The sequence below is a fragment of the Accipiter gentilis genome, chromosome 23 (assembly GCF_929443795.1).
Source record: "Accipiter gentilis chromosome 23, bAccGen1.1, whole genome shotgun sequence".
Taxonomy (NCBI): domain Eukaryota; kingdom Metazoa; phylum Chordata; class Aves; order Accipitriformes; family Accipitridae; genus Astur; species Astur gentilis.
In genome coordinates, this window is record NC_064902.1 from 11,420,960 (window position 1) to 11,491,179 (window position 70,220).

At 50.2% G+C, this 70,220-nt stretch overlaps 1 protein-coding gene and 1 long non-coding RNA gene across 6 annotated transcripts; one reads left to right on the forward strand and one right to left on the reverse strand.

The window, feature by feature from the left end:
* Positions 1 to 9,298: 9,298 nt before the first annotated feature.
* On the reverse strand, positions 9,299 to 21,543 carry LOC126049644 (uncharacterized). 2 transcript variants are annotated; one of them, XR_007509281.1, is made up of 6 exons: positions 21,452 to 21,541; positions 15,007 to 15,050; positions 14,581 to 14,632; positions 12,311 to 12,414; positions 10,914 to 11,575; positions 9,299 to 10,715 (listed from the first exon to the last, which is right to left on the reverse strand). It is a non-coding gene; the product is annotated as an uncharacterized LOC126049644 (long non-coding RNA). The 2 variants fall into 2 exon arrangements; XR_007509280.1 differs by lacking the exons at positions 9,299 to 10,715; positions 14,581 to 14,632; positions 15,007 to 15,050 and having other exon boundaries at positions 11,018 to 11,575; positions 21,452 to 21,543.
* On the forward strand, positions 13,175 to 32,546 carry GATA2 (GATA binding protein 2). 4 transcript variants are annotated; one of them, XM_049826352.1, is made up of 6 exons: positions 13,175 to 13,299; positions 21,039 to 21,559; positions 22,333 to 22,932; positions 25,672 to 25,850; positions 28,911 to 29,036; positions 29,872 to 32,546. In XM_049826352.1, exons 2-6 carry the CDS (start codon positions 21,331 to 21,333, stop codon positions 30,169 to 30,171), a joined length of 1,434 nt encoding a protein of 477 aa, XP_049682309.1. In that variant the 5' UTR covers positions 13,175 to 13,299; positions 21,039 to 21,330; the 3' UTR covers positions 30,172 to 32,546. The 4 variants fall into 4 exon arrangements, with proteins under 4 accessions (XP_049682309.1, XP_049682308.1, XP_049682307.1 ...); XM_049826351.1 differs by lacking the exon at positions 13,175 to 13,299 and adding an exon at positions 20,208 to 20,502; XM_049826350.1 differs by lacking the exon at positions 13,175 to 13,299 and adding an exon at positions 20,516 to 20,732.
* Positions 32,547 to 70,220: the final 37,674 nt, after the last annotated feature.

Consider the following 70,220-nt stretch of genomic DNA (forward strand, 5'->3'; position numbering starts at 1 on the left):
GAGCAGGTTAAACAGCCAAAATGCTCCCTGGAGGGCCTGGGCTGAAAGCAGCAGGACTGTGCGTGTCCGGAGCACAAGCATCCAGTTCCACTTAGGAATGGGGACCACAGACAGGACCCATGACACAGGGAGTGAGGATGTTGGAGCAATAACATGGAAAACGCTGCCTTCAAATTTCCACACACACCCTCACTCTCGGGGGGGGGGGGGGGGGGGGGGGGGGTGGAGAGAAAGGAAAAAAAAAAGGAAGGGAAGGGAAAAAAGTATCCTTTTCAAAGCTAGGATGTGGTAAGGCCCAAACAGCCTCCCCTGACACATGAGCCAGGATGCAGAGATGCTATTTTTTCCAGGAGGAAAGGAGGGATTTTGCCATCTCCTCTATTTCACGAGGAATTCATCTTACCTCTCTGCAGGCAAGGGCAGCTTGGCACTGCCAGCACCACAGCTCCATGTCCCTGATCTCTGCCCTGTGCCTCAGTTTCCCCACCAGTAAATCAGGTTGATGCTCATCTATAGTAAAGCCATGTGGCGAGGCTTAATCTGTAGCTGTAAAGCCCTCGGAGGCCTTCACACCTTCCACCATCCATCATCATCTAGAAGAAGAACACAGGGTTTTTGCAGTGGAAAGAGCAGGTCCCAGGCAGAGAAAGGCTCTGCCCTTTGGGGCTCGGACCCTCTCCCCACTCATCTCCCCTCCTCCAGCAACAGGCTCCTTTCCCTCATCTCCTTCCTGCACAGGCCAGAAACAGAGCCAAGCTAATAATTCAGATAACAGAATTAAACTGATCCTGATTAGAAAAAGCCTTTACCCTGAAGAGAGCAAAATCTGGCTCTGTGCTGCCTGTAATCCAATAGTCTCCCACGGCCGCACAGCAAACCCGAAACCTGCCTCAAGGCAAAGACACTTTGTCTTGAAACAAGGGAAGTTAAATGTGTCTTAATGGGAATTTTGACACGTTTTGCTTTGATTTCTCTAATATTACAAAAGTAGCTGTTAGAAAATATTTCAGCCCCCCCATGAGGGGCCGGGTCCTCGTGTGTATGGGCACGCTGCCCAGCTAGGCCCTTCGGAAAGGGGTCGTGGCTGCGGGGAGAAGAGGTCTTGGCACCAAATCTCTTCACACTTCCCTGAGAGCAACTATTTCATGATGGGTCCATCAGGGAGACAGGAACCATCCAGGACCCCCAACCCCGGTTTGCAATGACATCTGTGGGGCAGCCAGCATCACAGATGGGACCTGCTCTTGTCTGCCCAAATGGCCAAAACCGGGGGGGGGCTAATCCAGGTTGAGGGTCCCAGGGCTGCCAGGATGGTGGGGTCTGGCACCGCACTTGGTGGGCACTGAGGGTACAGAGCTGCGTGGTGGGCATCCCACAGGGCCCACAGAAACACCATCATGCGATGCAGAAAAAAAGGCTGCATCGGAATTGCTACAAGGGGAGATGCTAAGCCAGCACCCACCTGCGAGACCTTTCAAGAGGCAGAGGCAGGTTGTCCCCAACATGCCCCGGGGCAAATGAGGATCCTTCGCTGCCTGTTTCCATTTCACTTGCGCTGTTCGGGTGCGATAGGGTGGTCACTCCTTGCAGGAGTGACACTGGCTCTGCGTGGACATGGCATCGACCAAGGAGCAGATGCTGAGCCCCATTGCTCCTATGTCCACAGGCACTGCAGGAGAAACCCCACTGGGGGCACGGGGACATGCCACTGCCATGCCCGTGAGGGGGTGGGAGTGGAGATCCCTCTTACCCCCATGGAGCCTCCTGGCAGCCCCATCTGGGGTTTTCCCCCCTCACTGTTTCCAGCCCTGGGCCGGTGTCTCTCATCCGCCCTGGGCAGAGCAGGGTTGGATTGAACGCGGGCAGGATGGTGACACCAGCACATTAGTAACTTCCTGAGGTTTCAGCTATTTCTTTCCATTTGGCACTGAAACAGCAGCTGGCGCTTCCCTGGTCCTCAGTGACTTGGGGCTGGGGAGACCTCCTGCATGTTAAATGAACCCCACTGGTGTTTCAGGTGCATTTAACCCTGAAGCACCTGGGGAAATGCACCAGGAGGGGGGGAAGATGCCTCCCACAGCAAGGCACTAAGGTGTCAGTAAAACCCTGGGGCAGCAGAAATAGGACATGCTCTCCCCAGAGTGTGGGAGCTCCTCCACATTCACAGGCAGGAGCATCCCTGATGGATGCAGTTTGGACCCTAACTGCAATCTCAATGAAACATGCAACATAGCTCCTAATCCCAGGCATTTAATGGGCAAGAAGCAGGATTTTCTTGGCTTTCCAGCCCCAGTTCAGCCTGGTGCTCACTCTATGGGCTTGCAGCACATCCCTGGCTGACCTTTGGGGTGGAGCGCTTGGGTACCTGCAGCCAGGCTGCTGCATGGGCTGAACTAGAAAGAGGAGGGAAAAAAACCTGATGCGGTCAGGACAGCACTAATTTTAGCAAGGCTGAATGCAACTACCCCAACTGGAATAAATCAAACAAACAAACAGCCAAGGCTGAGGGGTTGCAGGAGGAATCTCTGTGCGCCTCCTCGGAGATGGTGTTTACTAGCAGCAGCTTTTCCCGTCCCTGCTCCGGTGGCCCCATCTCCACCCAGCCTGCTGCAGCCCACATTTGTAAGCTATTTTTTGTTGTTTTAACGCAATGCTGCAATTCTAACCGAGAGCCTCAGATTGTCAAACAGTTTTTCTTTTCTTTTCTTTCCTGCAGAAAAAAAATACAGCTGAACTAATTTGATGAAAGGGAAAAATAAAATGTAAGCCAGACTAAACACATGCAGTTCCTACCTACAGCCAGGGCCCAGCTTCTCCCAGGCCAAAGTCAACACATGTCAATTTTTAACATGACAGGGCTTTAAAAGGGAGGTTTGAGCCCTGGATGAGAGGCGGCTGGAAAACATTAATAACAAGGTCTGTCAATTAAAGACAGGCATGACAAACCACCAAGACAAGGGCTGGGGGGTTTCCCTTCCTCCCCTTCTCTTCTCTCTTAATTTGGTGGAAACAAAAGTGATTTATGAAGAAATCTATCCATTCATCCAAAAAAAAAAAAAAAAAACGCAGCCATGTTACCAAATGAAGGATGGGCTTTGTTTAGGAGCCCTGAGAATAGCCCAGCAGGCAAGGGTTGAGATCAATGGGTTAAGGAAAGTGCTGCCTTGAGGGATGCTCCCAGTGGCCCCTCTGGCCCCAGTGCAACTACTCCCAGTTCACCTGTGTATGCTGCGGAAGAGCAGTAGCCCTGCTGCCTCGTCCAGAGCATCACCATCCAGCAGGATTTACAGTTACTGTGCTGAGCTGACTTGGTGGGATATGCCCATTGCACTGGAAATTACTATTTTGGGTTCTAGGACAACCCCCTCACCACCACTTTTATCAGCCCGATAGGAAGCATTTTGATGGCTTCTGTGGGCTGGGCAGGTTTCTGTCCCAAGCCACCCACTGGGCTCCAAAACAGCTAGGAAAAACAAGAGAAAGGGGCAGAGCAGCAGCAGCCTAACCAGCCTTTAGAAACGAAGGCAAAAGTGGGTGGGAAGATGGGTAAGGGGGAGCGAGTGTTTCCTTAGGGGGTGGAGGGGGAAAGGGCTTTTCTCCTGAAGTCCAGGAAGCATCCACCCACCATGCCGGGAGGAGGTTCCCGTGCTCCAGAGAAGCAGTGTTGGCTTTCAGCCGGGGGAGCAGGTAAAGATTCAGCCCAGAGGGAAACGACAGAGATTCATTTCACCTTCAACACCTAAATAAATACTGCATCCGCAGTCACACACTCTGCACAGTATATACCGTGCCGGTGTGCATTACATATCCACACAGCACAGGAACCGGCTGGTGGACTAGCTCCAATATCCCCCGCTGCAATATCCTGTCCCCAGCAGTGGCTCGACCAGATGCTCCAGTGGGTCTTAAGAGCCCAGAGTAGACAAACACAACCTGCTCTGCCTCCCAGCATCGGCTATCTTAGTCTCCGAAGGGAAGAGGACCTTCCTGGAGACCCTTTAGGTACAGGCATCGCATCCACCCGCTGACCTGATGGCTGCCTGCGTGGGGCTGGAGCAACGCTCTTCAAGGGACTGCTCCTCAGATGCGGGGGGGCTTTGAGGACCAGGGGTGTGGGTTGCAGCTCTGCTGCTTTGTGTGCCACTTGCCAGAGCATGGTGGGTGAGTTGGGCTCCAGCCCTGCTCTGAGGTTGTGTTTCACTCTCTCTGGCCCAGCAAACAAAACCTCCTTCCAACATGCATGCGGTTCACTTTGCAAGGATGGGTAAAGCCAGCCCAGGCTGATTTTTTTTTTTTTCCAAACAAGTGCCAAGCCTGGTCCCTGAGGAGGTGAAAACCTCCCGGGCTCTACCAGATACCATCTCCCTCTCTGTTGGGTGCAAAAAAAAAAAGTTATCTGGTGGCCTTTTGCTCAGGGGCTCGTCACCATTAAGGACTTCCTTAGCACAGACCAAGAGCAACATGCCAAGAGAAAGCAACGGGAAAGGCGAAGCCGGTGCCTTCAGCCTGGTACAGACTACATGCTCTGAGGATGCAGAAATCCCACAGGAGAGCCTCTCCCTGCGCTCCCGCACTGGGCACAGCCACACCAATCTTCCCCATTTGGGACGTGCCGGCCTCACTGCCCAGCTTTGGCCACTGCTGTGGCATTGCAGGCCGCTAGCCCAGGCACAGCCCACCCATGCTCGGCACCCCAGAGCCAGGGCAGGCGAGAGGAGATGATGTTCAGCAAGCCAAACCAGGCACTAGCATCCCAAGGAAATGGCCACTTTCATCACCAAAACCCAGTTGAAGGCAGAGCTCAGAAAGCCTTCGGCTGCACCTGCTCTGTGCCCACAGCTTCTGGAAAGTGCTTCATCACCCACCGCGCATCCCACTGCCACAGCCCCGGTGAGGTGGCTGTTGGCAGCACCGGCGACATCTCTGTGGGCAGCGGCTGGAAAACACCAGCCTGAACAACGGGAGCACCTTGGCTGCAGTCAAGAGCAGCTGCCTGTGCTTCTTGTGCTAATCATTTAAGTCATTAGCTCCCGTGGCTGCTACCAAACCCCCTCCACCACCCGTGCTGGGTGAATGCCGGCTGTGAGCTCGCTCCCAGCCCTGCGCTTCCCAGGAAAAAGCTACAGCATCACGCACCACATGCCAGGGCACAGGTAGACGGCACCCGGGATGATTTATGCCTTTGCAGCAGATACACTGTTTGGGTTTTCCGAGATACGCTGTCAGCAGTGGCTCAGCAGACAACAGCTTGGACGAGCCTGAACCAGGGGAACTGATCACTCTGCGGCCAGCAGGGACTATCCGTACATCTCAATCCCAACGGCTGCCTGCTGGCACTGCGCTGTCACCCTGCCCGCACTGTCCTCAAGCACACAGGTCCACCCCAAGGCACATTTCACACTCGCTGCTCTCATCATTCTCCAAATATCCAGCACAGCCTGCAATGCTGTCCTCCTCCTCCCCTTCCCTTGCAGGCAGGCAAAGCAGCCCCTGCTCCCCATGGTATCACCTAGCAGGATCGAACAGCCCAGGGGAAAAAAATTGAAGGAAAGCCCTTTTAAATCAAGTTCACGCCCTGCGCCGACAAAGGTTAGTCTTCCCACTCCCCAGATAAAGGATACAGATGTTAAACTGATGCCACATTTGATCTCGGCCAAAAAGCCAAGAGGGTTTAAAACATTCATTCATCTCAAGCTGTAAGCAAAGCTTATTCTTGCTAATCTTGATAATTACTCCACTTCTCCCCCATCACGAGCAGCAGCCAGGCAATGGCAAGGTTTCCTTCCGTCACAGCACCCTGTTTAGAGCAGGGATCAGAAATTTGCAAGAAATTCCCTCTTTAAAGAGGTGCTGCTGGGAATGCTGGGCTGAAATCAACAGGATTGCTCCGGACTCGGAGCAGGATCTGGCCCCATACTCTTCCGACTCGAGATGAGCATTTTTGATCTGAGAGCATTGGGGTTGTTGCTGTCACTATAAGGCCAGGAACATACGAAGTCATGAGGGATCAATAGGACTTAAATCCTTCTCAAACTCCACAAGATCTTTTCAGATGCAGCAATTGGGGCGAGGATAAATTAAGCATCTCCAGCGTGGCCTCAAGTGAACAATTAGCAGAGAAAAGCTGCCCACGAGGGCCTGATGGAGGAGAGCAAGGAGATTTTCTTCCCAGAAATGTCTGCTAGAAACAGCCTGAAACATTTCCATTTCTGTTGCCTTTTAATAGCAAGGTCAGCTCCTTTCTTCCTACCCTGACATCCTCCATCAGGGCCTCTTTCTGGGAACTCGCAGCAACACACCAGATGTCACTGGGAGACAGAAAAACAACCGGGGGCCAAACTGGGGCATTTCACCACTGCCCTGAATCCCAAACCACACGGCGCCAGGCTTGCCGGGGAGGGGGAGCAGAGAGCATCCCCTCGGTGGCACCGTTGGCCCCCCGACCCCCCAGGGTTGGAAGGAGCCCCTTCCTCCCAGGCACGAGCAGCCACCCTGCTCCTGCAAAAAGCCACATGACAGCAGCCCCACATGCCTCCAGGCTTCCCCGAGCAATAACCAGCCCCTGGAAATAATCTAAATATTTGCAGCCCAAAGGGGCCTTGGGGTTTTTTTCCCATTTTTGCCCTGCGCTGGGTTTGAATGGCACTCAGCACAGCACCTAGCATGGCTCTGCAGAGTTGCCGGCAGCCCTGATGGGCACTGGCACACAAACATTCCCACTCGCTGGAGGACAGGGACCCTCACAGTGAGCTCTGTCCCAGCCCCCACATAGCAACCACGCTGCCAGCACTGGAGCAGCTCAGACTCTACCTACCTTCAGCAGCAGATTTCATAAGAAAGGCAGAGCTACGAGAGGAGAAGACCACCGCCACCACTCCAAGAAGAGGGTGCTAGCACTGTAGGCAGGGGAACATCCCTTTTTAGCTGAAGGACACAGTTACTCTCAAGATTTCTAGAGGCTTTCTCAGGGCCGCAGACCCCAGACGTGCAAATACCACACCAGCTGCTGCCCAGGGCGGCAAGGATGAAGTAGGGAAGAAAATAAACCACAGGACTTGAAACAGAAAACCACCTACATTTGCTGGTACTATGTACTCCTCTTCAAACTTTCAGGACATGTTTTCAGGCTTCCCCTTTAGTACAAGCCCTGAGACTAGAAATACTGCCACCTTATTTAAAAAAAAAACCAACCCCCCCCAAAACATGAGACCTCCAGTCCCAAGGTCCAAGGCTTAAGAATAGACAGCTTTGCATTAGCCCTAAAAATATAGCCATCTGCCCTCCACCAAAAGGAGCACAAGGAAGCAGAGCCCAAAAGGATGGGAAGGGTACAGGTGTGGACTTTTATGGGTGTGCAGATGGCCCAGGTGAGAGGGTCCCAGGTGGGGAAGCCGCCCCAGCATCCCCCTCCCAGGTGTGCTGCCGAGAGAGAGCAGGGGCTGCTGCCTGCTTTCGGGAGGTGGGCATGGCTCTGGCCACAGCTGTGCAACACCTACCTGCAAACATCTTATTAAAAACACAGTCGGGTACATGCCGACCTCCGGCAACACCGTGCCGGTGTGCGCCCTGTGCCGCCCACCTCACCCAGGCTGGGGGAAGCTGGGGCAGTGGGGGATGGAGTGTTGGGGCTGGGATTTGGCTTTGCCCACACTGGCTCCTCTCTCCCACTCCCACTCCACCTCTCCGCAGCAGGTGCAGGTCATCTGCAGGGGTAGCCTGGCATGCACCATCCCTGCCACCCCCTGCCGGGCCCACCCCAGGCTGCTCCACCAGCACGGCCAGAGCCACTGGCACGTCCCTGTGGAGCCCCCAGGGGATGGAGAAAAGAAGGAAAAAAAAAAAAAAAGTTTTAATCCTTCTGCCACCCATGAGCTTCTCCCCTTTTGTGCATATTTCCAGAGCCTCTATTTTTCCATATTAAAAGGGGCAGAAATAAATGTCACATTGCAGCAGGTAACTGTGAACAAAGCCACAAGCGTGGATGGCCACATGCACAAATTCTCTCCCCTGATTTTCCAGGTTTTCAGGAGTGACCTTGGAAAAAGTGTGAGCCGTAGTTCTTCATGTCACAGGCGATAACACGTTTGTCACCATTCAAACTGTCTGAAGGCTGCCCAGGTTTTATTTTATTGCGTTTCTAGGTGTCACCAAGACCCAGCTGAATTACGTTGCCAACTCCTTCATAACAAAAGAAAAGTGACTTTGCTTTCCCTCTCCACAGCACACCGGAGATCGGGGCTTGCGGGAACAACTCAGATGCGTTCTACGCATTTTTCTTTTTCTTTTTTTTTTTTTGTAAACGTGCAATAGCTGAAACTTACAGGTGAAGGCCTTTGAGCACCTCATCACACCACACCAACAAATAAAAATGTTTAATCATGGCAGGAATAAGCACACACGGACTCTTGAAACGTTTGCATACTGGTAACGAGATTATATTAATTTTTACCGAGCAGCGCAGAGTTGCACGGTGCCGTCCCGTAGCTGCGCGCCCCCGGGGTACCCCCGGTGGGGAACCGCCCGGAGCCACCCGGGCACATCCCGCCCCGGGACCGCCGGTTTGCGGGCTGGGGGATGCTAAAGAAAGGCGGGGGGGGGGGGGGGGGGGCGGCTCCAGCACCACCCCCCGGGCCTGACCCTGCACCGCCGCTGTCTCACCCGCCTTAGCCAGAAGGTGACGCCGTCCGCCTGCAAATTGCTCCCAGCCCAATTAGGCGGCCGGTATCGGCTGCAATCACGGCTGCTGATAGAGATAAATGGGGAAGGCACTATCTGCTCAACAATAGTGGTGGGTTTTTTTTAAAGGGGGGAAGAAAAAAAAAAAAAAAACCTGGGGAAAAAAAAAAAAAACAATTGAACTTTTCATCAGCTGCTAATCATGATTTTTTTATTGCTTTGCTTAGCATTTTCTGGGGAATAAAACCTCAGAGGAGCCCAGTCTTTTGTGGAAAATGAAAGGGCATATAAAAAAATGAATGTACATGGATTCTAAATATTTCAGGTTGTATGACTTTGTGTTTGACCTTAGCAGAAGATGAACTAATCCTGCAATATAATAGACTTTCATAGAGATATGGAAAATGGCTGCTTTTTTATCTCAGTTGCCATGGGAACCATCAGAGAGAAGGCCTAGCTGAGATGCAATAGAAGGTTATTAAATGTGTGCTTGTGTATATTGGAAAAATACAGCTTTTTGTCATCTTGTGTCACTCATAGGTCTTTAATACGTAATGTTTAGGTTATTAATAAACTAACACAGGTCCATTTTTTACAGGGAACAACTGTGAATACAGCCATAAAAAAATTAGTACAAGTTGAACATTTGCAAAACTCTTGAGCATGGGCAGGAGCTGGCTGGGGCTGCTGCTTGCCCACAACTTCCCACGAAAGTTTCTTTCCCTTTCCAGGCAGAGGAGGGATGAGCATTGCTGGACATGCAGAGGGGACTGGGACACTGTGGATGTCCCATCCCCAACCCAGAATCTTGCTGCCCCCCTGGGCTGGGGGGTCCGGGGCAGAGCTGGGGACACAGGGGTGTGCTGCGGTGGCGCAGAATAAAATGCCACCTTGTTTGGTACCTGGGCACAAGCTTAGGCGCTGCTAGGGAAAGAAGGGGTGGCTGAGAGTTGAGGGGACATCTGTCCCCAGCTCGGGGCTGAGGGATCTGCTCTGGAGCTTCCAGACTGGAAGGCATTTACTGTTGTGCAGATGGGTTGGGTTTTTGCGGGGGGGGGAAGTAAGAAACAAGAAAACCTGGAGGTAGGGAAGAGAGAAAGAGAGAAAGAAAGAAAGAGAGAAAGAGAGAAAGAAAGAGAGAAAGAAAGAAAGGAAAATCTGATACTGCCCTGAGCTAGAAGGGACAGAGTTCACACTAACTCCAGGAGCCTAGAAGGACTCCCTTTCTGTCGAGTTTATTTGTTTATTTTTCTCCCCCAGGATCACCAGTTGCTCCCCAAATTTGGGCTGCCCTGGGTGCCCTGTTCTGCCTGGGGCTGGGATGTGGGGGGGAGCACCCAGCACCATCAGGGAAGGCTGGAAGCTGGCCCCAGCCCCTGGGGGACTCCACGGCTGGCCTGCCAGGATTTGGGGGGGGAGAAGCTGGGGGGGGCACCGGGAGGTTTTACCAGACTGGTCCAGCTGGGCCCCGAGACTGCCGAGGGCTGGGGCAGGACTAGGGCACAGCTGAGTCTAAAAGTGGCTTTCTGGAGCACAGAGGTGCTGCCACGCAGCTGGGGCTCAGCAGCACTCGTGGGCATGGGTGAATGCAACTGTGGGTGCAGGAGCGAGCGTGAGTGTGAGCGGGTGCCTGGGGTGCCCAGGATGCCGCTCACACCTCTTCCCCTCTCCCTGCAAATCCACCGGCTCCCCAGTGGAGCAACCCCAAATTTCCAAGCGTGCCACACGGCAGCACCTTGCAAGGTGGGTTGCTGTCCCACCCTGCTCCCCCCGGGTCCGGGACAGGCAGGGGACACTCTTGTCACTCCACGGAGTCCACAGCAAAGACCTGCGTGTGCTAAGAGCCTCGGGGGTGTCCCAGGCCCAGCCGGGGGGCACCCTGCATGCACTGCAGCCCCGCGTCCATGCATACTAAGTAAAGCAAGGAATACATAGATTTTGCCTATCTGCCGATCAAACGCGGAGATCTGCTCTGGTAAATGATGCATTAGATGCGGTGGCTGTATTTGTTGTGTGAGTTTTGAAAGGGTTCCGATAATCTGGAAGAGAGAGATAAGGAACACCATTTATTCAGCAGCACTTTGGAACCAATTTTCAACCCTGTTCAACCCCATTCTCCAGCAGCCTCCAGGAGCCCAGGAGATAAGGATTGGGCTATTCATTATCTTCACAAGGAACAAAGATTAGCTAGCAGAGATGAAAAATTACCCCTGGATAGTAATAATAAGGAAGCGAACCTGGAGAGTTGCTGAGCCTATATTCTCCCTGCTGCTGGTGCTGCTTCTTCTCTTTTTAAATTCTCTCCCTCTCTTTTTTGTTGAATCAATATTGAAAAGGTTGGTTCTTTTTTTTTTTTTTTTTTTTTTTTTAAAGGGGGTGGGGGGGGAAGTGCGCCTTCCCCACTGTCTATCATATTTTTCAATATGCAGAATATGGTTGTTACCGTGGAAGAGAGCAGATCACAATTCCCCCCTTCCTCCCAGACTTTCAGATGACATCTTTAGCACGAAAGCTAAACAGCAGAGGAAAACATCCTTCTCTTCCAGCGGACATGAGGGGAAAATCGCAACCCCCCGCCCCTCCGGCCCCAAATGCCTCTGGTGGCACTTGGGGGGTCGGCCCTGGCCCCGGGACAGCCCGGGACAGCCCGGGACAGCCTGGCCGGCGAGCAGGCAGCAGCGCGGTGAGCCTCGGGTGGGCAGCCCTGCGCCTCCGCCGGGCTCAGCCCCCCCAGCCCCCGGCTCGGACACCCGGGTCTGTCCCAGCTCGGGGAAAAATCTGCAGGCTTCAAACCCCGCTTTTGCCGTAGTTTGTCCGCCTGAGCCACGGTCCCTCGTTTTAGAGTCGTTCCGTGCAGGGGCGATCCCAGGGCGCGGCTGGCTACAGCGTCTCCCTCTTCCTGGGCACAAGGGAAAAAAGGGGGATATATATATGTATATATTTTAATACCGCATTCTTTTGTATTTTTCCCCCCCCTGCATAAATCTGGCGATGTATCTCCTCTCAGAGGATGAAGGGTAATACAGGAGGAGTAATTAAAACACTTACTTTGGAAATGGGCTGCGTGGGGCTGATAAGAATTATCAGCCGCATATCAAGGACCCTTTTTCCCCCGAACCATATCACAAAGACAGACAGAAAATGCCAGCAGAATAGGACACCCCGCCCCCCCCCCTTTCCCCTGCTCACATTTTTACCTCCATTATGATGATAATTCCTCTCCCGCGAAACTTTTCTCCTTCCCTTCCTGAACCGTATTTCGTTCCCCCGCTCCCGCAGGGCCCCCGCCGGCCGGTCCGGCCTTTGTCTTGCCATTAATATGGTTTTCCCGCAGCCTCGGGCGGGGGTCTCGCCTGCCCCACCCGGGGAACCGCGCCGCGCCCCGCGGCGCCTCGGCGCGGCCCCTGCGGCCCCCCGCCGCGCAGCCCCCCGCGGCCGGCACTGGCGCCCGCCACCCCATCCAGCCACCGGCCGCTCGGGTAGGGGATCCCCCCCAGCCCGGCACACACGCACGCACCGGGAGGAAAATACCCAGCAGGTGAGGACTGCCAAGCCGGGGCTGGGGCGCGCAAACACTTCCAAAAACATTCGTTCTGGCTGAATTTCCTAGTGGTCTACGAGATATGTATTTTACCGTTTCTTTCCTAGCTATAACAACGACTCGTCGCGTAATATCTGCTTGCGCCTCTTCCAGCTTCTCCGCTGCCTCCCTTACGTGCAGGTGCATTGCCCGAAAGACTGAGTTTGGGAAGGGAGAGGGGGGAGAAGAAACACGAGGTTATACAAAAGCCAGGTTGGCCAATGCAAAAAAAAAAAAAAAGGAAAAAAAAAAGGAATCCACCCCCCAACAAACGTTCCCTTCACTGGGGAATGGAAACAAAATTAATACGAATAGGAATAATTTATACGAATAATTGATCCTACAAAGCGGCTCCCCGCACCCCACCTTCCTTGGGATCCGGTGGAAGAAGCGAGCGGCTGGGGAGAGGCTGGGGCTGCGGCGCCCAGCGCGCCGGAGCCCGGTTTCCCAGCGCCTGCGATGCGAGTGTGTGTTGTTGGTATAATATCAATTCATTTAAAATATGAAAGTCAAGTCGCGTAGACTGTGACAGCAACCGTAACAAAAGGTGCAAGCAACAGACAATGTGATGTGCTTGTACAGATATTGTAATGATGCAAATGAAGTGGAGGGGACGAGCTGCCTTATTATGTACATAAATACACAGTGGCTCGCTGTGCCATCCTTGAATGCAGGAGAGTGAGAGAGAGAAGGGGAGGGAAAGAAGGGAGAGAGGAAAAGAGAGCGAGAGAGGGAGGGAGGGAGGGAGGAAGGAAAGGGGGGAAGGAGGGAAGGGAGAGGGGGGAGAAAAAAAAAAAAGGGCTCCGCTCGAAATCCGCTGCCAGTTTTAAGCAGCGCGCACCTCGGGCAGCCCCTCCGCCGGGCTGCGCGCACCCACCGCCCGCGGCAGAGCCGCCGCTCCCGGCGCGGGCAGGCGGGGGAGGCTCCCTGCGGCCGGCGCCCCCTCCCCAGCCCGCGGAGCGGCCCCGCGGAGGAGGAGAGCCGCCGCTTTCCAGGCACCGGGCGGAAAACTGAAAGAAAACCGAGGACGGGCGAAAGGCAAGGTAAGGGGATGCGGCTGCGCGGCTCTGCGCGGCCCGGGGGCTGCCGGCACGGCACGGCACGGCACGGCACGGCACGGCGGCTCCGCCGCCGCAGCGCACCGGGATGCGGGTCCCGCTGCTGGAGCGCGTCGCTCGGGGCGGTTTTCCCCGGGGACAAACCTGGCAGGGTTTCGCAAAGAACGAAAAAATGCCCCCGGCGCGCCCGGACACCTCCCTCCCCGCCTCGGGCCGCCTGCTCCCGCCCGACCAGGACCGGGGCTGCCGGGCCGGGCTGAGCCCGGTGCGGCGCCCGCCGGTTCGGAGGCACGGCGGGGGCTCTGCCCGGCGGCGGGGGCGCACCCGGTGCGCTCCCCGCACTGGCACCCTGCGGGGAGCGGGGCCACCGGGCCGTGTTTCAGTTTCAGTTGGTTTGTTGGGTTTTGGGGGTTGGGGTTTTTTTGGTGGGTTTTTTTGGTCCGTCCCCGTCCCCCCCCCCCCCCATTGTCACCGGGGTAATTATTTAAATCTCCATCTTGGAAAGTTGCATTTCACCCAGGGCGGCCAGGCAGACACTTCCCGGAGACAGGGTGTGCAGAGCCCCGCGCCCCCTCCCCGCAGCCACATCCTATCTCCTCGCTCCTATTGTTGGCAGATTTGGGCATTAAAAAAAAAAAAAAAAAAAAAAAAGATGCGAGGGTTTGTTCTGCCCTGGAAAGCCGGCAGGGCCCGGCCCCGCTCCCCCTGCACCTGCCTGCCGGGGAGTCCTCCCCGTCCCAGTCCCGTGCGGCAGCTTTACGGGGCTTTGCATGATTTAAAATTACCCAGCCACATCGGGGACCGGGCCGCTCCTCTCCGCCGGCTCTTTCACCCCCCCCCCCCTTTTTTCTTTTTTTTTTTTTTGTTGTTGTATGTGCAAAGTTCCCCTCTTTATCCTCCTTTTGCTTTGGGGTGCTGAGGCTGGAAGGCAAGGCAAAAAAAAAAAAAAAAATTAAAATAGAAGAAACCAGGAGCGGAGCCTGCCTGGATTTGAGGCGATTTCAATAAGAAAAGCGATTTCACTAAGGGGGGTGCGGATTTCAGTCGCGGGGATTGTTCTCCCCCAGAGCACGGAGCATCTTTATTAAACGCAATTTTTTTTTTTTTTCTCGGAAATCTAAACCCCGGCCTGGCCCAAGCCCCGCGGCTGGCAGGGGACAGACAGCCGCGGGCGGTGCCGGTGCCGGGCGAGAGACGAGCCCCGCTCCCCGTTCCGGGCTCGGTCCCTCCCCAACGAAGTTTTGCCAGCGGAGAAACAAATCGAACCTGCGAGATCGGCCTCTTTCCTCCCTCCTGCAACAGCTGCGCCCGAAATAACCTTGCAAGAAAAAAATATATATACATATAAAATTAAAGCGAGCTCCTGCGAACGAAATCTTTCCTGGCAGAGCCTGAAAAAATATGTTTATACCTTTTTCTGGACAAAGCCGTGCGTGCGCACCCCCCACCCCGCGCCGCATGCGTTTTTCTTCGGGAACATGCTCAAAAGGCGTTTTTGTGGGCAGTTTGGGGTCGACTCGAGGCTTTTCCTCCCCTTTATTTGCAGCCGAGCGAGCCGTGGGGCTGCGGGGGTGTACGGGGGGCGGCGGGCACCGGGGAAATTGCGGACAAAGTGCAGGTGAAGGAGTGTGCGGGAGCGGGGAGGGAGGGAGGCTGGGACCGAGGGTTCCCACGGTGGGGGACATAACATACCCCGCGGAAATCGTCTGCGGGATGAGGGGATAGCGAGGAGGCTCCTCCAGTATTTACAAAAAAAAAAAGAAAAAGAAAAAAGATTAAGTATTCCGTGATTTATTCCCCGAGCCTTCTATTCGTTTTTTGTTTTTTTTTTTTTTTTTTTTTTTTTAATGCAGCTTAAATAGGGTCTTGTGGTTAAGAGGTAACTGTGTCATTTTATAACCCTATTAGCAGCCATTAATGCGTGCCAGTAACGCAGGACGGGGGGGCCGGGGGAGAAGAAAAGCAAAGCGGAGACAAGACCAGAGGGAGGAGAACACCGAAAAAAAAAAAAAAAAGGCAGAAAGCAAGAACTTCCCCTCCCCAAAAAATCACACCCAAGGAAATAAACCCGAGGCGGGGAAAGGGGGGGGCTGCTCGCCGCGGCCGGTGCTGGCCGCCCCGGGGGGGGGGGGGGGGGAGGGGAAAGGCGAAGGACGGACGGACGGCTGGACAGACGGACGCGGGGCTCCTACCTGCGGGCGGGCGGCAGCCGCTCGCACCGGCCGGCTGGTCCTCTACCTGCCGCGGCCCCCGGCGGGGCGGGAGGGGGGGGGGTCGGGGCGGTACGCCCACAGCCCACCGCCGGCCCTCCCAGCCCCCTCCCCGCCGGAGGGCAGCCGCCTTTCCCGGCCCGCCCCGGGGCTCGCACATCGCCCGGCGACCGGCAGTTACCGCGGCCCGGCGCGGGGCTGAGCGCTCCTCTCCCTCTTTTTCTTCCTTTTCGAGGAGTTTTTCTTGCCCTCCCTGCTTGCGGCCGCCGCCGGTTGCACTTCGGGGCGGAGCGCGGAGCGACGGGGGGGGGGCGGGGGGAAGGATGCTGCACGGCCGCCCCGGGAGGTCTTGACCCCCGGGTCTCCGTTCACCGGGAGGGAGCGTGGGCCCTGGACGGGGCGGGGGGGGGGGGGCGGCGCCGGGGGCACCCCGGGAAGGGAGGAAAGTGCCCCGGGGGCTGCGGGTCCCACCCAGCCCGGCCCAGTTTGCTCAGGTCCACTTTTTCTCAGGTCCAAGCACCCAGGATCGGGGTGGGGGGGGGGTGAGGAAGAGGAAGAAAAGCCAGTGCGGGCGTGTAAATAAACAGTCTGCGTGCACGGCCGGGGGTATTTGTTTTCTGCCTTCGCCTCTGCCCGGGCATAGGTGTCAACTCCATCACATGGCGCTGCTAACTGTTGCTAAAACATGTTGTCGTCTCCCCCCTCCCTTAACGATATGACATCACTTGTCAATCAAATCAAAATAACCAGTTGTGCTTCCAGATCTGGGAAAGCTCCCTTATTGAAAAAGAAAAAAAAAAAATTGCAACGGCAATAACAAAATAAAGTTAATAAAGCGGAGCCCGTTGTGTCGGGGGAAAAAAAAAAAAAAAAAGGAAAAAAAAAGGGAGAAAAGGTGGTAAATGGGGCTTTGCAAGGAGCGGGGTGAGGGAGCAGGGCGCGTCCCGGGCCCGGCAGGACCCTCTCCCCGGGGGCTTGGCAGAAAATCGAGGGGAGAGCTGCTTAACCAGCCGTGTGAAGCGGGCTGCGGAGCGGAGCTAAGCTGCTCGCCTCCAGCAGCCAGCGCGGGTTGCCGATGTTCCCGATGGGTGAATTAATTCAATTAAAAACCCCAGCCGTGCCGCCGGGGCATTTAGCGGCCGAGAGCAGAGCCGGCAACCGGTTCGCCAAACGCAGGCGGCGGGAACGGGACGCGGCGGGGACAGAAATAAAATAAAATAAAGTAAAATCCTGAGAGCCGGCTGGCTAGGAAATCTCCCGGCTCAGCCACGGGAATTAAACCGCTCCCTCAGCAGAAATCGTTCATCCCTGCTGGAGGGGGTCATTTTATTTTACAAAGGGTTTTAATGGAAGGGGGTGGGGGGGCTGCAAAACGCGAGAGTCGGGTGCGAGGAGAGGCGCCGGCCGCAGTGCCAGCACCCCGGCGGCGGGGAGGGGGCCGCCGGACCCCCCGGCCCGAGGGGGAGGGTGGGGGGGTGGGGGCGGGCGCCGGGGCGGGGGGCCCGGCCCGAGGCAGCGCGGCCGGAGCCGCTGCCCGCTCGCCCCTTTTGTTTTGCTTCGCCTGCCGGCCCCCGGGTAACCCGAGCCGGGGGCTTCAGGGAGCCCTGGCCGGGCAGCGCCGGGGTCTGCCTCGCCATAAATCAAGCCGCCTGATTAATCTTTACAATTTGTCTTTTAAAACAAACACGAACGAATTATCAGCTCGTTAACTGCGATTTTATCACCTGCCTAAAACAAACAGCCCCCCCCACTCCCCCCCCCCCCCAAAAAAAAAAAAATCGCGGCCCCGTGCTGATGGCAGGCGGGCAATAATTAAAACATCCATATTTATTAATAAGGGCATAGCGAGGCGCTAGGCTTCGCCGGGAGCCGGAGGGGCCGGGGTGATCCCGGCTGCCCGCCGCCCTGCTGCAGCGGGAGAGAGCCCCCCGGGCACGGTGCTCCCCGGCTCCGGCAGCCTCCGGGCTGTGGGTGGAACGAGGCGCCGAGGGGACATACCTGCAAACGCTAGAGTTTATTTTATACTCGCCCTTCTATAACCAAAAAAAAAAAAAAAAAAAAAATCCGTTTTGGGGGGATATTAGGGTGGTTTTGTTGGGGGATTTTTGGTGCACGTAGAAAGAAAATCGCTTCGGAGGGAGCAGCCGGATTTTTAGAAAGCTCTCTTGGTTCTCTCTCTGCCTTTTAACTTTCCTTTTTCTTGGTTTTTTTTTTTTTTTTTTTTTTGCTTTGTTTCCCTTTCCTCCCTGGCACCTCCGGCCTAAGGCACCCGGGCACGCTCCGCCGCGGGCACCGGCTCGGCAGCGCGGGGGGCACTTGCCCCGCCGAGCCCCGGCCCCTCTCCCACCGAGCCCGGCCCAGCGCTTGTCCCCGGCCTGCCCGGGCCAACCAGCCCGTCCCGGGAGAAGCCGGCTCCACCGCCCCCTCCGCTCCCGGCAGCCGACGGAGGAGCTGCCGGCCGACCCGCCGCTTGCGACCCCCCCCGGCGGCAGGAGGGGGCGAGGATCGCCGCGGTCCCGGCGCCGCCGCGCAGCCCCGAGGGCAGGGGGCCGGGGGGATGTGGGGGGCAGCGGGGCAACCCCGGCTTTGGGTGCAGAAAGCCGGCGGAGGAAAGGATGCGGGGGGGCTGGGGGGGTAGGGGGAGCGATGCCGGCTCCCCCCTGCCCAAGCCTCCGGCGCCCCCAGCCCGGCCCCCGCTTCCCCGCCCCGCCGGGCTGCGCTGCGGGTCCCCCCGGGGGGCTGCGCTGGGGATCCCCTGGGGGGAGGTTTTGGGGGGGGCACAACGGGTGCTGGTAGCGGGGAAATAGTTAGGGAGGGAGCCCCGTGTCTCTCCGGCCAGACGGGCACCGCAGCGAGGAAAGGGAGTTTTATTATTATTACCGTCATCATTATTATTATTATTGTTATTATTTAAAAAAAAAAAAAAAAAGTTCATTTCCTGGCGAATTTGGCAGTGACGGGTGACGTCAGAGCCCCGGCGTCGTAGTGACTGGGGCGGCCGGGCCGGGGGAGGCCGGCTCCGGCTCCCAGCCCCCAGCGCTGCCCGCCGGGCCGGGGAGACGGGGGCGGGGGGCTGCCCTCGGGGCAGCAGCAAGCAGCATCCCCAGGGCCGCCCCGCTCCCCCCCCCCCCCACCCCTCAGCCCCCCCGGCGGGGCCCGGCACAGCCCGCACGGCACCGACCGGCTCCCGCGCCCCCTGCCCCGGCCGCGCCGTCGGGCTGGAGCCGCGGCCGCTGCCCGGCGGGCGGAGGGGCCGCTCCCCGCCAACCCCCTGCCCCGCTCCTCGGGGGGGGGTGTGTGGGGGGGGGCGGTTTCCTCGCCCTGGGACCGGCTCGGAGGTTTAAGGGGTTGCGACGAGCGTTTCCCTCCCCGAAAGCAGCGGTTGAGGAATGGGAGGGGAGCGCCTGGGAAACGGGACCTGCAGCAGCGCCCGGCCGCGCTCTCGGGGGGGGGGGGCGGGGGCTCCGTGTGTGTGTGTTGGTTGTTACTTTCCCATTATTTTTTTTTTTTTTTTCCGCCCTAAAAGCGGACGGGTTTATCGGCGCCTTGGGGGGTGGCAGAGACCGACCCGCGCCCCCGGCTACAGCCGAGCCGCGCCGCAAGCTCCGCAGCAAACGCCTGTTGATTCGGGCTGCGCCTCTCCTCCCCGGCCCAAAGCGCACAAGTAATTGCAAATATTAAAACCGTTGGGGGTTTTTGTGTTTTGGGTGTTGTTTTTTTTTTGGGGGGGGGGTTGGTTTTGCTTTTTTAAAAAAAAGGGGAGACGAAAAAAACCCCAGGGGTGCGACGCCGCAGCCCCAGCGGGGAGGCTGCAGCCCATGCCCGGGCGCCCTTCTCCTGCCCCGGCCCGGCTCGGCTCCCCGGGCCTGGCCGTTTGCTGCCGCAGCCGCCGGCAAACCCCAGCCCGGGTCCGGCCCGAGCGCTGCAGGCCGGGGAGCCGAGCAGGGACCCTCTCTGCCCCGCTGCCTGCCCGGGGCGGCATGGAGGGTAGCGCCGGCCGGAGCGGCCCCGCTGCCCGGGCCCTTCTCACCCTGTCGGTCCCCGGGGCCGGCGCGGAGCCTCGAATTTATTTGTTTTTTTTTGGTTGTCTTTTTTTTTTTTTTAAATCCTCGATTCAGACAGTTATTTCAAACTAGCCGTGATGGGACGACCACGCTGGGGTTTGTCCCGCTCCCGGCCGCGCGCTGCTGTGCCTGATTTAGGGGATTTTAACATATTTATCTCCCCGGTGCCGACTTCCATCCCCCCAGCCCCGGGCATCCCGGCGGCGGCGCTGGGAACCGCGGCTCCGCGGCCGGGCAGCACCCGACGGAGCCGGCCCCACCGCCGAGCCCTTCCCGCACTCCGTCCTCGCCCGCCCCGACGCCCCCCACCCCCCACCCCCCCGCACACCCCAGCGGGACCCCCCTATTTTGCCGTCCCCGCCCCGCAGGGGCGTGCAACGAGCCCGGGCGGGGAAAGCCCCCACGGCGCTGCCGGGCGAGGATGCTGCGGGCGGGGAAAGGGGGGCGGAGGAGGGGGTCTGCGCCGCGCTTCCCCCCCCCCCCCCCCCCGGGCCGGCTCCGTTTGGGGCCGGGGGTGCGGTTGGGGGCGGTGTGGGGCGGCGGGATTGGCTGGCCCGGCCGCCGGCCCTGCGCGCCCCGGCCCGTCTGCGGCGCCGCGGCCAGCTGGCGCCAGCGCTCATATAGGATGCGCGGGGATGGGACCGAGCCGGCCAGAGCCGCGGCTTTGCCATCTGAGTAACACCCTCCATCCAGCCTGCTCTCCTCCTCCCGCGCTCCCGCTGCCTTTCCCCCCCACTCCCTCCTCGCCTTTTTTTTTTCTTGTTGGTTTTGGTTGTTGGTTTTTTGTTTTGGTGTTTTTGGTTTTTTTTTTTTCCTTTTCCCCCTCCTTTCTCCCCCTCTTTGCGGCACTCGCATCCTCCAAGCAGGCATCCATCACCACCCACCCCGCGGAGGCACCCTGCCTCCCGCGCCGGGTAAGTGTGGGGCGCGGGGGGGGCCGCCGCGCCGCTGCCAGGGCGCACTCGCTGCTTTCGCTAGACACCCTTCTCCCTCCTCTTTTCCTTCTCTTCCCCCCCCCCCCCTTTCTCCCCCTCCTTTTCCTTTTGTGTCAGTCGGAGTTCTTGCTAAAACTACGCTATATTAGATCTGCCGTTCTTCCTTTTTCACTCCAGTTTTGAAGCCAGCTGGAAAAACTCCTGTTGACGTTTGTAGCGAGAGCCGGGGCGGGGGGGGGGGGGGGGGGGGGGAAGGAAGCTTTTTGCCTTTTTTTTTTTTTTTTTTTTTTTTTGTAGAGTTTGAAATGGGATCTCTGTTTATTTTGTGGGGCAATGAGCAGGGAGGGCGCAAGGCGAGGACTTTGGGGGAGAGGATATTTTTGGAGGGGGGGAGGGGCTCTGCTTCCCCCTCCCCATCCATCTACCGCTGGGAAAACAAGCCGGTCGGGAGCCGGCCCGGCGGGCAGCGCACCCCGGGGCTGCCGAGCCGCTAACCCGCCCGTCTCTCCCTACAGGTGCTGCCCCGGCGCTTCCCCGGACCTGCCTCCACCACCCGCCTGTTGATAGAGGGACACGCTGACTTCGGGGGTCCTCCCCCACCCTTCCGAGGGCGCACTCCAATCACCCGGCGGTTTTCTTTTTAAGAAAAGCCACCCCATCTCCTAAAACCCACCGGCAGCGCCAAAAGCCACCCCCCGAGCAGCAGCAGCAGCAGCAGCAGCAGCAGCAGCAGCAGCACCCCCCCCCCCCCCACCGAGCGCCGCTCGCTCCTGGCCCGGGGGTGGGTGGGAGGGGAGGCCCGAGGCCATGGAGGTGGCCACGGACCAGCCTCGCTGGATGGCCCACCACGCCGTGCTCAATGGGCAGCACCCCGAGAGCCACCATCCCGGACTGGCTCACAACTACATGGAACCAGCGCAGCTCCTACCTCCGGATGAAGTCGACGTCTTCTTCAACCACCTGGACTCCCAGGGCAACCCCTACTACGCCAATTCCGCCCATGCCCGGGCCAGGGTCTCCTACAGCCAGGCACACGGTAAATCGGCACCCGCTGCTCTCCTTCGCACCCCCGGCCCCTTCCCCGCCCGCCTCCGCCTGCGCTCCCCGGGCCCCTCCGTGCGGGCCGGCGGGTGTCCTACGTGGAGGCGAGGAGGTTCCACTCGGGGGCCGCCTCGGTGTGTCGGAGCCGGGGGGAAAGGAGATCTAAGAAAACAGGATAGAAAGGGAAGCAGGGGTGGATTTTAACCCTAGAGATAACCAAGGACCGGCAGAGGGGAGGGAAAGAAAAGGGGGGGAGGTGAGAGAGGAAGGGGAAATAGTGTGCGCACAGGCTAAAACTTCGCAGACACGGCTACTTCCCGGATGCGAAATACAAACCGATTCAAATCGGCGATGGACTTTATTTGGGGGTGTTTTTAGGAGCCGGAGAGAGCGCGCTGCAGCAGCTCGGGAGACGGAGCAGAAAGGGGTTTGCTGCCTCCTCGCAGGGGTGGGGCGGGAGGAAAGGGGGTGCCTCTACTCCTGCCCCGGCTGCCTGGGGGTCCCCCTCCTGCTGCCCATCGCTCTTTCTCGCTGGGCTGGCTGGTTTACCTCCCTCGGAGGGGACAGGGCGAAGGGGCCGGCGCGCCAGTCTGGCTGCTCTTCTCCGGGTTGTGAAACCTCTCCCCATGCCCGGCTCCCCTCCGGCTGCCCGCGGGCTGGGGAGCTGCCCGGCCCGGGACCTGGGGGACTTCCCAGAGCCGCTCCGGGCTGAGCTGCTCCGGGCTGAGCTGCCCCGCGCTGATCCCAAACGCTCTTGTGTTCCTACAGCCCGCCTGACCGGGAGTCAAATGTGCCGGCCTCATCTTATCCACAGCCCCGGGATCCCTTGGCTGGACAGCAGCAAGGCGGCACTGTCTGCCCATCACCACAACCCCTGGACCGTCAACCCCTTCACCAAGACACCCCTGCACCCCTCGGCGGCCGGAGCGCCCGGGGCCATCTCGGTGTACCCAGGCAGCAGCACGTCCAGCACCGCCTCGGTGTCTTCGCTCACCCCGGCCTCGCACTCCGGCTCCCACCTCTTCGGCTTCCCCCCGACCCCTCCCAAGGAAGTGTCCCCGGACCCCAACTCCACCAGCGCCGCCTCCCCTTCGTCCTCCGCCGGGGCCCGGCAGGAGGACAAAGACAGCATCAAGTACCAAGTGTCGCTGTCGGAGGGGATGAAGATGGAGAGCGCCAGCCCGCTCAGGAGCAGCCTCACCAGCATGGGGGCCCAGCCCTCCACCCACCACCCCATCCCCACTTACCCTTCCTACGTGCCGGCCGCCCACGACTACAGCAGCAGCCTCTTCCACCCTGGCAGCTTTCTGGGGGGCCCCGCGTCCAGCTTCACCCCCAAGCCGCGAAGCAAGGCCAGATCCTGTTCGGGTAAGTGTTGCAGCCCGTGGCCTGCCCCGTCACGCACCAGCTGTACCCCCCGCGGTGGAAGGGCCGAGGTGACAGCCGTGCTGCCCGGGGGGGGGGGAGTGATGGGGGGGGGGGGTGTGTGTTGTGGGTGGGTGGCTTTGCTGGCTGTTGGGTGAGGTTGCAGGCTGCTGCGAGGCTGGGTGCTTGTGTCGGCTCTCTTGGGGACAGAGGGGCAGGTGGCTGCCTGGTCCCACTTTTCTGGGTTTTAAATCTAGGAGATGGAGCTTGTACCAGGCTTCTGTGGGTGGCAACGCATCCGTAGCGGCCACCGAGCCACCGGCCCCGAGGCGCTCAGATGGCACGGAGGGACACGGGGACCGGTGCAGAGTGAGCTGGAAGATCGAGTTGTACAAAGAGGGATTTATAGGAGAAAAAACCGTTTCCCTCGGAGAAAAGCTGGCCTCAGCCACCCAAGGGGCTCAGGCCCGACCCTACTCCCGCAAGCCAGCCAAAACCCCACGGATTACATGTGGGGACTTCCTAGCGATAGGTATTTCTCCCTCAATAATTTCCACGTCTCTTCATTAATACGAACCAAGGCCGCAGCACAGGATGAAAGCGAAACTTAGCCGGCCAGTCTGCTTCAAGTTGCAGAGGGCCTTATTTCCTTCGCGTTTTACAGGAGCAAAAGTTCAAATATAGTTTACATACCAGTGCGAAAGACTAAGGTGTCCAGTCATCGCTAACTTACTCCAGCCTAACTTTAACTAGAAAATATTCCGCCCCCCCCCCCCCCCCGAACCAGACATATCTCTGCTTCCAAACGACAGACTGCAGACCTTTCCCGTCTTCACAACCCCTCCTTGCATTTCTTCCTGAAAGAGCAGTCCTAAATCAGAAAATTAGGTGATGGGTGAAGTTTTGATCCCACTTTGAAATGACATTAGTTGTACGACCAGACAGACAAATTAAGACAATTTGTGTAATTCTACTAACCTTCCTGGCTTAACATCCTCAGCAATGGAAGGAGATGAATTACGGTATATTGGGACTGAATTTAGATAGCCCTTTAAAAATAAATGGCTATATATGCATGCGCGTGTGTATTCTTATATATCATCACACATATATGCTTATGAATACACTACATGTATTTATTTTTAAAGCAGACAATAATTTAGAAATGTGATCTCTTAAGAGTTTTGCAACAAAAATATCAGCTACTTTTCAAGCTCATCGGCTCTTTTTCAAATGGCTCCTCTGAAGGGAAAAATCCACTCCCTCTCCCGTTATTGAAATTTAGTTGCTACTATGTATATGTATTTTTTTTTTAGTAGTGCAAAGAGTAGAAAGTAAAGGCAATTAGCAGCTCGAGCCCCACGAGTTTGGGGAAACAGATTCAAGACCCAGGTATCTGAACATAAAGGGATCTTGAGCAGGTTTTTATTTGTGTCCTGTAGTTGCCGATGATTTTATTAGATGGGGGAAGTAAGGAGCTTTTTTGGTTTGTTTTTACGGTTGGGTGTTGGGTGTTGTTTTTTTTTTTTTTTTTTTTTTTTCTGTAAGGGAGCCCCCTGTGCAAGGAACTGGGGAAAGTTCGTGACCACTCAGTGTTTTTGTAGGAAAACTAAGACTCACGACACGACGACTCCTGCAGCTTCCTGCCCTAGGAGGGACAAAAGCTACAAATGCAGCGCCGCAGAGCTCCCCTCATTTTTCACTCTAGACTGTGTTGTTTAAAAGCCACCCACTCCCTAGATTAAAGGAGACACAAGCCCCGCTGAACTCAACATGGCCTGCTTCAGTTATTAGCAAAAAGAATTTCCTCTCCAGTTAAATACTGTAGGATTTGCATAAACTATATTAAGAGAGATTTCTATATTAAGCAGACCTGCCCTCGAACCATCAGAGGCAAATGAACTTTTAGCAGAGAGCTTTCTGAGGCAGAAACAGATATCTAGGAGTTACATGCTGGGTTTTAATAGAGACATTCTACAATGCCGTGTTTCCCACGTTGTGCTACTAAACTAATAATGAAGCAGTAATAAGGTAAACTGCTCCCTACTAAATCCAAACTGTATTGTTGAAAAATCACAGAAAAAGAAAAGAACTCAAAGCCTGTTTTTAAAAGTAATTTCCAGAGTGCTTGCTGAAACTGAACTTTCTCTAAGATCAGCATTAGCAGTGTTTTTCTGCCTTTAGAACAAAAATCATAACTGAGCCTTTGGCATTCTGTATCCATTCCCAGTCTGCTCAGCTTTAATTTCTCATCCTGTGGCATTTGCAACAAAAAGGAAAGCAGAGACCGAGAGGTCTTTTTGCTTAGATTTAATTCTAGAAAACCTCTTCCTTTGACTCTCTCTTTTACATGTTGTGTGTTTGCAGGTGTGTGTGTTTCTGTACACGTGTATGTGTGTATTTGTGTCAGGAGAACACGGGATCTAACCATCCGAGTGCAATAGATACGAGAGGGGAGTGGTGCCCAGTGCAGATTAAGGGAGTTCTCGTTGCTGAAACGATAACTTCCATCTGACACAATAAGAGTGTCACTCTTTCTCACCTTGCAGAGAGAGCTGCCTATTTCTGATCATGACATAAAATACTTGCTGGAGTCTGGGCGTTCTCGAAACACTGAGCTCCTTGCTGCATGTGCTGTAGATGTCACTGCTGTCTGATTGTGCTTGAATTAACACATTGTTTTGACTTCTGGAAAATGCCTAAAGGACAATGCAAAAAGCTTTTGTGAATTTGTTTTTAAAGAAAGAAATCCGGTTTCTTCGTGTTTCCATTTAGAAGGCAGAGAGTGTGTGAACTGTGGAGCAACTGCTACCCCTCTCTGGAGAAGAGACGGCACCGGGCATTACCTGTGTAACGCCTGCGGGCTCTACCACAAAATGAATGGTCAAAACCGACCTCTCATTAAACCTAAGCGAAGGCTGGTAGGTGTCTGTTTCTCCTGGGTTTGGGGATAAATTAGGCGAAGGGACCACACGCAGGCACCGGTCAAACGTGTCTCATCTCTGCTCAGCCCCTGCGCAGAGCCGAGCTGTACTGTACATGGGGGTCAGTCACGTCGAGGTCACTGCCGTGCCTCGGGGCAGATCTCCCCCCCTCCATCCCCAGCCCCGGCAGCCCCGGCACAGACCACTGCGCCGCCGCCGCCGCGGCCCGCCGCGCGCGCCTCTGTCCCGAGCCCCCCTGCCGCTCACAATACACGTGGGATATCGTGTATCCGTCTCCCCGTTCATCCTCGGATGACAGCTTTTAATTTAATTCCTCCTTTATTTGGCCTCTTGGGATGTTTTGGGCGCATACTGGGATCGAAAGGGTTATGAGCGTGAATGTCCTCCACCGTGTACTAAAAAAAAGTTTCAGCTCCAAAAAGCAAAACAAATCAGATGAGTCAAAGCTATTGCTCCCTACTTAATAATTATTTGTATAAAAGCCATGAAGTAATTTTCACTCTTATATTCTCTGGCAATATTAATATTGGTTCCCTCCCCAGACAATCCCCTACTGTTTAAAAAAAAAAAAAAAATCCTATTATTTTTCCATGGAGTCACCTATACTTTGTATTTTCATTTGAGTGATTTAAAAAAAATGTCCTTTCTAAGCTCCTGGTAGTAGTTTCCTATCCGGATATCTGTACGTTAAAGATAAGGAAACTTTGTGTATCTGTTTCCTGACTCTAAAAGCTTTAGAGAGTTTCTATAGGCAAGCCTTGCCAGTCATGCTTGCTGTTTTGAAATTTCTAATACACTCTACTCCACAAATAATGCGTAAAATGCTAAGAATAATAAATATATTTTTTTGAAGCTTTGTGATTTATGGTGCCTAAGTCTCTTAGCTATTCGTGGGCACGTTTCAATGAGGTTTGGAGAGCAGAAAATTGGCATTACTGCTCTAACGCTGGGATGGGATACAGAAGATTTCTGTCGTGAGTCAGAATTTCAACTATGCAAGCTTCTTAATGACTTGCCTTCTAAAGTGACTGACATATAGAAAAATGTTAAGACAACAGTGTAACATTATCGTCTCTCAGGCTCAAGTGCTTTCCAGTCTGAATGGGACAGGCCATAGAGTTAAGCAGCATAGTTGAGTATCAGTAAGCCATCTCAGATATGCAAACATAGATCTCCACCTTCCAGTGTGTTGGGAGACTGTTATACTTAGCTCATTGCGAGGGGTTTTGGGGGGCACTAGAGAGGTTTTCTTTTCGTGTAGTTGTTTTAATGTTTTGTTTTGTTTTAATTGATTTACAGCTTTGTTTATTGCCCCTTTTTCCACTGTAGTTTGCTTGTTTGCGGGGGAGAGGAGATGGCCATCTTTGGGAATTTGTTCATCTGACATGCAATAGCAAAGTGATCATATTAATAATGTCAGTGTTTGGACGTCTGGCATTAATTGTGTTTGGGTTGCATGAGTGTACTTGCAGTAGGGGGTACCCCCTCTTTCTGCCTTTGGCCTGTTCTCACAGGCGAGTAAGGGACTTAAATATATGAGTCTCCGAGGGCCTGATTCTTGCCTTAAGCTGCTGAGCCGTCCATCATCTTTGGGAAAGTTACAGAGGACCATGGTGTAAATCAGGAGCAAGTGAGAACAGAACCCGGTGCTCCTCTTGCGAGGCGGGTCAGTCTGTGCTTTGAGCGGCGCCAGCTCCCCAGCAGAGCCGGCAGGCAGGGAAGCGCACAAAGTTCTTGTCTGGGAAACCCACCGCTCCAGGACTCTGCTCTCTGCTCACAGAGATGCCCTGCACATTAACGTGAGCTTTGCTGCTGCTTCACCCTATGGCTCTCGGTGGCTAATAGCAAAAATATCCAGGGACCAAGGCCCCGGGGAAATTACCACAACTGATATGCATTAGAAAGTAAACTCTGCTAATTTAAGAAAAGAAAATATTGAGTCCTCAGCATTAATCCAATTGCACAAAATGGATAGTATTTTGACCACTTCCAGAGGCAGGGCTGAAGCTTTCTAATGCAAAATTATTTCCCCAAATATGGGGTGCAATTAGTCCATCCGTAACACTTTATACGATACCATGCTTGCACAAAGAACGTATTATTGTGGGGTCTGCTAGACAAGGGCCCATCCAGAAATTACTGGCTGCCTGCTGTTCTACTTTTCCTGTTCTTGTTTTGGGAGGTGGGTGAATGTTTGGGCATTTTTCTTTCCCCCCACCTTGGTTTCAGCAGAACAATAGTTTTAGGAAAGGGTGGTGGATTTTTTGTTGGGTTGTTGGTTTTGTTGTGGTTTTTTTTTTTTCCTCTTTTAAGACAGTTGTTTGAGGGCTTGTCAGCCAAGGAACTGAGTAGGGACAGAGGCAGCAGACACAGACGGGTCAGCGGAATCATTGCTGCAAGGCATGAAATTTGGTTTGCTAAATATTTAAAGAAAGTTGGAGCCGGTTTTGTTTTCTCCCTTTCACTTGTAAATGGAAACTGATTTTTCAGTGATGGCTCTGATAAATACTGCACCCAGTTAAGTAATGCGGTTGGTTTTCTTTTGTGTCCATCTTTAAAGGGCCAGAGTAGGGGTAAAAATCACATTCTTGAAGATCGTTCCCTCTTTTCAAACCCAGTCCCAACATTGGCACAAACTAAATCAGTCATTTAAAAAAAAAAAAAAAAGGCAAATGCATTTTCATGATGCATTCTAGAATCCTGCAAAGGAAAAACCTGAACAAATCGGATGATGTTTCCCCCTCTAAAATTTTTGTTTGTGGAGTTAGAGATGCATTGTTTCTCTCCTTGCTTCCCCTGCACACGCGGTGCCATGGGGCTTGAAGCTGCAGTCTGCATAGGCGAATACTTGAATTTAAACAAAAACCTAACGGCCGCAAAATGTAAAACTGACAGGAGCTTCCCTTCAGCCCTGATGCTCTGTAAAAATTGTAGTAATTCATTCTACCCAACCTAAATACTGAGTCCAACTTGACCTTTCTCATGATCTCCCTCCTCCTGCCGATACATTTTTAATTTTCTTTTTCTTTTGGTTAGTCAGCGGCTAGGAGAGCAGGGACTTGTTGTGCCAACTGTCAGACAACCACCACGACCTTATGGCGACGTAATGCAAACGGGGACCCAGTTTGTAATGCCTGCGGACTCTACTACAAATTGCACAATGTGAGTATTTACTCATCTCATGTGTCGCTGCTTGCCTAGCTGGGATTGATGTCTTAACTGCATGGTGTACACTAGGCTTTTATTGGTTTCAGGGTTTTGGTTGTTGTTTTATTCCTTCCCCCGTCTCTAAGGTTCCCCTGGGAAGTGACAGCCGTTCTTTGTCAGCATAGTGATGCTAAGTTCAGTGACATTACAATGTATTAGCTTGGCTTCTAACGCTTGGGCAAATCAGGCAAAATAGAGCTACCACACTTGGTTTTATCTAAGCGTGTTTTGCGTGCTATTTCCCTCCAGAAACACAGAGGCCATTTGGAACGGTCTCTGTGCAAAAATTAATGCTGATCAGGCATCTTCATTTTGATTTTTTTAAAAAATAATTATAGCTAAGGCTTTGTTTTATTATTTTAATTTTTTTTAAGAAATTAATCCTAAGCAGGAATCACTTGACACATTGGAACATTATTTAAACTGTAAGTAACAGAGGTTACTGGTACAAGATTGCTCATGTCTTAGGACTGAATTTGGGTCAATGTGTGCCTCCTAGTTTGATCTCTTCTATTAGGAAATGAATGAGGACTGAGGGTAAGCCTACGGGAAAGAGAGTCATCAGCTGCCAAATTCAGTTCAATTTGTTTTTCATGTCTATGGGTTTTTTGTGTGTGTGGTTTTATTAAACAAATCAATATAAACAAGTTCTGCAGAGAGAAACACCGTTTTTTTTGGCCAGAAAAAGGTCTCCATCCAGGAAAAACACATGGGGGCTGTCCAAATATTTTCATTTTTGCACAATAAGGTCATTTTGTCTGCATGAGCCTGATTTTCTCATTTCTTGCAGGTGAACAGGCCTCTGACCATGAAAAAGGAAGGAATTCAGACCAGGAATAGGAAAATGTCCAACAAATCAAAGAAAAGCAAGAAAGGCTCTGAGTGTTTTGAGGAACTGTCCAAGTGCATGCAGGAGAAATCGTCTCCCTTCAGCGCTGCTGCCCTTGCTAGCCACATGGCACCCATGGGGCATTTGCCACCTTTCAGCCACTCTGGACACATCCTACCAACACCTACCCCCATCCACCCATCTTCCAGCATCTCATTTGGACATCCACACCCATCCAGCATGGTTACAGCCATGGGATAAAACCTGATGACCAAGAGACCCACCCAGAGATTAAGAACATGGGGCTTTGCCTAAGATGACACAAAGTAAGAAAACGTTCTGCCAAGAGGAGAATGTAGGGATGGCAAAAGGGGATCTTTGCTCCCATGTGGTTTAACTCTTAATGCTGGACTAAAACCTTGCAAATGATGGGTCTTCTGCAGAAACGTGTAGTGGTGCCTGTAATGCACTTTGCCCCCTCAGGTATAAGGAAAAAGAACTCACCTGTTCGATACTTAATGGTCCAGCAGGAAGCAAAAGGTGGCAGAAGCTGAAGGAAAAGGCTCGGAACTGGCTTTCCTTTCTCTCTTTGTTATTACTGTGAATATTGTAAAGAGATATAAGCAGCCTCCCAGGATGGAATCGGCTCACTGGAAGCCAGACATGCTGGATTTCTATTGCAGACTTTGTTTGGGATGGGGAAAAAAGGAGAAGAAGAAGAAAAAAAAAAAGGACACATTTATAAAAATGTAATTTTTAAAATGAAAACAGACACAAAGTCATATTTATTTTGCTCTTGTTTTCCACAAAAAGCCTCAACCCCTCTGACTGCATGTTTTTGTGCTGTTGTTTGCAATGGCTACCCTGTAAGAAAACCTGCCTTCAAAACAAGGGGGAGGGGGGGAACATATTCAGCAACCCCCTTGGATTAGCTCCATCTATCTTTCATACCAAAATATCTACTGGGAAGGGGGAAAAGATTAGGGGGGGAACAAAGCAAAAATGTGGCCACAATATGGGGTTTTAATGTGCCCAAGACGGTGATTATTTTGACACAATTTCTTCATTCTTTTCCCTAACATGAAAGATTTATTTAAAAAACAGCCCCCCTCCCAACTACCCTATTATTCCTCAAAACGGACAGCTAGATCAGACAAACTGTTGGGAAAAAACTCTCGGGAAGGCAATCCTGCACTAGCAAGGGGCGAGATACAGGCATTTACCAAACTGTGTCGCAGCTAACTTCTAGCACAGCAAAAACCATCACAGGGCATAAAAACATCCAACTCACAGACTTTAGAGGTTGAAGCATTTTGTTCTGTTGTGTTGGCAGCTGTCGCTTAAAAATGCAGATTAGCTGCTTGGGTAAACTTACGGCAGTGTGGCCACCATGTCCACACGCAGCCAGCCAGCGCGTGTGCTGTCTCAGGCATCCAGGCCCCGGTGGACTTCACAGGGAGGAAGGGCAGAAATGAGGTTGAGATCACTGGAGAGGGGAAAGAGAGAGACAATCAGTTTGAGCTTCACACATCCGTCAAATCCCAGACACAGCGACAGCTGATGAGACGAGGGAAAGCATCGTTCTAAGGGGAACGTCCGTTTTCCGTAGCGTATTTTATATGAAAAAAAAAAAAAAAAGAAAAAAAAAAAAAGAAAAAATTTAAATCTCCCATTATTAAACCATATTGTACGTAAAGACCGAAAACAAAGCTATTGCCAATGTGAAGTGTATTCTATTGATTGTTATGATCTGATGCCTCTCGTGAACACAAGCTCCAGTATAACATACAATGTACATATTTAGCTATACTTCTGATGAAAATGCCCCAATGAACAGAGGGGTTTGATAATGTAAACCACGTAAGCTTAACTCTGTGACAAGCTTTTTTTTAAAAAAAAAAAAAAAAATTTAACTTTTTTGTTGTTGGGGTTTTTCTTTTTTTGTTTTGGATCAAGCCAATTGTATCTTTACTGCAAAAGTCCTGCTTTAAAGAAAAAAACACGAAACAAATAAAAATGGATGTATGTTAATTTTTTTCCTAAACATGTAATTCAAATATTTGATAATGATTTAAGAACCAAGCAGCCATGAAAATCCTGCTTTCCTCCTTTTTCTGGTCTGCGTAGGCATATAGGTGCACTTTGTAAAGAAGTGGAAATAAACGGGAAACTAAATTGGTTGGGACAAAATCACAAGAATTTTTAATCTACTGAGGTAAAAAATTGGGTCCTTTTTACTTTTTACCTTTTACAATGGTACAGTTCTACATTATTTGTACCCAACTCAAATTTCTGTAGGATTTGGGCAGGGGGGGCGGGAAAGGGATGTGGGTGGAAGACAGGGATTACTGATACAGTTGACAAAGTGCAATATATTGTCAGTCACTGCAGCATAGACAACGGCAGTCGAGATTTAAATTATTTTGTACTTGTATCAGCATAAAAAAATCCTTCAGTATTTTCTGTTTTTATTTTAATTTTTATTTTGCTTATTTTTGGATTAGTGAACTAAGTTATTGTTAATTATGTACAACATGTTTATATATTGTCTGTAAAAAGTGTATGCTTTCCTCATATTCCTTCAAGGTGAATATTGCTAAGAATAATAAAATACCTTTTTTGTGAAAGTATCTGTACCTAGCTTCATGTCATAAAGGCTGCTTTTAATAGGGAGAGAGGAAAAATTATCGTCGCCATTGTTGCCAGTAGAATTATTAGCTTAAACTTTATGCAGAGCCATCTATTGATATTTCAAAAACCTACCAGGGTAGGACAGAAAAAGTGGTTGGTGAATGATTTAGTATAAAAAGCACAAGTACAAAAGCTCATTCTCCGGTGTTGTTTTGGGGTGACGAGGTCATGCAGTTAAGTGTGCTAAAGTTTCTAAACCAGTTTAAAATCTAAGGCAACAGCCACGTTGCAGATGATGAACTGCGGTTTCTCTGGGTGTTTTTTTTGTTGTTTTTTAGGTTGTTTTTCCAAAAGTGTTTGGAGAAATACTTTTCAATTAAAAACAAGTTTTAAAAGCACTGTGAACATAAAAGCAGCCAGGTGCCTAATGGGTTTCAAGGCAGGCCCTGTAGTAGACTGGTCAAAGCTCTCCATAGGTTCTTGCACTGCTGTAACGGGCAACACCATCAACCTGGAAACCTGTTTCTTCCCATTTAGCATCATCAGTGGCATGAAGGGAGCAAGGAGGGATGGCCAGCCCATAGCTGCTCAGTGCTTCCTGGGAACTGCTGACAAGGGGTGCAGCTGTGGGTGCAGGGGGGTGCACACGTGGGCTGGCACGTGAGGCTGGAGAGGAGCGCTTACCGGGCAGCTCACCCATGGCCAAAACTTCACGGCTGTGTTCATCACATGGTCGAGTCTGACCCACACAAGGAACTCCTCGGGGCCTTACAAAGTGAAGCGAAGTCTTGCAAAGTCCCCCTGCCATGTGTGGGGATGAGTACTGCTGCTACTAAAACAGTATTTTCAAGAAAACTGCTAATGAACTTTGGGTTTCCTCCTTTGACCCCTCGGGAGTTGCATCTCACTTCTGTGGAAACCAACTTGGGGATAACTCCTTACTCATTAAGAAAAAAAATAACCTGAGTTCCCTTTTCAGCGCCTGTGTGCAAATTCCAGCCCTTTCTATCACTGCTTCTCTTTAACCGTGCAGCCTCTGCCCCAGCCCTGTTTGCAAGCCCCGCTCACGAATGAGAAGGAGTCGCAGCAGCTCTAAATGTGCTGAAGAAAGCACACTCAACCGGGATGAGGCCTTCCTGCATCATTTCAGACAAGTTAATCATCTCTCTAACTTGTTTAGCGAGGCTTAGTGCAAACACCCATTAAAAAAAAAAAAAAAAAAAAAGGCAGTTTATAGCATACCGTGCAAGCTTCATTTAAAAAGAAACATGTTTGATTTCAGACAGGTTTAAAACGGGGTTATAACTAAACTCAGCCCCTCTGCCTCCATGTTTGAATAGCTGAGACGAGGAGGAAACAGGAGAACTAACAACATCTCTTTAAAAGAATTTAGAATAATGAAGATATTTGCTTTGATTGCACATTACACACCTGTTCAGGCTGTGATGATGGCTTACCTTAGTGTTGCCTCTCCGGAGGCATTTTGCCGGGTCGGTCTGATCCGCTTGCAGAATTGGGGCCATAATCCATCAGCTTGTCAGGAGGGGTGCTGAAGCCCCCCAGCACCTGGAGAGGCATGCCTCTTCTGAGCGGGGTCTTCAGCAGTTCTTGCAACGCAGATAACAAATAATCCTGTGTTTGTCAGGTGGCACTAATCTGCGAAAGATCAAACCATCTCTCTGCAACGTGTGTATCGTGTTTGTCTCCAGACATTTTGCATAGCGGAAGAAAAACAAACAGCAGGGAATGGAAATGGAGCAAGTGTGTAAAGTTCAACATAAAGTGTAAGCACAGAGCAGATATCGAGGCAACAAATTGGGATTTACGGTCCTTCCACTACCACCAAACACTGGGGGAACAGGCTATTTGTGAGGGGGGAACCCTGACATTACTTGCCTTTGGTTCCCGTTGTTGGGATTATTGTTTTAAGCCGTGCTTAATTGTCATGTCTCCACGGCCACATCAAAAGCCAAGAAGATTAGGTTACAGGGAGTGTTTGATGTCAAAATACAAAATAAATAAAAGGAAAGCTGAAAAGGTACTATATTTTCCATGATGCCTAGTGAGGTTGTTGCCTCAAACATTTTTTTTTTATTATTATTATTATTATTATTATTATTTTTATTTTGCAAAGGTTGCACTTTTAGTGATAAGATTTCATTTACTTACTTCCAAATGACTCCACTGCTTTCCTGCAACAGCTCGAAAGGGTTAATATCCCCTCTTTGATGGCAAACATGGTATAATTAACGCAAACTTCTTAAGTATCCTGGTGACCTGTAGGTGGCCACATGAGAATTTTGTTATTTACTGACTTGCCAAACGTTTATTGCTTATAGCAGGACAAGTGGGAAGCAGGCATTAATTTTGATGCTGTTATCTGTGATTGTGTGTAAAGTTCATAGCAGAGAGTGCCTATATGTCAACTGCAATTAAACATTTCCCTATTTTTTTAATGAATTTCATGTTGGTAGAGGGGGTTGGACTGACAGCTTTGCAAAGTGAAATCCTGCCCATCCACAGAGCAGCCATGGCACAGCCCGACACAGGACAACTTCCCCTTACCTGCAGGCTGCAAAAACAGTCTGGCGCCATGGAGCATTTGATCCTTGGCTTCTCCACAGAGACAGTCAAATCAGTACCAACTGTGTCAGGGCACAGAAGGAGATTTTGTGGTGTGACATCTCCCCTTGGAAACCAGCCTGAAAAACACCAAAAATTAAGCCAAAAGTGGCTATCAGGTGAATATGTTCATTTATCACCAACCTGGACTGGATTAGAATGTGTGACCTAGAAGTAAAATGCTTTGTTTAGCCCAACTCCCTGGGCCATCTGGTCCTCGCAAGTAAACATTTCTAGGTGAGATTAAGTGACTGTTCTTTAAGCATGGTGATATGAGTGCAAACCAGGCTGCTCTGGATCTAACAGATCAAACCTCAGCATCAGGGCAGCCGGCTGGTGCCGATTCAGAGACACCATTTGCTTGAACAGCTTTGGGTGCAATTCTCCATGGTGTTGGCTTTGCAGTCAATCCTGATTCAGTCTGATGTGTCCCTGTCAGATCCAGAGCTCATCCTAAATCCAGGGCTCGGATTGCCCCAAGGTGCTGCTGGGAAGTCAATGGCGCCATCAGAGGAAACTTAGGGGGAGAGACTGCAGTAAAAACTACCCTGCATTTGCAGTAAGAACTAGGTTGCATTTCTGAGCACCAAAAGCTCGGCTGAGCAAAATGCAATCGCAGGGTAGGAGATACAGCAGAAAAAACATCCAGCAGGTAGGAACACAATAGAGAACTAACCCCTCCTTCAGGGAAAGGCTTTGACATACCACTGACGGAAGGAACCGCTACTGTTTGGTCTATAAAAACTGAATCAGGGAAGTATAATGTTAACCCAGCCTATACAGCAATACCAGGGAGAAAACAGCTACCTGCCTGTATCCTGCTCCCGTGCCTCTCTCTATGGTTCTGCACTCTGGGCTGCAGGGAGTTATCTGGAGGAAAGTTGGCTCTGCCTCAGGAGGGTCAAGAGCACATGTAAATCATTTGGAGTTGGGCCTATCCATGCCAGAGCGTGAACGTGGACTCTTGTTTCTTCTAAACACTTCAGTGCTTCACCAAAATTTTCCCCAGTGCTTTTTTTTTCCTCTGGAGCTTGATTCTGCTCCTGCCTGCTCTCCATCAGGCAGAGACAACAAGGCAGATTTCTTTACCTGGAACACAAGAGCATTATGTTGGCTGTTTTGGTTGTGATTTTTTCTCTCTGGTTCTTTCATTCACTCCCACCTGCCCACACTGGCATTCTGGTAGCAGGTTATAGTGCTAGAGTGATTTAAGGGTGTCCCTGTAAATCCCTACTGGATTTTGCTGTAAAATTCAGATTAATTTACCATCTCCTGCTGCATTTCAGCCTGCCCGCTAGTTTTTTTTCTTTTCTTTTTTGTAGACCCTTGTAAAATTTTGAGTAAAAGCACCCTATTTTGAGAGCTAACCTGTTAGAAGAGAACTAGATGAACAAAAAGGTACAGACCAAAACAATTCAGGTATCCTTTGTGCCCACAGGCGCTCTGGGCTGTGCGCTATTTTTCTCTATCCAAGCATAACTCCCACCAACACAGGGAAGATGTTCTTCACAATGAAGCACATCTCAGGAGACATACCACTGACTGACTGATGCCAGGAGTCACCCCAATCCCTCACACACTCACTTTCTGATAACAAGCAAAGTCATAGCAATCCATGACTCAGTTTCCCTTTGCAAAACAGTCATAAAGAAGACATGACCTGCCCTATCAGCTATGTACAGGTGCTGACTTGCTCCAGTCTAGCAGACTCCTGGGCAAGTTCTAACAAATGTCAGTGTGTGGTGTGTACTGATAGGCACTGGGAAAGGGCACTGCACTCTCCTCTCTAGGTTAGAACAGGCTCCTCCCTACCTTCACTGTGGAGCTGTTGCGCTGCCGTTAGCCCCTCCGTACAGCTGTCTGTGGCAAAAATGACACATTGGAGAAATTAGTCATTGGAGTGTATCACACGGCTGTTTCCAACTGCTGTACGCGCGCACACACACACACACACACAGAGCCCCATGCACACGCACACACACGCACGCACAGCCTCCAGCCCCAGCCCATTGTGAAGCAGCCCTTTCTCCATCTCCCATGCTGTTAGCCCCTGACCTTCCTTTCACATGCTCTAATGGTCACTAGAAAACTGCGAGAGAACACAGTCGCGGTATTAAATAGCCCTAATTCGTCTCCAGGCCTTTCCCCTCCTCCCCCTCACCTCGGTCTCCCGCGACTTAACGTTTAAACCAGCTGAAGTTTACAACAAATCAAAGCCTCCCTATAGGCCCAGATTGTCTAAATACGGAAAACAGGAAGTGAGTAACCTTCAACGGGAAATTGTTCATCCGATGGAGGCCAAGACCCAAGGCCTGGCGCTTTTCAGTCCTGCCCCAGCACAGGCAGACACAGCATGTACTGAACAGACACTCTGCGTTTCACGGGAGGGAGTGGTTTAGGGAAACATTTGCTTCTCTTGCAGTCACGTTGTAGCTGCTTCAAGAAAAGAGATGGTGTTTATGCCTGCGCAGAACAGTAGATGGGCAGTTTAGGAGGGTTATTTTTAAGAAGATTGGGGATGGGATGGAGAAACAGACAAGGGTCAGAGGAAAAGACAGAGAAGATGCATGAATCTAGACTAAAACGTCCTCTTGCTTCCTATGAAGGTGAAGATGGCAAGAGAGTACCGCAGACGGCATTGGGCTGCTTCCAGCACACAAGGGCGGGAAGACATTTTGTGTGACAGCCCACTTGGTGATGAAAAGGAGAACACTTCATTTCCTAGGCAGAGAGAATAATAATTTATTTTTGTAGAGTAACTTGCCTGCTTCCCCCTGCCAGGAAAGATCCCAAATTATTTTACCGGCTGTTTATCTAAGGCTTATATTATTCACTACTGAATTGTAACCATTACTGGGGTGGAACACTGCAGCTGTTTAACAACTCAAAACAATGCCTCTTTTTTATGGAAGGTCATATTAAGATCCTCTCTAACTGAAGGTGAACTTCTTGTTACGTGCCACATCCACTGGAATAAAGATTTGCTCACAATTACACTTCTGCCAGAATCACAAAACCACCAAAGAAACTAGGATGCACAAACACACCCAAGCATGCCTGAGTCCTCCCACTCCAACTCTGGACAGAGCTAATGAACCATGTACCACAAAGTGGTCCCTGGGTCATAGATAACTTTCTTCTGATCCCCTTGGAGCCTGCACCTATCCTCATATGCCAGTTTTGCTCTGGGCAGCTCATGGGATAAGCACCAGCAACCAAGCCTAGGGTCTCTGATTTGAGAAATGGACAGAGAAAAAGAAGGCACAGTCTGATTTGGAGTTTGGCACCACTGTCGAGGACATGTGGGTTGGTTGGTCCTGTCCTTGTTCTTTGCCCCAGGGCTGGGACTGCTACAGATGAAGGCACTCCTGGGCAGATGTGCACACATGGGACAGTCAGTGTCCAGGGGACATTCATGCAGAAGGCACAGCTGGAACTAAACCTGCCTGACTGGGATGCTGCACCTCTGCAAAGGCTGGCACGTGAGAGAAAGGTACAGCAATGGGTAACCGTTGGGTCTTTTGAGGAGGACAAGTTAGAGAAGAAGCTTCTGGTTAGATCTCTTTGCTGCAGCATTTCAAATATTTCTCTGAATTTACCTTTAAAAAGTATTTTTAAAATACTGGGTTTTAGGCAGAAATATTTTCCCTCTTGCTCCTACAGCCTTTTTTTCTGGAAAAGATTTCCCCAGATTTCTCATGGTTTGTGTAGGTAAGCAAAACTGGACTTGTGGCATTTGCTTCACAGAGGTTTTCTATCTTGCATAAAGATGAAGTTTAGTTAGTTGTTTTGCTAACAAACCAGCTGGCTGGGAGAAAGATGCTCTTAATCAAATGGCCTCCCTGCCTCTCTGGGGAGAACTCTGTCTTTTTTCCCATCACAACAGGTTTCCTCTTTGTTCTCTGGTGGGCAGGTGTTGTCCCACTGGGATGTGGAAAAGGGCAGGCTCTGATCCCATTAAAGATAGCCCCATTGGTAATAGATCAGAGGGACATCCCTAGGTTATGGGAGAGTATGCCTGTCTTGCTTCACTGGCTGGTGAATAATAGAGCTGGCTCTCATTGACACTTGCAGGGTTTTTTACAGAAGTCCTGTTTTCCTCAGGGACAATGAAAGGGAAAGGAACCCAGAGGGTGACGGTGGTGTCTGGCATTGCCAGAAACCACAGCTGGTCCTGCAAGTGGTGGGAATGGAGATGATGCTTCTATCCAGGAAAGATGCAAATAAATGCTCCTCCGCTGCATTATCTGCTTGCTTTACTCTTTTTCCCCACCACTTCCACAGCAGGCTGACTTTGAGGCATGTGAAATTGAATTTTGCTCCAGTGGAAGGTGAGACACGGATAATCCTGGAATGGAAATGCTACTGTAACCCCTCGTCTCAGCCACCCTTGGTCCCTCTATCTTGAGGGTTACAGCAGCTCTGTTCTGACTTCCTAGGAAGAAAGGCTGGCTGTATGGGCTAAAGGAGGTCAGGGAGCTCCAGCCACATCCCTGGCCTGGATGAGATGACCAGGGAGCAAAGGTTGTGGCTTGCCCAGTGGAGCCTGTCTACCTGCAGCCCAGACATAGCAAGGAGTAGCTTTTCTTCTGCTGACCTTGTGCTCAGAAGAGCTGAGATAGTAGCAGGGATTTCCAGTGCATTTCCTTCTTCTGTACTTTCTAAAGTGATCCAGGAGGTGAGTCCACTGTGCCCAGGAGCTACAGACACCGGAGATCTAGAATACGCTCTACACCTGCTTAACTCAGAGGGTTAGTGTCTCTGCCCACTCTGGTAAGGCAGGATTTATCTACCTCACATAGGGTTGTGGCAATCCGCTAGTCTGTATTAGTGCAGGCCTTGGACCTGGTCCCGTCCCAAGAATGGAGACTTGAAGCTGGATACATACAACAACCAAAATATGCAGCTCTGACTGCAAACCATACCATAGGCACATTCACAAAGTATGCACTAGCACTGTGGCCAGAGGCTTGTCCAAATGGAGCAACAGCTCTTACAGACACTGTGTCCATGCACAGGCTCCTTGAATTTCCTTTCTTTGGCAAGATCCCTTTGGCCAGTGTCATTCCAGCTCCAGCAAAGCTGTCTGTGAGGGACCCACACCTGCTCAGCAAAGGCCCTCCATCCTCGAAAGAGTTAACCCTGAGCTCCTGACTCAATGCATAGGAATGCAGCCACCTCAGGTAGAGTCTCATTGGGGCCAGCCTTGAACAGTGCCTTCATGGGAGCCTGCACAACTCCGAACTCAACAGTGGCTGCACTCAGTTGTGTCAGGACTGACATGAACGGAGACTGTACCAGCATGTTAGAAAACTGGCTTTATTTTAACATGCTCTTTTTATTTTCTTTTCCTACGTTCTTTCTTAGTGCCACCTGGAAATTATGCTCCTTTTGGCCTACGTACCCTGCACCAGTTGGACATCTTTTCATCTGCATCTTCTTTCTTGGTGCTCTCTTTCCAATGTTTCACTCTCCCATTTACATCCTGGCTGAATTTACCTCTGTGGCTCACAAACCAGCCAGAGTCCTTTACTTCTGCTGCACCAGGGCCCGGGAAGACTGGCCATTCTCCTTGTGAAGCCACCACTGCAGGCCACTCCTCCATGTGATCCAGCCCTGCCACTGCTAGCCCTGCCTGAAATCACCGCCCCTGCTCAGAATTCCTGCAGGCTGCTTTCACTTTTAGCCCTGATGCTGAACAAACCCAGCTCTCTCTTCATGTACATGTATGTATGTATTTATACACATAGCCCCACCACAGAAAGAGACCTATTTTGCAAGGTTTAATATGCTCCGAGTTCTGCTGTGGACTCTTCCTCTTTTGTTGCAGCTGTGGTTTTAGGGCAGTCTTTGTGGGTTTGAGAGAGTCCTTGGATGCCTTGGGAAACGTTCTGCAAAAGCGGACTTTCTCTCCATGCATTCTGCACTCCAGCCACCAGGTCCTGAAATCTCTGTGCACAGGATTTCCCCTATTTAAATGAACACAAAAATCTACTTGCCTTTTCAGGCATAGTTTCTGATTGATACTACTCATTTATGCCTGCAGCATCCGGCAAAAGAACAGGAGAGCTAGCTGGACTCCCTCCTACATCAGAAGCAGTTCTAACTGAGCCACAACACTGCATCAGGATGCTCCGAACAGGCTATGCTCCAGCCATGGCAGCCCTGGTGTGGCTGGCATAAGCTGCTTTGCCACAGCTCTGGAGAGGGTAAGATCTTACCCACTACCCTTAATGTCTCTGTCCATGACACAGAAGCAATACTACTTCCCTTGTAGAAAATAAGGGAGAGCCTGCAAGCACCAAATAACTGTGGAACAGAAACACTCTCTGGCTCTCCTGTGGTTGTCCTAGTTATGAGGGAAAGTAACTCTGGCTTAGGAGACTTGAGGATTAGCCTAACACACCTGGGTACCACCTGCTGCTTTAATGGCTCCAGCTCACGGTTTTGTGACAAGCTGGGTGCTTGACAGCAATATCCCTTTGAAATGCCAGGTATACTGCTCAGGGTTTGGAAAAGCCTTGCTCCACCACAGGGTAATTGTTAATATGCATGAAGACAAGCTTCCTGGGGTGGGCTGGGGGCAAGAAGGGTGGAAAAAATGCTTCAACCACAGCACAAGGCATGCCTGTGCTCCTAACCAGCTAAACAGCAGCTTGGCCCTATAGAGTTAGAGCAGCCTTGAGGTGGCTCTGACAGGCAAAGCACACAAATACTGTGGAAAAAAACCCAACCTGCAAAGCAACAGAAATGTCTCACAAGGTTTAAAAGCACAGTTTTTCAGCCTTGCCTATTTGTATGGGAAGCAGGAGCCGCAGCTCCTGAACGTGGAGCTGGCAGGCAGCATAGGAAAGGAGAGGGAGGCGAGATATGTGGCTGAGGAATTTGCAGCCTTCAAGTTCCCTCTCTCCCACCTCCTCTTCTCGCAGGAAATGAAAGAAAACTCTTTTGTGGAAGGAGGATGGTAGGTGTGCATGCGTGAGTGTGTGCTGGGGAGCAGCCCGGCCTTGTGGGCTCCTTCCCGGCGTGCAAGCCTGCGCGCAGGGCCGTGCAAATACACGTATGCGTGTGCACGGTTATGCTGAAGAGCTCAGGGCCGGCACAGGGCTGTTTCTCAGAAGTCTCCTCATGCGTGTCTGAAAAGGTGGATCAGGCAACGGAAGCAGCGAAACCACCAGCATGCCCAGGCCCCAAATGACTGCCTTTTCACTTTTTTTTTCTTTTTTCTGTAAAGCAGCCCCCCCACTTCTTCCTCCTTCCCTCCCCCGCTCTGCCCCGCTGAACCACAGTGCCGGAGTGGCAGAGCCTGAAACTGGAGGAGAGCAAAGGGCAAAAAAATGTCCATGGCTGCTGCAGAGAGCGATGCTGGGGGCCAAGGCCGGCAAAACAGGCTGTGGGCATGGCCAAGCAGGCAGCCAGCTGCCAGCTCTGGTCGGACCTGCCTGGTGTGAGGGAGGGAGACCCTGAGGAGGGAAGGCAGCCCACGTGCCGCCCTTCATAAACCTCCCTCCTCCCTGCTGCCACCCCGCTGTCCAAGCAGCACAGCCCTTGCCTCCATGGAGGCCGAGGCCTGGGGGAACATGGTGGGAAGGGCAAAGGGAGCTGGCAGTGGGGTAAGAACAGTCAATTTAGCTGTCTTTCTCCCCTCTTCAAACCACGGTGAGTTGGTTGCCCTCTCCTAGGGTGAGTAGCACGGGCTGCAGGGCTCAGGCGGCCTTGTCCTCTCCTGGAGAAGATGACCGTCTGAGCCAGGACCTCACCACCACCCTGGCAGCCTCCTGGGTGCTGACACCACACAGGACAAGTTCACCTGTGACTGTCCCTCAAGGGGGTCTCTTTTAGCCTCTGTTTCCACAATAATGGGGACAAAAGAATGGTCTGTTTATCCCCATCCCCACCCGCTGAATTACACAGTGTACCTGCATGGCCGGTGGCCTCTCCTTGGCGTGCCTGGGCAGGGTTTGCGGGAGGAAGAGGAAAAGCATGGCTGGAGATCCCACTTCTGCTTACACCTCTTTGTTAGCAGTAAAAGTTTCCTCTCTCCATGCTTACTCCTGAGGCGGGTGTTAGCAGCGGGCCGAGGAGCAAGTGAGTGGCCCAAGCTGCCTCCTTCTGCAGCCTAAAATGGCGGTCAGGACAAGCTGCCTCAGCACTGAGACGGTGAACAGGTCTCCACCATCCCCTGTGGGCTTTTACCACCCCGGTCCACAACCACACAACATCAGCCTGACCCCTGGCACCTTCCCCTCAGGTAAACACAATGGATCCCCATCATGTGCCACAAGTTTGTTTCTCTGAGTGTGGGGGAACACCCCATTTCCCAGCTGAGCCCCAGTAGCAGGAGCACAGCCCCCTTGGAGATACCACTGCCAGCATGAGAGGTAAAATGTTTCAGAAGAAAATAAAACCTGATCAAAGCCATCACAGTAAAGGCAAACCCAGCTAAGAAGAAGGGTGGAAAAGCTTGGAACTGAGAGGAGTAAAGGAAAGGGCTGTCTGGAGAGTCCTGTTGGGAAGAGATGGCAGGATGTTATAAAGACCCAAACTCTGAAGACAAAGCACCGAGAGCCAAGATCCACTTTCCTGAATAGCACAGAGCCCACGTTCAGCCCTTTTAGTTTTCTGGATCAAAAATAAACCCTGCACAAATAATAATTTTTTTAAAAAAATACTTCATTTTTACTTCACATGTTGTCTGTAGAACAAAAGGTATTAGGTGAAAGAAAGAAACTGCCTGAGAAGGTGGGAATCTCCCAAGTGGGAAAGACAAATTCATCATTGCCAAAAAAATTGCATAGTGCCAAAGGTAAAAGGCAAATGCATTGAAGGGAATTAAGAAATTGAGCAAGTAAGGTGCCATGTGAGGAGGTCCTGAAATCTACCTGTGTGTAAGGCAGATGGGGGTCCTTACACACACAATAAGTAAGGTGGGAGAGAAAAAGAAGAGTAAATAAAGAAGAATGCAAGAAATATGTGTGCAAAGCCTGCTCAGAGATCTAAGGATTAAAAAGAAAACCTTTAGTAGAAATGGAAAACAGGGAGGCAACCAAACAAGAATATTCAGTCAGTTAAGGCTTGCAGGGAAAAGATAAGGGCAGCAAAAATGCAGAATGAGTTAATTATAGCCAAAGGGATTAAGGAGAATAAGAGGCCTTTTACAAATATATCAGGGGAAACAGAAACACTAGGTAGAAGGTGGGTCTGTTAATAATAGGTCAGAGTAGGGAAGGAAAATAATGAAACAAGGGGACAAATCATGCCAACAGCAGTGTGGGCATCTTCCTGTTACCAGCTGGTCCAAGACCTCCAAGCCAGCACAACAGGGCCATTGACTGAAACTGGTTTCAACCTACAGACTCCCCATCCACAAGGACAGATCTGAGCTCCCATCACAGTAGAGCTGGGTATGGAAATATGCCATGGGTCTCCCCATGCAATGCCTGACATCCTCCCTGAAGAAATCAATATATTTTCAGTGATTTAATTGAAATCCCAGCTTTTTATGGCATAGGAGGCTGCAGAATGCACATACACCAAGATTAGGCCACATATGTTGTGCAATGGCCTTGGAAGAAGACCTGGCTAAAACACAGCAGTGGGTGATAGACTAACTGACCAACTATGGGCTTGTCATCAACTCTTGTGCCTTGGTTTGGCTATTTTCTCTCCATCTAGCCTTGCTCAACCCCTGAAAGCAACAAGAATAAAACCCAGTAAATCCCTTGGGGCTGGAAGCAGGGATTGGCAAGTATTAGGACTTTGCAAAACTTGCATCTCACTGATTTGTGGGCCAGATTCTAGCCTCCTAAGAAATTTTGCCTAAGAATTTTAAATATTTAAGATATGCACACATTCCTGCCGTCAGGATTTTGGCTTTCTCCCTCTCCAGAAATAAAGTTTGGCTCCAAATCCCAGGTTTCCCTCTCAGTTCCTATAAAAACAAGAGGCTCAGTTAGGAAAACTACAGCCTATTTATGTTTTCACAAAGTCAAAAAAGAACTATCAAGAGGTAGAAACTGTTTCACCCAGCTCTTTCACAGGAGGAAGCCCATCGCCCTCCTGTCTGCCTGTGGGCGAGTTTTGCATACTGGAGGCTTTCCTTGAACAAGACCCCTCAGGCACCCTCCAGCCCCCATCTGCCAGGGAGTCACACAGTGAAACAAAGGGTCAGCTTCTTTGTCTGAGGAGACAAGGTGCCAACCTGCCTGTCTTTGTTTACCAAAGGGAGGGATGTTAGCAGGGTGAGAATGGGGGGCTGGGACCATTGCTGAGGCAGGGGCCATTTGTCCTCTATTCCTGGCTCTCAGGCGCTTTCCCCTCCCTGCTGTCTCCCTCTGATTTTATGTCTTGCCAGCTTGGCTTTTTGAAATGCTTTAGATAGTTATTTAGGAGGCTGCTGATTAAAAAGAAATAAATAAATAGATAAATAGGCTCTATTTCTGCAAGGAAAACCAGGGAACGGCTTCATAGCCCAAACTCCTGTGAGCTAATTCCCTACAGCTCCGTCCACCAAAGATACGTGCTTTGACCCCCAGATAACCCCATGGTAAGGTGGATGCACACAAACAACCCATACCTTGTCCTTTACTCCATGCTTGCCTTTTCCTGTATCCCTACCTGGTCTCCTGCAGAGACCAGACAGTGAGGAGATGCTTGGGGCCAAGTCCTAGGACACACTTGGCAGTTATATCAGTAACTGAGCCATGCCAATAGACACTGGTTTGGGGATGACAGCTGATGGCTCATGGACAGTTTTCACTAGTGTGATTTTCTACCAATGTGTATCCCTACATGGGGCTGAACCAGAATAGTTTTGATCAGACAGAAAGGTGGATGAAAGCCCAGCACTCAACAGAGGCTTTCACCTAGAGTGCATCCCTGTGTATACCTGCTGCACATCCATGACAGAAACATGCTCCCCCCCATCATATATTTGCACACTTAAGTTCATCAGAAATGGATAAACACAGCAGCAAAATGCATGGGACACCGACACTGAAGAGTTTCCTTCCATGCTCATTCTACTTACCTTGGAGACCACACAAATGACAAAAACCGCTGTCAACCTTCCTCCCTTTTTACCTGTGTTGCACTTTACAGGGTGAAGTCAGTGCTCTCTATCTCCCTGGTGCCTCTTTGCACTTTCAACCCAAGTATGTAAAACTGCACAAGGAAGGAGAGGTTAAAATAACAACACTCCATAATAAAAGACAGCTAATACACTGTCCTTTATAGGTCTTCTACTTACACCGCTGGTTCTTTTACCAGCATGATCTCTGTTGGTGTTATGTTGGGTATTATGTTAGAGGGAGTGTCCCAGAAGATGCTGAGCAGGAGATTAGAGGAGCTATAATAAATAAAATTACATGTCATTGTTTTGTATTGCACCCTTAAGATGAGGAATGACACACAGGTGATGCTTCTATAGGCAGATATACATATAGTTCCCCTATCTCTTGCTATATCTGCCCAGCAGTATCTCAACAGGAGTGCTCACGCTTCCTCTGTCCACTCTGGCACTCAGGGGCTCAAGCAGGAGCAGCAGGATTGCAAGAGCATTGCTGCTTCCCTGGGTCAGCCCCTCCTGGAGGAGGGACAGAGTTCACTGGCTCTCCCGACTCACCCAGCCTGTTCCTCCCCTGCAGGGAGGCTTGCTTGCTGCAGTAGACCTAATCCGCCCTTTATTTTTCTTCTCCTTCTGAGCATCCCTCCTTTGTCTCTCAGCTGCCCAGGAGATGGTTTGTAAATTCCAGCCAGAAGGAGAGGTGGTGTTGCGGGGAGGGAAAAGGAGGTAGAGCCTATGCCAAGAAGCATCAGCATCGAAAGCAGCAGCCACAGCGGAAGGCAGCACTTTGAATGATCTCATGAATCAGCCACGACATTATCTACAGTGAAATGCCTGGGAAGGGGTTTCCCATGTCCTACCCTGACCTGCAAGGTTGAGTCCACAGGGGCCTGAAGGGCATTTTGATTGCCAAAGACAAAGGCTAAATCAGAAGGAAATGATATTTTATTTAACCTCTGCATCAGGGTGGGGGCCTGAGGGGAGGGTAGAGGCTGGGGGGTGGTGACAAAGGCGTGGGGATAATACGGGGATTCAGAACAGATAACTCAGTAACATATGGGCTTTCACTAAAGCAACATGGTCCACCGAAAAGCCAATTTCCATCGACATGCTGTCAGTCGCTGCCAGGGGAGGGCAGAGCCTCGCACGCAGCCCAGCCTGCTCTGTCAGGGCTGAGCTCTGCCATACTATCGTGCTGTTCAGTGCCAATATGGAATTTCCTTTCGGGAAAGGGCTGCGATAATTGTCTCTCCTATTCACACAGCGCTTTCCAGACAACGTGCCAGAGGCTGGAGCCCTTATACAGGCAAAGCTCCCAGGGACACCCTGACTTGGCTTGAAAGTCAGCTAGGGCTCTGAGTACTCAGCATTATGTAGGATCAGGCTGCAAGGAGTGCAAACCTCTTGGTGCAGGGACCAGCTCTCCTGTAGGTGCCCCATTCCTAAAGGGTGGCTGGTGGCCATAAAAGAAATCAACATCAAAAGGGCTTTGGAGTGGTGGTGTAGGGTGGGTTTACCTCCTTGTTTACCTGGCATTTGAGTTACAAAGGCTTTAAATGCTTTCCTGACATGACATTCCTGTAGGAAGTTGCTGTAGATGTCCTGAGGACTTATGAACTGGTGGGCCCCTGGGGAAGGGCTATCTAGCAGGGAGGGACTGGGAGGGAAGGCAGGAGAATGCAACAGTGCCTCTAAGGGAAGGTGGGGCCCATACCACCCTGGGTGGTGGGCTTTATGCAATAACGCCCTGGAGGAGGGGTGGGGGGCATAGCTGTGGGGTACAACCTGTGGTGCCAGCAGGGTGAGGCCTGGGTGGTGGAGTCCACTCTGGTCGTCTTCTGATGAGTCTGAGAGCCCTGCTCTCAATGCAGGGAAGATAACACACATATCTGAACATCTCCAATTCTGTGAAGCTCAGCCTTTCCAGGACTGTTCTTTCTCAGTTTTTAGCCAACCCAGAGACAAAAATAGGGTGTATCAGAGAACCAGAGGTGTGAGAAATGGCAGAGACCTTCACTCCAGGTTGTTTCCTCTGGTATTTCATCAGACCAAGTAGGCATACAATGGCACTTTACCATTTCCTTTGGGAGGCAGTTTCCATACCTCTTATGCGCCCAGGAACAGGTTGTATTTTGGCAAATTCCTGTTTAACTGTAAGTAGAAAATAGTCATGGATGTCAATATGAATTTTTACAAGTGCAAAGGACTTAAAAGTGACACCCCCTCCCGTCTTCCCACAGTACCAAAATATCACACGTCAAAGATCCTCCTGCTGAGAGCTGAATTCCCCCTTCACGCAAAGTTCAAGGACTGAGGCTTGTTCCAAGCATTTCTATTTCAGACTCTTGGTCTTTGACCAAATCATTGCATTTCAGGCTGTGCTGAAGACCTGAGGACCATATTTGTTTGTACTCCTTTTGCTCTTAGGGGCCCAGCCACAGCCCCCTGTACTAGGTGTACAAAGGCAACAGAAAACCTCAGCCTGTCCTTAGCATGTTCCTCCAGATACATGTTTCCTTAGAGGTCCTGGATACTTTGGGGGCAGGTCAGGCACACACCAGTTCTCCAGCTCTGCTGTGTAGGGAACCTACAGCACAAATTGATCTGTGGGGAGCATGACCCAAAGTGTCAAAACAGGGCCTTTAACATTTTCCACTGCCACCAAACCTGTTTGACTGAATTGCAGGTTAAAAAGGCATTGTGTCTATAATTGTTGGGCTTTAGAGAGCATGTCTTTTCCTTTAATGAAATACCTTGCTCATTCCATTCGAAAAGGAACCAAAGACTTCTCAGGTTTATGATAAAGTTGTAAAAATTTTATTTACCCCATATTTCCTGCTGGGTTATTTACGAGGCATTTTGTCAGCTCTCATAAAACTGCCTAGTAAAATATATTTTCTTACAAAAAAAATAAAATCATTTGTGCGGAACATCTTGAGAGCAGCGAGGACAGAGTTAATGGGATACACACACGTTCCGACCCTGGGAGAAAACAAAACAGAACGAAAGCCAGGCATTGTTGTGCTGCATTAGTTAATAATAGCTTTAGAGCTAAAATCCTGCTCCCACTGATGTTACTGGAAGTTGGTCCTTAATATAAAATAATCAGAGAACCAGCTGCCATGAATTGCAGAGCCCCAAAATGAACCTGAAATGCATTAAAGCACCCAGAAAACACACTTCTCCCATTGGGATTTCACAAGAAACACCAGCTCAAGAACTTTTTCTCTAAAATATGGTGGCTTAGATTTATGTAACTCTGGGATGGATGCAAATCATCACTCAGAGCTGGAACCCAAGGTTGGTTGATTGTTAATACAATAACTTTTACCTAGTTAAGGGTCAAGATGCAAGAAATGAAGCTCCCTGACATAAAGCTGGAGGAAACCCCATCTTGGTAGTTGCTGTCGAATAAACAGCCTGGGCACAGGAAAAGCACAACCCACCCACTCCAGGCGCAGCTGGGGTACATTTGCCTCTCTTGGAGCACAGCTTTTCAGTTTTGTGTCACATGTTTGCATCTGCTCGGTTGTTTGTGGTCTAAACTTTTGCTTTTTTTTCCAGCAGTGCTTACGTTCCCTAATCCCAGTGGGAACCTCGAAGCACTAAATTTGTTGTGGAGCATTACCCCTAACACCCTTCATTTCAACCCTTGCAGCTTCACTTCAGCCACGCTTACCACTTGAAGATAAGCAGGGCGCAGGTAAAAAGTCCTTTCCATGTGGCCGGCTTGGCCTGGCTCTCTCAGGAGCTCAGCAAAGGTATTCTAGCTTGGAGGCACCAGGAATATAAAGGAAGCAAGAAAACAATGAATAAAAGAAAAAAAAAAAAAAAGAAAAAAAAAAGAGCTAGATGCTGGGAAGTGGTCAGTGGTCTTTTGTTCTATGCCCATACAGCACTTAGCACAACACAACCCCAAATTACAGCTGAGCTTCTTGCTCCTGCTGCTGTGCAAAAGAAGCAGCAGCCGAATATGGGAAACAGGCAAGGAGCCAGGTTTGCAAAGGTATTTAAGCGTGTAAAGACACAGGGGGATATTTATTTACGGATGCTGGTAGAGGTCTTATTTTCTACAGGAGCCAAGGGGCATTAGGCTCACAGCTCCAGCGCTTTATCAGTGCCACCAGGTGTTATCTGTGTGTTTAGGTATAGGTGGAGCTGCGTTTACCACTCCTCTCAGTAAGACTTGTTTTTTAAAAGCTACTCTTATCATGGGGTTGCTCTCCTATGTGTCTGCAAAATGCCTTTTGCGTTGCAAGGTCCTGCCTCAACCACACAACACATGACAGCGTTCAGCAATACAACAGGTCTGTGCTGCTTTGGGCATATTGAGATCTTGGGGTGTGCTTTCCTTTTGCACAGCTATGTTTCTCAGGGGCGGCAGGGGCGTCGGGAGGTGTCTGGGTGACCCTGGGGCCTGGAGCTGGCCAGTAATCCCCTCTCAGCCTGCTGTTGGGGAGGGGAAGGGGGGGAACTGCCTGCTAAATTGAGCAGGTGTGGCTCCCAGGAAAACAGAGCATGTACATAAAGTGGGATGTACCAGAACTGAGCTTTAACAAGCAGTTCAAGAACTGGCTGTGATTTTAACAGGCAGTTTAACCAAACTGGACCAAAATTCCTCCAGCTCAGCCCTGCCAGAAATGTCTGATACAACGTGCTCTACAACTTCCATGTTCTTCTGTAGGCTGAACTAAATCCATTGTACTAACCCAGCAAGCAAATTCAAGTTGGACTCACCTGGAACATTCGTCAGCTGTGTAGAAATAAATGCAGAGGAGCTCCAATGCAGGGAGTCTGGAGGGGAAAGGAGAAATGTGCCTAAAGGCTTCCTGGATGTGACTCTTGAGTGTTGAGTAGGTGCAGATGGAGAAGGAAAGCCATTTCTACTCTAGATATCAAACAAGCTCTCAGGAAAATTCCTTCTACAGCTTAATTCATTTAAAAAGAAAACACCTTTGCCTCCCAGCTTTCAAGAGGTTTTGGCATCCTTTACAACCAGCACAGTCAGTTGTTCCAGTATCAACAGTTTTGGTCAATGACTGACAAGGAAGGGCTGCTTTGCCTCAGTGCACCAGGGAGAAACCAGCAGACATGTGGCAGACACCTTATTTGCACTGGTGGGACTAATGCTTTCGACTCAGCTTGCGAAAGGTGAGCTGGCAGGATGTTAGCATACTGCATGCTTTGACAAACCCCTGATGATGAGAGAGCTGCTGGAATCCAGAGCAATCCGGCCCAGGGGGAAATTTTCTCCCCGTTGCACCAGACCGTTGCTATTAATGGGGCAAATTCCAAAATTAAAACTACAGAAAGTGTCTCCCTGTGCTCCAGGCAGGTGTCAGAACATATGGTGGTTAAGCTCGAAATCTGGCATGGGTGTTGTCCTTAGGAGGGAAGTATAAAAGGAGGCAGATAGCAGAGATGTGCCATAGCCCACTCTGAGGTCTCTGAAAAGCTGCCACTGATGGGACTCCTTGTCAAATGACTCCAATCATATGAGCAGACATGAGGCTCATAGCTGCCTTTTTTTTTTTTTTTCCTTCTTTGCAACACGCTATGTTATTTCTCTTCCCCGCTGCCAACTGGCATCAGCGATCAATTTATTCGCATCAAACACAAAGATATGGGCTGTCTGAAGCCAAGCAGGACCCTCATCTAGGGAACACTCTGGAGCTATTTAATAAAGTTTAGAGACCAGAGAAGCATCCAGGCTTTCCCACCATAGTAGGAGAAGATGAAATTCTTTAATTGTTTGTGTTTGAGTGAAACTCATATAAAAAGAGGATTTGGGATTCTGGGGAAGCTTTAGAGCTGAGTCTGACCTTAAGCCATGTTTCTGCACAGCATCGCACGCTCTCACACTGTGCTCCCAGCACCCACTCTGGGAACTCAGCTCTCACTCACATCCCTCTTACTTATGCGCATGAAGGGATTCAGGAGGCAACAGTTATTTTATCCTATAGTTAGTACAAGATCTTTTGGGGCCTGTGGTCCAGGCAACTTAAAAGAAGCAGTGCCTCTCATGGGCAGACAAACATGCAGATGCTCTGCATCCCATTATGGCTCAATTCTCCAGTTATGCAGGAGTCACAAAGTGGTTTGGATCCCAAACTACTTTTCCCATTGGGTTCTCTTCCTAACCCCAATTTGAGTGCATCTGCAATGTTTAACCTATTATTCTCTCCTTGCGCTCCACACGGTCCTTATCACAGTGCTCAGGCTTTTCAAAGAGCAGTGAAAGCAATAGACAATTCAAATTTATCATGTGGATTGGGCTTTGAATGACAGAAATCTTATAGGACAAGCAATTTTCATAAATTTGTCCTCATTCAGGATTGAAGTTCTGTGAGCCTAGTAAGTTGGCTGCTATTTGGACCTGAACAAGGTCCTACCTGCTTGAGATTCACCCAAATTTGGAACTAGCAGTAACAACACGAGATCTAGGAACACAAAGCAGAGCAGCCAATAGCCCAGATACATACTGGAAATGATGAAGGATCTGAATCTGAAGTTCGTAAACCACAGACAAGCTCATTAATGCTGTAGTCAGCCTGTGTAGCATCTCTCAAGCTTGATAAAAACAGAGTTTGGGTGTTCTTGTTTGTTTGTTTAAATTGATAGATACAGAGACCACTGGTGTCTGTTTTAATTTTTTAAATCTTGAAAATCCTTACAGGGTATGAACTCTGCCTTCCACCCTTCTTCACCTCACATTCATGAGTCACTTTTAGAGAGGATTAGATGCCTTTCCCTTACAGGCTCCACAAATTTTGGTGTCATTCTAGATAACGTAGCTTTGGGTAGAGAATATCATCAAAGCTGTGGCACAAGCACAGGCTTGAAGGTGAAACACAGCACAATTGCTTTGGCTCAAAAGATGCCAAGATGCTTGGCCTCAAATGCCATCTGGCAGAGTGTAAATCTCACTGACAAGGACACCATATAACCAAACTGACAATAGAGGGGAAAAAAGTCATGACAGGACTGACTGGTTACCTCTTTTCCCCAAATTATCCTATTTTTACCTACTATATCTCTATGAGGAATAACTGAATAGACTGGGGTGTTTCAGTCTGTGAAGTAAACAAGTGAAAGAGAATATAATAGAGGTCTATAAACTGCTGTGTGGCAAAGGTGAATTAGGATCAACCGTTTACTCCCTTTTCTGGCAGAGGTAGGGAGCAACTAGGGAAGCTAGGAGGAGGCAGAGTCAGAACAAACAGAAGGCAATGTCTGGGCAGTGTACACTACAGCCTGGCCCCACCAAGTCTCTGTTTTGAAAAATAATCCTACTGAGGGCTACCAGCCCTGACGAGGCCCAGTTGAACAAGCACCAAATCTCTGCACGCTTAACTGAAGTGCAGGTCTGGTTAATGACAGGGAACCTTTGTGAGAGGTTGTCTCAACTGTGGGGAAGGCAGATGCTTTCAGTCAACCCTAAAAAAATAATTTTAGCCTTTTTGTTTCCTGGAAGTGACGTATGAGTGGGTTATGAGCCTTCCACCTTCTGGTAATCCTGGATGGCAGCAATGTTTAGCAGTCAGAGCATGGCACAGGTTGGTTCAAATTCTCATGCTGCAATCCTGGTTTTACCACTAGTTTATCATACGGCATTACAAAACACGTCTAAGGTCTTGGCATATGATGGGCATCAAACCAGCAACAGCCAGGGGCCTGTAGTCTAAAATTTGGCTCAACTTGTCAACTTGTAGATGAGAATGACAGCCTTTGCCTGCTAGTATCTCAGGAGGATGGGACTTCACCTAACACTGCAGAGGTTTAGGGGTGCCCAAGTGTTTACTGTGCATATTTGAGTCAGACTGAGTAGATTAGCCCCCAGCCTTTCAGCGTAAATTGGCAGAAGGCAGAACCATCTGCAAATTGAGAAATGCAAACAAGAAGGGAAAAAGTTCAGTTTTGCATTCTGAAAGAAAATGCAAATCTTATTTTTCTTTACTTGATCTTCAGTGCCAGTCTTCTCTGATTCTACACCTTCTGGCACAGGAATGAAACCAATCTAATCTCAGTAACTGGCTAAGGAATGCTCAGGCTTTCTGAAGTCCCAGCCTACTTGGTTAGCTGTATTTCTGAGACAGAGAAAGAGCAATCTTTCTACTTTTAACATCAATAACACCAGTTATTCTCCCAAAGAATTATTATCAACAATTCCTTTGCTATATTTACAAAGAAGCAGGGCTATTCTTAGAGAAAACACTAAAAAAGCCATTTTATTTAGCTTTCTTGGCAGTTATACAAAAATGTAAGGAATGTAGTCAGTTAAAAACATCAAATCCCCAGCACGAGCCTATAAGAGCTTTCTAATGCATATTTACAGTATAGAAAGCAACCACTTTCCTGTTTTGTAGAACAAACAGGGAACCTTCTCTTTTCCTCCTGGCTGTTCCTGAAGACCAAACATTAAGTTAGGCACAGAATGCTGCTTTTAATGGTGTGGGTTGTAAACTTTTAATGCCTAGAAAATGGGACTTTATACTAGAGCCTTCTTTTCCTAAAAAGGAATTGGAGGCAAATTTTACTGCTGGTTTTAGGAAAGTTCTGAATTGGCAGCCCAGGGTATCTAAATACTCCTTTAGCCACAGCTTGGTTTGCCATAGGGAACAGCAGTGCTAACTTCTTCCATGCTGCTCCTTGCCGAGGCAAGGACATGAACCCCAGAGAGGGGGGGACTGCTCAGGTCCCACAGTACCACTAGTGGGACTGGGGTAAAACACTGTATTCCCAGAGGACCCAGCTCAGTGTGGGGACACTGGGATTGGGAACACAAACAGGGGACCACGCCACTGTTCCCATACATGCAACAGCATCTCAGTACTTTGCTCCAGCCTCTGAATACCATCAGGAAAAATTGCTGTCTTAGGGGCATTACTTACTGCTTAGGAATGATACTGTGTGGCTTGTCCAGGTCACAGCTTTCCTGATGATGCTGAAAACAAACAAACAAAAAGACACGTGTTATTGCTCCAGGTTTAAGGGGGATTAATGGGTTCGGCTCTTACCTGGTGAAAATGGACAAATGCTACCAATGTTACTTGTATTGCACAAAGCCCCAAAGATTTCCAAATGGACATGACAATACCTCCTTTAAAGAACAGTCTATTCTATGGGGAAATGAAGAAACTCGGTCTTTTGGGATTTTGTAAATTAACTGGTACAGACAACTTACTGCAAGGAACAATCCTTTACTGGTAGGAATGCAAGTATTCAACTTCTCCCTCTTTTTCAGCTATAACTCAAAAGACCCCCTTTATTTCTCTTTTAAGTTTGCCTGTGTTGGAAGCCTCCTGGTCTCCTGAGCCAGCCTGAAATTGAAGATCTGGAAAGGCTCCAGATCCCATTCCCCATACTTCAAATTCTCTCAGGTCTCCCAGGTTAGAGGGAGACTGGAATCATACTCTTCTATCCTGTCCTCTGAACCGTATCACCATTTGTTGCTATTCTGTTGCTAGCAAGCCTGTTACTTAAGATATGTTTTTAGTGGGTGCCTCCTGAACATTCCTCAGGGAGGTGATAAAACTGCCTTTGAAACATTCTACAAGTTTTTGTTTTCATAACCAATATTCATTGCATTCATTGAATTTCTCCATATTACTAAGTATTTCCCATTTTTCCCCCCTATCCTTATACAAGATAATGACTGAAAAGGACAAAATCCTTCCTTGTCCTACACTGAATCAGTGCTCCAAAACTGGAAATCAGTTTGGCTTCCTTTGCCCAAATAGCACTGGCCACAGCCCTGAGAGTTTCATCCTCCTCCCAACCAAGAGGGCAGCCTCCCTCTTGTCAGGCCATTCAAATGTGCCACAGCCCTGACACTGCGGTGGGAAACAAATATGTCATGCAACCATTTTGCAGCGCAACATGCCAGGGTCTGACAAATTAGCCCATCATGACGCCCTGCCGCTCTGTCGGCACGTGCCAAAAACAGCGGGAGAGCAGCTTGGCTCCCGCTACCCTGCCACGGCGCAAGGCAATGCCAGGTCGGAACGAATCCTAAAATCGCCCATAATCACACTGCAGTGAAGGCACAGGGCCTAGGGGAGTAATTGCTCCTTGTGGCAGATGATGCAACCCCAACCAGGATTTCTATGGGCTTTTGTGATTTGTACCATAACCATATGCTTGTCTTTCTATTTCAGAACGATCAAAACCAAGGAAGCCCTCATCCGGAGAAAAACCAGGCAAGAAAACGACCGCACTTGAAGCAAGTGAGAGGAAACGAGAGACTCATTCGGCCTTTGGCTCCCATTCACTGTCATGTAACAGTTTCATCATTGTAGGAAGTGTCAATAAGATACCAACAGGGTAAACAATTGTCAGACAGATTTTCACAGAGCCAGTTGACTGGACCATGGCTGCTTTGTACACAATGCCAATGCAGTGTCATTTCTAATGGGGGAATTTATACAGTGTAATTATGTCAGAATTTGCTCCAGGCTACACACTGTTGCATTATAAACCTGGCCATTGCCATGTGATTAGTCAGAGCTTTAAATAACACTGAAAGTAATTATATCAAGCAAGACCAAGAAAAGTGGTGCATTCCAGTGCTTGCCACATAGCAGCCCCTGAAGGGGGTTAACTAACGATGATGTCCCCTTTATTGCTGGAAGTTTTGATACCTTAGGCCACAACCTGATCACCTGACTCACAGTTTACGGAACCTCTTAGTTCGGCCCCTGTAATTATGGAGCAGAGGGGACTTTATGGGACTTGCGATAAGATTCCCAGATGATTGGACGTAGATGCATGCTATTGAAATGCAAAGACCGGGAGGCTGCCTCACACAGTAGCACACGGCCAAAGGGGCCTTGCATCAGAGAGATCTCACCGCATGCTTGTAGGCATACGTAGATGTCAGGCATCCTGTCACCAGTGGCCTGAGGGTTAAGGGCTCCTCCAGGGCTGGTCTGGCTGCAGCAAAAGGGCACATTTTCCTCCTGATAGCGTTACTGGAATGAGCAAGATTCCTCCAGGCCTGGGTGAGGATGGTATCACATAGCCAGCGCTCTGCAAAAGTTAGGGCTACATCCAGGAGGGAGAGGAGAAGGATCTAAAAGCGAACGTGATCATTGGATTAAGGCTGAGCAGATCACAGGGTTATACGTTGCTCCTATTTTGCACTTTCCATCACAAGAGCCCTAATCAGCTGGCATCCTTAGATCCCCATTTCCCAGAAAGAAAAAACAGATCCTTTGCTTTCCAAGTCACGCTGAGCTTCAGTCCTGTGAGGGGGACAAAGCTGGCTGATATTGCCCTTGCTCTGGCCCTGGTCCCTCAGGGCTGTTACAAACTATTCCAGTGCGTAGCAGCTCTCCTGAGGGCTGTTACAATGGTTGGGAATTGCCACCACACAGCATCTTCTAGTCTTGCTCAGTCCCGCCTTCATTCCTTGCTCTGTGCCACATAGGGTGTTTCCCCTTTGCTTTACCTTTCTTTCCAATAAATGCTCAGTTGGAACTGAAGCAACACATGGAAGTTATACCTCTCAAGAACTCATGTGATCTGAGGCATCTCAGCTGTTGCAGCCAAATCAGTGAATCACAGAAATGCTGCTATTGCTGGTGCCTTACAGTATCTGTTCTAGAAGAGGCTGAGACACTCAAAACTGTACAGACACACTTTTAGAAACGGGTGGGTAACTCATGAAAAGTCCCCACTACTTCTGCTCCTACCTGGCCTGAAGAGCTACAGAGACCAACGACTACTTGTGGTATCTCAGCATTTCTGCTTTTGTCTGGGATGGGAATTAAACCAGGCACCAGATCGACAATAGAAATAACAGAATGGTGGAGGATTAGCCAAATCTTTTCAAATCTCAGCAAAAAAAAGTTCCCTTTGGTTTTATGAGCAGGCATTTAGAATCATTTTCATTTGCTCTGGACTGATTGACCCTGCCCCTTCCTTTGACCTGATGTAACAGTGACCGAATCCCTAGGTTTTGCATCCTGTTTCAGCTGCAGCTGAGCTCCGTGCAGAGGTGTCTGTCCACAGCTGCTTTTCATGGCTTCCATCCAGAGGTTGCCACCTCTTCTGATCTGCCAGCATAACTATTTGTGTTGTCAACTATTTGTGTCATCACTTCTCAAGCTCTATCAAAATAGTCCTGCTTACAGAAGACCTATCTTAAATGGGCTTTAAAAAACAGAAGCCACATAGGTCTTCACTGGGATGGGACTAAGTGGAGAACTGCTGTTAAGCAGCATGTTCAGGTCAATGCCTTGAGCAAGAACCAGGACAAACATCCTTACAAGATATATAATGTACCAGCATTAAAAAAAATGGGGCTGGAGGCAGCGGCTCTGCAGCATCCCTAGCCAACCTCTCTGCTGAGCACTGCTGTCCAACATGGTCTCCCTCTTTTCCACTCCCTTTCTCACTTGACCCTGTAAAGAATTGCCTCAACATGTTGAGCTGGCATAAAACTAACCCAACCAAAAATGACTTTCTTTTTGCTGCTCAGCATCCTGAGCAGGCTCAGAGCAAGATCCAGTGAGCCCCAGAGCCAGTGAGAGGGTGGAGGCTGCTGTGCAGCCACAGCCCAGATACTTTACTATAATAAGGTGTGTCTCTCTAGGTCTTAGTCTCAATCTGCATTGCCAAGCTGCTGTGAAAATAAAAGTTGCTGTGGGCAACAGAGCAAGAATTGAACAGAGGTAAATTTGAGTTTCAAATGAGAGAAAGAAGGGGGTGGGATGAAGAATGAAGGGCAGCGTGAAAAGAGATGCATTTTTTGAACAAGGCACCAGTGTTTTATAGGACAGGATTTCTCCTGAGTTTCTTGAAGTGTGATAATTTTACATCCACTTCTGAATGGTAATTCCTAGTCATTTTAGCTCATGTCACCAGCTGTTCTAATGAAGCCAACCTTGTAAAACTGCTGCTGTATTTATCAAGCATGCAGTCACATATGTGCACACATTGTGCGTATCAACTGTGAATAAGGAAGTAAAAACTAATACCCCAATCAAATTTCCATCTAAGGTGCTTTGCCTCAGTCTAAGTAGTTCAAAAATATAAAAAAACCAAATCTTAGGTGATAAGTAAACTGGTGTGCGGTTGGTTGGCTTGCTGTGATTTACCTTCAGTGCCACCCTGGTCTGGAATACCTGGACATTCACCTGGACTTGGTTTTGATTTTGAACTGGAAGGGGGTTTTGACAGCAGGGGTGCTTTTTGCTAAGGGCTCCCTGTTTGTTCACAAGTTTGTCATATGAGTGGAAATACCACTCAGCGCTGCGGTAGTGATCTGGGAGCACACGAGAGCCTCGAGCTATCTGTGGCTGTGCTGCTCTGACCACTGGAATGGTGAACTAGCAGACCTGATCCATAGTGGCCATGCATTTGACTGGCTCCTTACCAAAGCAGAGCATTGAGAGCTGGTGTTGGCTTAATATTGCCAGTGCCCCAGGGTAACCAGTCTGTCTCACCTAACAAACAGGGTAAACCAAGGAAGGCTTCACTCTGGGCTGCTTACCTGCTCCACCCCAGAGCATTGCTGGGCATGGCAGCTGGGGGTGGATGCTCCAGTCCCGAACTGTGCTGGTGAGCCATGGCTCTGGGGCCCTTCGAGCTGGTCCAGTCCCTGTTCTGAGACAGCTCAGGGAAGATTATGTGGATTTTCCCATTTCTTCCAGCTCCCCTGCTTGAAGGAGAAAGAGAAGTAACTTTTCTTACATCTTCAAGCTTCTATTAATAGTTGCAGAAGTTGCTGTGCTACGGCAGCCTGGGGCAAGGCAAAACCCCACTGCACAGGACCTTGTACTTGCAAGAGCAAGTAGAGCAAAAGACAAGCCAAAACCACACATGGCCTGCGTTACAGCCCTGTATTCCCCTTTGAAACACCTCAGCAAGGTGTTGGTGACCATGGCTCCCAGATGAGAGAGGGAGGTTTTGCTCTTTGGAGTGACCCAAAGGCCCGAGAAGACTGTGCCCAAGCCTGGAGGGCTGCTGGGCTCTCACTGAACCCCTGGGTCCCTCTGGTTCCTCCAGCAGTGTACGACCCTGGCACAGATTTGCAGGGAAGCAAACAAGGCCAACCAGCCTCCGGCTCTGGGATGTGCCAAATTATTTTGGTCCCTTTGACATGGAGTTGGAAGGAACAGATCCCAGCAAAGCCGAGGGATACACAGGCTGTCAGAAGCATCAGTCAGTGCCAGATGAGGACTTGGGGACTTTAAGCCTCAGAAGTAATAAGACCACCGTTGTGGACTGCACCAGAGCTGTGAAGCCCCAGAGAAGATGGATTCAGCTGGATATGGAAAGGACACAGCTTGCCTTTTGCTTGCCTTTCTTTAGCCATCTCTGTCACCTCTCCAACACCAAATTTCTTGTGTTACAGATAAGCCAGTGATTTTGGGGAACAAGAAGAGGAGGGGCAGCACTTTTGGGGCGGGGATCTCATGTGTGCCAGCTGCAGCCCACAGGCACCTGCACTGCAGCCATCAAACTCGGGGGCTGCAGGAACTGGGAGGTGGCATTGAGCATCCTCGCAGAGACTGTGTGCCGGTGAGGGGACAGGGCTGGTCTCTGCATGGGATCTAAGCAAGAAAATAGAAACGGAGAAAAATAATTGTTATATTCTCCTGTACTAAAATGGTCTAAAAAGTTCACTGAAGTGGCTTTGCCCCTTCTTTGAGCTTTTCTGAAATAAAATCTGTGGGTTTGAGTGTTAAAAAACAAAAATGATGAAGTGATGAACAAGACACGTTGGGATGAAGTGGGGCAGCCAGGTGGGACAAGCAGAAGGGATGCTCTGAGGGGAGGATGAGAGCAAGGAAAAGGCACACCGGAGAAAAAGGAATAAAGATCAGTGGAGGGAGAAGGCCATGGTGCGGCAAAGAAACCTTTGCAGCGACAGCGTCCCGGGAGCTGCAGCCAGCCAGAGTGGCTCGCTCCCGGCCCCCAGCCTGGTCCAACTGCAACAACATCTGTTACACTTGAGCTCTGCTCGGTTAGTGGCATGTTTGTTTAATTGTGGGCCTGGTTTGTTATTTTGCTTCCCATTAGGAAGCTGAAGAAAGGAGGAGGAGGGTGTTTTCATTCTGGGGAGCATTTCATCAGGACAATGAGGTTTTTTTCCATGGCACTGGGTAGTCAGAACTAGCTGTACTGCTCCTCACGACAAGGCAGACGCCTCCAAAGCCCATTGTTCAACCTGATGCATTAAGGGCTCACACTTGTAATTTTGGCGCTGATCCCCCTCTTCCATTGTGTTAGCAGAATGGTCTGAAAAAGGAGAGTCTGTCCTCTTTATCTGGCAGCAAGAAAAGGAGGCAGCGGTGGTGGCAGCAGCTCCTCTGCCCGCCAAGGTTTTCGCTCTCCTGTGGCAGTGGTGGGTAAGGGGAGGGGGGGTGGCTTTGAAAGCTTCCCTGGTCACTCCCAGGAAAGTCACCCAACTTTCACTCTCTGCTGTAGCTCCTTGGCCTCCCTCCAATTTTCCCAAATTCATCACTGACTATTTTGGAAAAATGACTTCTTCCTGCCTGACCGTTCAGGCTTTTTTTGTTTTAATAAAAAAGAGAATTGTTGAAAGGGAAATTTTCTAGTGCTCGACTGACAGCCCTGAAGACTAGTACCCTCTGCTGCTCCATGCACTGCAGTCGGAGCATGGCAGGAGCAAAATCCCACACCACCATCCCCTACCAGCGAGGCATTTTGTCTCTAACTTGGATCAGACCAAGCCAGTGCTGTCAGAGGGCTTCCATGACATGGAGATCTCCTTCCTATGCCAGGGTGATGTTTTGGTTTTGTCCAAGACCCAGAAAAGCTTTGGGCTTGTAAGAACAGCTGGCATATGCAAGCATGCCCTGTTGTGCTTGTCTTCTGAAAGGAGACAGATGACCGGCTTTTGACTCAGCACCAAGCACAGACCTATGTAATGGTCCGATGCGAGGGATGCTGAAATGGAGAAAGCATGTCCTAGCAAGAATTGGGACAAAAAAACATCGGGAATGGTGATGACAAGTCTTTGTACAGTACAGTACTCATTCTCTTTCATCACTGCTCAAAACTAGAGATCCCAACCCAAACCACTGGACCCAGACTTTATATCTACTGCAGCAACATGCTGAACTTGCAAGGAACATTTCAGTTATCTGCTTAAAAAGCAAAACAAAAAACCCCTTTCCTTAAAATTATGGATGGATTAAAAAAATGAACTGAACATCAGAAGCTTAAATATGAACTTAAATTAGTAAACAGGCAATACAAACAGAGCCCTGATTCTGCAAACATTTACATATGCAAGAATTCTGGGCACTCTGAGCTCGAGAGGAAGGATCATGTGTCTAAACATACTTATGCAGACCAGCATCTGCCAGGACTGGGCCTGATGCTGTAAACGCTTCGGGGCATGCTCTGTCCTCTCTTACAGCTGTACAGCAGGGATCCACTGCTGAACTCCAGTAAGAGCGCACATCTGACCAGAACCTCATTAGCAGAAATAAAATGCCTTGGGTCCTAAGCAAGCTGGACAGAAACATCAGCAAAACCCCAGGATAAATGCACTGTTTAGTCAGAAGAGAGATGCAGATGCTTTGGCGGGGCTCTGCTCCCTGGGCTCAGCCCATACTCCAAAGGAGGACCCAGCCATGCCTGGGTGCATCACATGGCCCCCAAATCTCACCCCCAGGCCTGTTGGCTCCACGGTACCTTTAGAAAAGGTCTTTCCTTGGTTGCAGTTGCAGGACTGCAGGTGATCCCCTGGCTGAAACCTGCACTCCAGTCACACTCGGGAACTTCTCGTGCCAGCGGTGCTCAGAGCTTGGTGTTTCGGGTGAGCTGCTCCAGGTGGTGGAGGTCTGGGCAGAGGAGCGCTGCTCCTTTTGCATGGCTCTGGGAGAGCAGGGTCTGACCTGGGGAGGGAAGCGGGGATACTCAATGGACTTCTTCCTCCAGCACCTCAAAACCAGTTACGTGTTGCCAAATTATGGTAGGAGCTTTACACAACTAGGAGTCTTGCTGCTGACTATTATGACTCACTTTACTGAGCTAATTTCATCCGCCTTCAACTCTAATTAGATGCCTTGACCATTAAAAACTACAGCTTCCTGCCCCTCAGATCAAGAAATATCCCTGGATAATGGAGGACTTGTGAGGTTTGCCTGTTTCTAAGGGCCCATCTCTGCTGGCTTCAGTTACGATTTAACAGCCATGCTGGTAGGGCAGGATTCTCTATTCCTTCCAAACATGTGCTTTTTACATAGCAATTACCATCTTGCCATGCCTGTCTCAGTGCATGACCTCGAGGGAGAGGAGGCATCATCATGCCTGCTACTTTTGCAGAGCAGCAGGTCCTCAATCGCCATTGACCTCCACTAGAGTCAGCCAGGTGAAAACAGCAGCGTCTTTTCCTTGCTGGAGCCACACACGGACAGGCTGACCTGATACAAAGCTCCCTTCTGCAGGGCAGAAATCCAGCCTTAGCTTTTGCCAGCCACGGCTCACCTGATTTTCCGTACAACGTGAGATGTAATTTGCTAACCTGTTCCAAGGTGGTAGAAGTCTGTGGGTGCTGCCTGTATGAATGCTTTAAGCCACAGAAGGTAAACTTATTTGGGATCTAGTACTAAAATGACTTTATGGGACATGCTGCAGCTCCCAGCTGCTTGGGCACCAGCTTCGGTCTCGGCTGGTGACAAGAGAACCATGGGCACAACAAGCTGTGGTCAGAGGCTTGATAGCACTGTAACTTAACTTGATTTTAAGGTCTGCACGGAGCGAATATTAAAGCACGGTCTCCGTGCTGCAGGGCTGACTGAGCCGGGAGACTGGGTTACAGAACAACTGTCCATTAGCGCAGGAGGCAGTGCAGATGCTATCTAGCTGTGGTATTATCCCTTGCTGTTCTAACTTAGCTTTGGACAGTTAAGATCTTGATGACATTATGAGCGGGACTAGGGGCAAACTGTGGCCACAGCCAGATTAATAGCGCAAATAGGGCCTTACTCGGGAAGCGCTGTCTGCTAATACAGTCACTCACTGCTATTGCTGCTCCTCTCCTGGACTTTCCTATGCCCGCTCCGCAGCGCCCTGCGCCGTAGCTGCACCAGAGCAATCGCTTGCAAACCACCATGCTGAAATAGGCTGAATTTAAGTAAAACCACTAGGGAGAACGCATTGCCAAGTTACACCCGCAGCCATAGGGAGCAAGAGGCGGCGAGACGTTAGCCGCTTTGCCGAGCAAATCATGCGATGGCAGGATAACCTCTTCCATGGCATTCAACCCCGCACCTCCCAGCAAAGCGTTTACCACCCTCCAGCCGAGGGGCGGGTGATGTTTGCTTAAGCTCAGGCTGGTTTCACGTTTTCACAGTGATATGATAATTGCGTTTAGATAGCCATGTCTCTCTCTGCTGGGCTTTTCACAGGGCTCTCCTGGCCCCCAGCAGGGCTAATTTAAAAGCGGCTCCACTCTCAATGACATGCCACAATGTTTTCAAAAAGAAACAACCAGCAGTGGCTCTCTGGAAAAATAACAAAGGGACCCAATTACAAGCAAATGTGTTGAAGGGTCCCAGGGCCGTCTGTGGGCAAATTAGGGCCAATTAAAGGTCAAAATGATTTAAGGTATAAGGACAAGGGAGAGAAGGGAAACAATTGGTCAGATTCCTGCACAGAATAAGCATCTGCTGCTCAGTTTGAATATGTTTTAGCGCCCGAACGGTGGATAAACTTCAGAGTTGGGGTTATGTCTGTTTTTTAAAGCGGGTAATTCATACTTTCTGTTCCATCCACGCTTGGGAAAGTGCTTGATGTGCTCACAGTCAACAGTCCAGCTCTGATGAGCCCTGCTAAGACCTGGCACATGGCAGCCCAGCTGGCCCCCATGCAAGCTCAAGCCCTTGGGCTGCAGCAAGCGGACAAGTTTTATTGTCACCCGCAAGCTGTGCAGAGGGTGTGCTCTGGTTATCACTGCTGAGGGGTAGAGGGGTCTCAACATAACACTTCAGGTCCCCACCGGCCAAGTCATGGCTGGGGCTTTGACCAGCACTTCTATCAATCAGGTTCACTCAACACAGCCCAAAGTTGGGCGTTTTCTTTGGAGAGTCGGATGGCTCCCCTGGGGAAACAGGGACCTGCTGTGCTGTGTGACAGCCCTGTCCCGTCCCCCCCATCTCCCCTCCTGCCACACCGCTGCAGCTCTGACCTCTGCCTGTACTCCTGTTGGCTCCGTGACCTGCTGGCACATCCGCAGGCAAGCTGGCCATGGTTGTTTTGGACAGATGCACTGCTGAGCCTTTACGCGCGCCTTCCTGCAAAGGTGGCTTGAAATGCAGGAATGGACATAACCCTGAAGTTCGGAGTCTGAGGGGTTATGCTCGACCATGCCATCTTTTTGTTTTTTCAGCATTAGTAAAGGCGACTCTTTGGGCCGATGGTTTGGAAACATTTAAACAGTCGTACTCAACTGAGGTTCACAACCCGCCTGCATGAAACCGCCTTCCCTCCTGCTACCCAGGCATCAAAGCAAAGGGAAAAGCAACTTTCCCCTGACCTGGTAGCAGAGGCTCCCTCACTGGAACCTCCATTCCCATGTCCTCATGGACGAGATCACCTTCACCCACCTGAGAAAGCTGAACTCTCATCCAGAAATGGTCCAGCACGTGAATCTGTAAATGGGCTGGGAACTTGACACCAAGTTTCCTTCCAGGATCAGTCCCTCCGCCTGCAGCCAGCACAAATACCCCAGAAATGCTGCAACAAATACAATATGATAAATACTTTCACCAGATCTATTTAAAACCGGAGAACATGTTCAGCCTGCTGTTTTCTGTTGAATTTCAAATGAACATTATGGAGGAGATCGTTTTCTCATTGTCATTTTTATTCAGAAACAAAGAAGCCTGGAGAAGGTTTGAACTCCTGATTGCTCCCCCACATCTCCCCTGGTTCACTGTGGAGATCCACACTGACATTCAAGAAAGTTAAACTGCAAAGCAAGGAGCACTCTGCCTGCTGTAGGAGGGAAGGATTGCAGGGGGTGGCTGGACCCTGGGTACAGTGAAGTGGGCACTGTATGGTACAAACCTTCACAGGGGGATCCAGGTCTCATTTCAGATTCATCTGCTCATCACTGTCACATTTTAGTAACAGATAGAAATGTAAAGATGTAAAGTTCTTTTTTTTTTTTCCTTTTTTTTTTCCTTTCTTTTTTTTCCCCACAAAGAACAGAGGGGCTATTTGAAAAAAAGTAAGTTGGATTTAGATTTCACACATCCCTTGGTGAAGAAGTGCTGAAATTCAGGGAAAGACTCAGGGCAAAGAGGTCCTGACATAACATTTTGAATAGCCCATGCTGCTGGTTGGCTTTTTATAAGAAAGCAAATAAAGCCATTCAGTGAGAAATGGCACCACCAATGCTTTTACCCTATTGTTCATCATCCTGTGACATCTACATCATCCCCTACCTGAACTGTTTGGGAACAGCTGGTTATTGGTGACACACTTCCATGCAGACTTCTTAAAAACCCACAAACAAACCTAAAAAAAAAAAAAAAAAAAAAAAAAAGGCACTTTAAACCGATCTTACAAATGGCTCTAAAACATCCAACCCTGTCCCATCTCATCCTGCCCCCTTCCTACCATCTCCAGCTGGAAAAAGAGACCATAAAGCAGTTTTGTGCAGTCACATGTAAATCCCCTGTCTCTGTTAAAGCAAGAGATTAGCCTGTTAACAAAGTTACCTTGTCACCTACCCTGCTTAATCCTTGCATTTCAAAGTGTAATTTTATTGAGCGCCTTGGAGCTGAAATCTGGTGTGTGTTATTTATTTATTTATGCAGTTTAATCGTTCCCTACTTTTTTTTTTAATTCACCTGGAGCTCAAAAGACTTTTTTTTTTTTGTCTTGCTGAAACCAGTGACTTTTGGAAATGCAGCACCTCTGCTGTTTGTATTAATTTTAATGCATTTATTTAACCCTTCAGGGGCTGAGGTAGTGCAAAGACAGCCCCCCCTTTCTTCCCCCTCTCCCCACACCTTTCTGAGACGACAGTCAGACAGTCTCCACACAGTGCCGTACGGCTGGTGGTGCAGCGGAGTATCCTGGCCATAAATCTGTCAATACAAAGAGAACAACACGCACACAAAAAATGTGGCTAAAACCAAGAAATGTAGCATAATTACAGGTTCATTATTGCAAACAAAAGCATCCCCTGATCCCACCCCTTTGGCAGGGACGGGAGCAATTCAAACAGGCCCATTATGTAGTTACCTAGCCAGGGTCAGAGCCTCCTGAATAGCTGCTGTGGCTCTGCTTATTATCTGGCCCCGGACGCCGGGAATGCGCCTGTTCGAGCCGTGGAGGTGCAAGAACACTGGGAGCAGCGAGGCTCCAGGTCTGCTCTCCCCTCCCTTCCTACCTATTGTTATCTCCACCCTCGGAAGAAGATCTGCCTTTGTACTGGCTTTAAAGCGTGTTTAGCCATGGCGAAAGGTGCCAGGTTGGCAGCCTCAGAGAGGGAAGGCTTGTGCTTATCTGCCCAGTGGGTACAGCGTGAAAAGGGGACACTGGGTGCAGCAGCAGGCATAGGAAGGGAGACAATAGTTTTGTCTCCATCGCCCGCTCCATTTCCCCTCCAAAACTGCCTGCCGCAAGGCTGGATGCCGGCTGGCCGAGGCACACGGCTCCCGCAGCCCATACAGCAAACACCTCTCTGCTTGGAAACAGCATGCACCCAACCTGGGCTGGAAAAATCACAACTTCCCAACTCATCCCGAATTTCCCAGAAGTTTGAGGGAATTCACAAAACACCAAACCGGCATGCTGCCTCGGGCCAGCGGCCAAAACTTTTGCCCAAGACATCTCCTCCAGCCCTGCGCAAGCCCATGCTCCGTGCCATCCCTCCTTCCCCACACCCAGCCGCTGGCAGATGCACATGATTTTTGGACATTTCCAGCCTGGGCTCCTTTTCTCACCGGGCTGGGAAGCAGCGTGAAGTCCCCTTTGAGACCACGTGCCCCTTCCAGAGCCACAGCTTCCCTCTCCGGTGGCCGAAGAATTGAGGAACTCCAAACGGCACCGCCAAATATTCAGGGAACCTGACAGCCCCCTTCCCCTCCGTCTGCAGCGGTGGTGAGCGCTGCTAGCGCGCCCACGCTGAGCCTGCCTCCATCTATAACCCAAACGTCAAAACATTTCCTCTTGCAGCCCCGTTCGGCTCGTGGTAGCCCTGATCCTGGGTCCTAGTCACGCTGCTTTTGGGGTCTGCCTCACCGAGCCATTACTGTCACCGCCCCACTGTGCGCAGATAAGAATAGGCTGCTTCTTCTGACTCATTTAGCTAAAACAATGGAGCCACCAGAGGCCAAATTAATCCCTGGTGACTTCAGCGGAGTTACACCAGGCTAAATTTGGTCCCAAGCGTACAATTAGCACAGAGGAAAGCACGGTGTCATGACAGTCTCTTGGCTCTTCCTCCAGGCTCCCTTCATCAGGCTCGCCCTCTCTGACAAGCGGCTGGGTGCTCCCCCTCGGCCACCTTGCTGCTCACGTCTTGCCCTTTCCTGGCACCGGGAGAGGCACCCTGCAAGGGGAGAAGGCAACTCATCACCAGCAGTTTTTGCCTGGGGAAGGGGAGATCCTGATTCCCTCCGTGGGTAGGAAGAAAGAGCTGGACCTCCCCACCTTGGGACTGCAAGGAAATGAAACCCATTCCCTGTGGAAACATGCCAGCAGGCAGCCCTTCAGTCTGGGCATCCTCCTGGTGCCTTCAACTGGCTCAAAGCCTCTCTCAGGTCTAATGTCCAGTTCCCTTATGGGCACACAACAGGCCTTTAAACTCAGCCCTGACCAGCCTTTCATCATCATCATCAGTTTTGCAGCAAACAGATTCCCTCTAGTAAGAGCTAAGCTGCTGAACTATGCTTTTTCAGCATATTTGTATTTCAAATGCTGAGAAAATGTGTCAGAAATCATACAGGAATTTTCTTTGGTCACTCTTGGTAGACCAGGCACTGTGGGAAGGGACGCATTGCCCATCTGCTCCTGCAGCCACACAGAAGTGCCGCACCCGAAAAGTAGAAGGGGCACAAATAAATTAAAAAAAAAAAAAAAAAGCAAAAAAAAAAGCAGCTAACCAGACCTTTTCAAACTCCAGAAACACTTCCTCAAAAAAATGGTTTTGTGTGTCAGGCGTGAGCAGAGCCTGGATCACAGAGCTACCTCCACTCGCTGCTCTGCAGCAAGGCGTGGGCAAAGCCGTGCCAGCAATCGCCCGATGTAGGATTGGGGCTTTGCTCTAACTCTGAGAAAACTCCTGCTAACCTCAGAGAGTGTGTGTGTGTGTGTGCGCGTCAGAAAAAAATTAAGCAATGAAAAAGCGTCAAATAATTTAAAAAAAAGAAAAGGGGAACAAAGAGCAGAGTGTGGGACTGGAGAAGGTCTGTGCTCGGTGCCTCCCTCCCTGTGTCCCCCTGCCCCCTCCAGCTTCACAACCCAGAGCCTTTTCAAACATACAGACTTCTCATTCCTTTGACAATTCTTCAAAGGCTCCAGGATTCGAGGGAACTTCCTGTTTCATCGCAAAACCTCGCTTTCTTTTCCTTTTCCAGACTATTAAACCCCGCGCTAACGAAGTGGTGTTTGCCGCATGTCCGACGACCCTGCCTGCTGCATGACATTAAAGTTACGCCGCTCAAGGTGTTTTGGTCCTTACATCCCCCTTCTGACCCTTGAGTTTACTGCAGAACAAAGTCTTGTTAAGCTCAACGCTGGAAAATATATTTCCTTCCTTGCATGCCCATAGCAGTTGTTTTAACATTGCATGGGGTTGCGTGTATTATTTTGTTATTGTAGGGTTGCTGGTGACAACTGATCTGCACACACTGCTTTGTTATTGTAGGGTTGCTTTAAAATCCTAGGCTCCCAGTCTTAGTTTCATTTATTTATTTTAGGAAAAGGTAGTTTTTAAGGGTTGAAAAATAAACATGTTTAAAGACATACCAAGACACGGTGAAGAGATGGCGCGGAG

What these genes read in the sequence shown, in the direction of transcription:
- GATA2 (XM_049826352.1), top strand. Translation starts at nt 21,331, where the DNA reads ATGGAGGTGGCCACGGACCAGCCTCGCTGGATGGCCCACCACGCCGTG. An exon ending in CAAGGCCAGATCCTGTTCGG is followed by an intron (nt 22,933 to 25,671) that starts GTAAGTGTTGCA and finishes TTGTTTTTAAAG; the next exon opens with AAAGAAATCCGGTTTCTTCG. An exon ending in TTAAACCTAAGCGAAGGCTG is followed by an intron (nt 25,851 to 28,910) that starts GTAGGTGTCTGT and finishes TCTTTTGGTTAG; the next exon opens with TCAGCGGCTAGGAGAGCAGG.